The sequence below is a fragment of the Schistocerca serialis genome, chromosome 3 (assembly GCF_023864345.2).
Source record: "Schistocerca serialis cubense isolate TAMUIC-IGC-003099 chromosome 3, iqSchSeri2.2, whole genome shotgun sequence".
Lineage (NCBI taxonomy): Eukaryota > Metazoa > Arthropoda > Insecta > Orthoptera > Acrididae > Schistocerca > Schistocerca serialis.
The window spans coordinates 21455862-21527950 of NC_064640.1; the positions used below are offsets into that span (position 1 = coordinate 21455862).

The 72089-nt window shown below is 39.3% G+C and overlaps 1 protein-coding gene across 3 annotated transcripts; it reads left to right on the plus strand.

Moving 5' to 3' along the window:
• The first annotated feature begins 7807 nt into the window (after nt 1-7807).
• Nucleotides 7808-56973, plus strand: LOC126469686 (uncharacterized). Of its 3 annotated transcripts, XM_050096841.1 has the most exons (4): nt 7808-7955; nt 13108-13182; nt 53394-54316; nt 54389-56973. In XM_050096841.1, exons 1-4 carry the CDS (start codon nt 7893-7895, stop codon nt 55161-55163), a joined length of 1836 nt encoding a protein of 611 aa, XP_049952798.1. In that variant the 5' UTR covers nt 7808-7892; the 3' UTR covers nt 55164-56973. The 3 variants fall into 3 exon arrangements, with proteins under 3 accessions (XP_049952798.1, XP_049952797.1, XP_049952800.1); XM_050096840.1 differs by having other exon boundaries at nt 53394-56973; XM_050096843.1 differs by having other exon boundaries at nt 7809-8843; nt 53394-56973.
• The last annotated feature ends 15116 nt before the right edge of the window (nt 56974-72089 follow it).

Sequence of the window (72089 nt, forward strand, 5' to 3'; positions counted from 1 at the left end):
CCAGAAGAAGAAATCTGTAGGAGTGAGGTCGGGAGAAAGCGATGGCCACGGTACTGGTCCACCGGTCCCAATCCAACACTTTGGGAATATGTGCAAGTGTGGTGGTGCCACATCATAACTGTTGCCCAACTGCTAGCAAGACATTTTCAATGTTCATGGAGAAAGATACAGCAATTTCCGCCAAAGAGGATTCTTGATAGAAGATATGACCCAATCAGATGACAGAACAAATGAGTTGCCTAAGGATTTTCCAACTCCCAGGCATGGCTATTGTGATTGTTCTGTATTCCTTCCCTTGTAAAGACAGCCTTATTAGTAAACAATACATATGTTTGGAAGTCGGGGGCATCTACAAATCTGGAGTAGATACCAATTGGCAGAATTCCACACACTGGGGAAATTCACTGATGCTGAAAGTATTTAGTTCCTTGGCTATGGGTTGTGTGATGGTGCTGCAGTTATTCTCCACTGGCTTTAACACAGCTTCCTGTAACTGAACTGTTTGCACACTACAAGGTCTATGTCTCCTGTGAATCTTGTCTAAGGGATCCTGTTTCATAACGATGGCTATGTAGTCTTTGACATGTGACATGATTTGGTAACCTCTACCCTGAAATCATTCTGCATACAGGCACCTAGCTGCTCAACTGTTGCATTGTGCCTTCCTATAAATGAGACGCATGTCAGCTAACTAGGCTGGATTGTAATTGGTCATCAAGAACCTGCAAACATCAGCAGAAACTTTCATGTAAACGCAAACTGACATACCGATCACACACTTTAACTTGGTGCCTGAGCGGAGGGTGCTGGGGGCGGAAGCTCACAACTGGGTCATAGCACACTGCCTGTTGAGACAAACCCCACCTCATCCTCACAGAGCAACCAGCCTATAGCTTGTAAGAGAAACGAACATGTAATGGATTCATGGGTTGAAGCAGTTGGCATGAAGGTTAATGGCAGGTCACTCTGAGGACTAGGTACAGCTCTTCACTTAATATTAAGAATGTGCCTACACACAACACTGCACACAAATCAACACTACATTCACAATGGCTACTTATAACTACAGCACACAATACTATTCGTAGCCAAGGCTGGCAACGAGCATAAATATTACAAGGGGGTACGAAGTCAGCTGACTTTCCCGTATCAGAAAGGGTCAAGATAAAGTGTATGATCTGTAAATAATAATGTAATTTCATACCCAGGGACAGGGCACTCCCTGCAGTAATGTGTGTGTGTGTGTGTGTGTGTGTGTGTGTGTGTAGGGGGTGGGGGGGGCAGGGCACCGTATTTCCTACAGTCGCCACTGTGCTGCTATGAACACTTATGCCGCTACCGATCATATGCCAGCACCCCTCTCCGGAGCTCCGGCAGAGGGGTTCACAAACTTTCATAGGGGTCAGGTCTCCTCATCTACAGAATAGTCATTATATTGAAGACTGAATATATTTCAACATCCAAATCTACTGTTAGCACCTGATGCTGTAACTATAGCACACAAAGTTATGTATTACTTTTACTATTTTATATTAGATGTAGAATAAATTAGTATCAGAATTCTCTGTCTGCGAACAGCATTTGCTCAGACTACAGTATTCATTGACTAGTCACCAATGTTTCAACTAAATGATATTATACGACGTGTCACATGACAATAAAGATTCTAGTAAACAGCAACTACTTTTTAACGGAAAGAACTGAGAGGACAGGGGACTGTTGGATCTTTGAGGGATTCACGAGGCCACAGAGACAAATAATGTGCTCACCCTATGCCCACTTCCATCGGAGAAATATCATGAGAGTTACAATTGTTTGTGTCAACTGTTAATGATGTTTTTGTGAAGTCAAGCCACTGACCTCACGAATAAACATGTGGCATTGCTTAGACTGGTGAAAGCATTGTAGTCATTTGATAACTACAGAAAAGGTTTTATGCAATGGTGAGTGATGATAAATGGTGTTGCACTCTAACTGGTTATGATGGCTTGGTTGTTCTGAATGAGCCACATTGATTAGGGTGTGTTGTGAAAACAGTTGAATTCCATGTAGATGGTGTGACTGTCTGGATAAGTTTTTACTGTTTTTGGATTAAGTGAGAAGTCTTAGTAAATGTAAAATGAATACAAGTGCTTATGAAAATATTTTTGACAAAAGCATTTTTTCCACACTCTGGTAACAATATGGAATTGGGCGTAGTCTTCTGTGTCAGAATTGTAGTTCCCAGTACTAGTTGCATGTCAGACCAATTTATCTAGAAACTGGCAACAAATAATAGACACATTTATAGGATGGGTACAGATTCTACATTCAGAGTATTGGGACTTAGCATAATGCCTTCCTTACAGATAAATACAGCAATAGTAGTATAAAACAGTTCCAACATGTAACACTTTTAGAACAGACAACTATAGGTAATCAAGAGGCTTTTGGTCATCAAGTGTATACTTGACAACACAAAAAGTGGTGGTGGAAAATCACAGCCAGAGCGAAAGTTCGGTACAGTACTGACACGAATGAAATGCAACAAGATATTTTTACAGATTATGTTGAGAACAAGCAAAACAGGAATTATTACTTGAAACATCATGTAAAAACCACCCTCCCTGTATTCTAGACCTATTCCAAGAAGACACAAAAGTTTTTCTGCAAATAAAATATGCTTGAGCTATAGATACAATACACAGACCCATAATGGAGGAATTTTTTCTGGTTGTCATAGCTGAATGGTCAACATGTAGGCTTTCTGTTATATGATCCAGTCACATTAGTGTGACCACCACCTATGTTTGATGTCAAGATGCAATAACCAGACACATTTGGGAGGTGGCAGCACTAGCAGTGGAGGGTATATAAAGCATGTTGGGGAATGTGGGAAACAGTGTAGTTATTATCATAATGTGGAAACAAAGTGATTTATCTGATGTCCAAAAGGTGATGATCATTGGCTTTGGGGTCAAGGGTGGAAGCATTTCCAAAATGGCTAAGTTTGTAAACTGTTTTCCACGATGGTTAATGTATACACACATGGCAAAATGGTGCTATCCAAAACTGGCATGCCAAGGCAACTCCACAGGTGGAGTTGTGTATGGGCGTGGAGGTGTGTATGGGCGAATAGACCTACAACTGTCGAGCAACTGATCACCCAGATGAATCGAGGAACTACCAACAGTGACTCCCCAATGACCATTCAGCAAATGTTGCTGTATATGTGCCTCAGCAGCAGACACATGGTTCACGCACCCATCCTGACTGCTATTCATTGGTGACAAAGGCTGCAATTTACATGCCCCAACAATGCAACTGGACATCTACTGAGTGGTGACAGGTGGTCTTTCAAGATGAATCATGCTTTATGCTGCACAGGATACGTGGCCCTTGGCGTGCACGACATGAAACGTTGGAAAGCAAACACCCTGCAGCCAGGAAGGGGTGTTATGCTGTAGAGGATGTTTTCATGGGATTCTCTGGGTGATCTTGTCATTCTGGAATGCACAATGGAACAACAACAGTACACATCTATCCTTGGGAACCATGTCCATCCCTAATGCAGCCTTATCCCCCCTCCCCCCATGATGACATCTCCCAGCAGGACAACACAATGTGTCACACAGCTTGCTGTGTTCGTGCATGGTTTGAAGAGCACCAGGACAAGTTAACTGTACTCTCCTGGCCACCAAGCTTCCCAGATTTAAACCCCTCTATCAAACTATTCGCGCCATGGGTCCTCAACTGACAAATTTTGAGCAGTTGGCATGGCTCCACATCCCTGTCAGTACCTTCCAGAACCTCACTGACACTCTTCCTTAACGTCACGCACTGTACAAGGTGGTTATTCAGGGTTTTGAAGGTGGTCACATTCATGTGACTGGACAGTGTAGATGGGGCAGAGATTTATTCTACATGAAATTGTGACAGTGTTTTCGTTTTTCTCCCTTACCTTATGAGAAAAACATTTCTCTAGTCCAATAATGGGAAATTAATTCTCTACAGAAAGTGTGATAGCCTTTAAGCTGAAAATTGTCAAGTGTAACTTAAATGACAAGTTCTGTACATAATAATAACAATAATAATAATAATAATAATAATAATAATAATAATAATAATATAGAGATAAAGAGGACTGTTTGATACGAATTGTCAGCTTTGATCAGTGACATCAGAAACACTGTAAATAATATGGTGAGTATAGTGTGATTTTCTTCTGATTGATTATATTACTGTGTTCTGGGATAGAGAGAGAGAGAGAGAGAGAGAGAGAGAGAGAGAGAGAGAGAGAGAGAGAGAGGTTTGTGGGCACTTGAGAAAGGAATTTCATCCTGAAAGCTAACAAAGCAAATCCATGTATCTTTTGTTGTTGTATCTGTTGACAGCACAGCGCTTCTGCCTTTCGGTGAGTTGTCTCTCTATTCCTAAATAATTCGTTAGTCTCAACCAGAACTTCCTGGGCCTTTTCAGGTAAAAAAAACTTGATTATTTTAATGCATGATGTTTCATATTAACATACAGGCAGTTTCTCTTGAACTTCCACTTGATGATGGATCAGTAACTTTGACTAGACTTGTGAAAACGAGTTTGTGAGTAATGAATTAATGGCAAGGGACTGACTAAAGGATAATAAGAAACAATGTTTGTCAAGATTCTACATTGTCTTATTCTTACATGTCTTATTACAATGTTCTGTAATTATTGCACAAAATAAAGTTAATCTCTGTTTTATAAAATACTTTTCGTTACCCACATGGGGAAATAAACAAGTGTGCACAGACTATAAAGAACAACGGGTTTACTCCACTTCACTGAGATACCCCATACATCAAACTTCTTTTTGATGATTTGGCTCTACCTGACCCACACAAAAATGTGCATGATAACAGTGACATTAATAACATATCTGACTTTGCCACCTGAGATTCCCAGGAAATTAAGGTACTTTCTTAGCTGTCAGATTGTCTGACTACTATACTGTAATTGTAATAACAGTAATAATAATAATAATAATAATAATAATAATAATAGCAATAATATGGTGAAATAATATGGTGATGTTTAAGGGTACGAAAAGATTGCCAAATTAATTTGCAATATGAATGTACAATGACTCTTTCCACATCAAGACGATTTATTGTGCAAAATGATACACGGAACATGAAAGTAACTAACTAGCTAACTAACCAACCAACAAACCAGTAATGAATGGCAGGAAACGTGTTTTTGAAGATAAAGAATTAAATATTATACAGACACAACCATTTCAGTATAATCTTGAACAAAGCACACAGTTTAGTTGCAATGAACATCTCTGTTAATATGCACAGAAAGTAAGCCCAGGAAAAAGTTGAATAATAAAATAGCCAAGGCCATGTGAGGACCAGAGCCTGATATCTGTGATAAATTAATCATTTTACATTGTATGCAGTGAGTGGCAAATTATGATATGTCTGGAACACACACAGGAGATTTAGCTTCGTGAATCATTGGTGAGATCTTCTGTACCAACATACCTTGTTCTTTCCAATATTACATCAACTGCGCTGAAGAGAATTGTGGTTAACTAAATGATAAAAGCAGCCCATAAGGCCAATGGAGCAACAGTACACATCCAACAACCAAAATTCCACAGTTTCTAATACCCATCTCATATGAAGTGAGACGATTTTCCTGGATAAACATCTGCAATGACATCGTTTACTGTTTCCACAAGCTAAAAACATGCCTCAAAAATTATAATGTGGTTAAACTGACTGCCAAGAAAATATAATCTAGAATTAGTTGTCGAAGATGCCAAGATATGCCCTCCAGTTGTTATGTTTTGTACATCCAGAGTAAGTAATCCTAGACAAACAATGCATCACATCCTTAATGGATGCCCCAAACAATTTCCTGAATGCATGGAAGCCGGCCGAAGTGGCCGTGCGGTTAAAGGCGCTGCAGTCTGGAACCGCAAGACCGCTACGGTCGCAGGTTCGAATCCTGCCTCGGGCATGGATGTTTGTGATGTCCTTAGGTTAGTTAGGTTTAACTAGTTCTAAGTTCTAGGGGACTAATGACCTCAGCAGTTGAGTCCCATAGTGCTCAGAGCCATTTGAACCATTTTGAATGCATGGATCTCATAAGTGACAACAATGGACAAAATGATTTATCATAAAAGTAGCTTAATACATTCATGGCATCCTTTAATACAGATTGCTTATGACTTAAATGAACGTTAACATCGCTGAAAGGTTGAAACTGCTAATTTTGTTCTTATATCCAGCGTAACTGTATTTTGTTTGGCATGAGTAATGTATAATTGTATTTTAATGCTTTCGAATTGTACCTAGCCCTACACAGTTTTTGTTATTTTCCAAAGTGAGACTAATTAAAGTTTCAAATTATTTTTAACGTGTCAACAGAGTTGTGCAGGGGTATTTGCCACACCGTCTTCTTAGTCAAATCTTTGTGTCACGGGATACTCACAGTAAAAATATGCACACTTAACGTGTGTTTTCTTCGATGGCTTCATTATATTATTCCAGAAATAACACAAATGATACTGCATTTCTAATAAGAATATGAGCATTTAAAAAGACTAGTTGGGAGAACCGGCAGATGGTGGCCCTAGCTAGATTGAATACGTATGAGACATGTGCCTACGTTTTGAAGATCCCGATGTACCGTATTTTAACCATGTCGGTGTAAGTGAAATATTTGCCTGATTATCTACATAGTGAGGTATGTATTGAAGACGACACTCAAAATAAAATACCAGGCTTCCGAAATACTCAACGATTTGAGGAGGGGAAAAAAACTTGTACTGTCAACGAGTTTTTGTCGGTATAATAAATAATTTGAACTCTCAACCAAGTCCCACAATCGTAGCTTTCGTAGTTTCCCATTTCCGTGATTATCCAACGTGGTGGCTTCAATAGACAACAGAAAATATTCCCCTTTGAAACGAAACGACAATACGAACACAACAAACGCAATAATTTACCAACAGCTGTCTTAATTACACTAGTTCTCCTAAATAACCATCGACACACAAATTAACTCATAATGGGTCTCCTACCTGAATAAAACGCTAAATTCAGTTACAACTTTACTTCTCTCCGCAATTCAAATTTCATTTTGTTCATCAATCCTGTATATTTAGGTTATGTCTTCAACAACAAACGAAATTTCATTCATATGTTCATCTCGGCAGCCATGTTTTCCAGAAACTGTAAAAATAATCTGCATTCTTGTCCGTTGTCACAGTTGGATACCGTCCTCTACACTGCACCCGACATCCAAACATTAATATAATTTCATTTATTGCAAAATTTTTGCAACAGCAGCGAAGCATCATTTCTTGGTTGATCCACATCACAACAGGTGTCAACAGTTAGTAAACTACTAATACCACGTACCGTTTATTTGCGGATGAGTATTTTACTTAAAAAATACTGCAGTTACATTCAGATCTGTAATGCATTTTTTGTTGTTGTAACGAAAATGACAGATACTAACATCATGACATGTGGTTGGTCTTTATCGTACAATAAAACAGTTGTCTCTACGCACTCATAATGACCTGTCGCTTATTGAAAAAAATATTGGTTGTCGGAAGGTTTTCGGAAATAAAAAGTATTTGTAATTGCATTCTTCGTGCAGCAGCTAACTGACTGTTACAGAAAACGTAACTACACACACCACGCAATAAACATAGAATGTTGTTTTCAAGTTTTAAAATCGTATAGGTTATTGCAAACTCTCGTGAAACACACAATGACGTCACGTTCGTCAGTTTTCGGCACCCATCGGGAACTGGGATTATACTCCCAGAATTCCGTAGTAGCAGATGTCCGCCATAAGTGCTTGGTACTGTATGTAGGAAAGGATCGTGTCAGTACGAGTCCCAGTACGGCCTCATGCAGCATTCTCCTTCGGAGATCAAGGAGAAGTTACTGAGGGCACTGGATAAGGAATACAATGTAAGGTTTTAAATACTGTCGAAACACATGAAACACCGAAATTAATAAAAATTACGAAGAAACTTAGCTAAATGCGCTGTGAAAGTGGCGTGTCTGACTCCAACTTGTGTTAGTTTTCCACTAGCTAAGGTAGAAATACACCCATATCAGACAAGAATTCCTTAACAGCAGTACCATAAATATATACAGGTTCATTCAGAAGCGTGATTTTGCTTAACATAGTGGAAGAGACGTCAAATTTCGTGTGTGGAAATTGGGTACACGGAGCTGTAAGAGGACAGTGTCTAGCCTAGACCTCCTCCTTACGCGGCACGGCGCGTGCGCACTGGCCAGTGGAGCATGGCCCGTAACATGTAAACTCAAGGCATTCACGTTGACTCATATTTCATACTGACAGCATATTAAACTACGTTTAATAGCCATAAAGTGTTATGGAGCCGTTAAAAATAACGTGCAAAGGATAATGAACCTAACAGTTGCTATATTCATTGTAATGTGCGGTGTTTTGGCATTATGATAAGTGAAACGTGCAAGTGAAGTATTGTGTGTTCTCCGTTTGTGGATAAAAACTGTGTTAATTACGTAAATAAAGTGATTTTGTACAAAGTAGATGCTCCCACAGAAGATTCCTTTCATGCATCATCCAGATTTACTGTGACGTGCCTTGTATCCTTCTTCCGTATCAACGTTTAAGGGATGTTCTCAAACTCATGACTTCAAAATCATATTTCTGTGTGTTTCTCTAATCTCAGGTAATTGTGAACACAAGTGTGCGAAAAGCTGTGTAATTGATTTGCGCCGATGCCAGAGTGAATTGCTTAAAAGGAAAAAAAAAATGTTCGAAACTACTTTTGTACTGATGCATTTGAATATTGCAGATTACTTCAGGTACGTCCTGTTGTGGTTAACTGAACCATATGTGTAATTTTATTCGTATGATCTAGTTATCCGATGGAAGCCGTGGCCTATATGCATACAGTGTACAGTATTCAAAAGTAAATCGAACTCCTTGTTATATGTTGAGCAAAGTAAAGAAATGCATAAGGAGGCCAACGGGATTTCACCAAAAGATCTATTTCCATACACCAGGAAGCCTGAGCAAAAATGGAGCCCAGCAGAATATTTTTTACTATCCCAATGGGATGAAGGTTCCAGGTTGTAGGCTGGGAAGGTGTACTGGGTACTTTGCTGCAGCAGAACATAAAAAAGCACCTTTATTGAAAAATTAGATTTCAGCAAAAACTATCTTCAAGTAACTGCAAAAGTACAATTTGATGAAAAGCAATTTTTTTCATTTAGATTTGCAGTCATCACAACTTACCCAGAACACAATGTGACAGTGCTAAACTTTGTCAGAACCTCTTTTGAAATCGGCACTTGTTACTTCTACATGTGCTAGATGTTTGTGTATTTACATACAGTGTTCAAAGACTGAACAGGTGATTTTGTTCACAAATAATGTTTGTATTGCTTAGTAGTAGTAGTAGTCACAGTTTAATGGAATAAATTTCAAGGGGTTCTTGAGTTATGTAACTGGTCTGTTTCATTTATCAAAGATTAAAATTTTTCATGGACATGTCACAGAATAATAAAGGAAATATTTGATGTGATAATTCATACTTTTGGATGTTTTATTTAGTTAGGTAACTTCATTACCATTGGTTCTTGCATGTACATATTGATGTCACTTTAATGGTTTTCTGTACGAATTCCACAGTAAGTGCTAATACTTACTCCACAACTCTATTGTTGTGATAACACTTCACTTTGAAAAATATTTTTTTCACATTATTCCCTCTTTTCACATATAAAATTTATAAACCCGTTTTGTCTTTTACATGTCCACAGATGGTAGCTATTGATGTCTTAAAAGATTACTTTCATAACTGAGTCAGTATGAGTAAAACTTCACAGGGAAAGGGTGAGGTAGCAGGTACAGAAATGTCAGCCACAGGAAGTTCAAAGTGTGTACCATGTTGCCATTAAATTTTATTAGTACTGGGGGCTGATACTTAAAGCAATGCTATTAAAGATATTTGGTGTTATTGTTGGCACTGTAAAGACAGAGAAAGCTATTAATGTTTCTGTTCATGTAAAACATCCAGCAGGTATGTTAATCCACTGTGTAGATGTATTTAAATGCATATTTCTATGTGATACTGAAAGGAGAAGGCAGATGTGTGCTAGTTAAGTTGCAATCAGTGTAATGGTTAATTTGAGTGAAAGATAGTTAGTTTCTATCCCCATCTGCACAGGCTAATCTTCAACAGTCAGTGTAGCTTATAGATTTTCTGAAAGATTCATGTGTTAAATGATTGAATAAAATAAAATTATGAGATAAAGCTGCTCTTCCGTTAAATTAGATATTGATACTTTTCCTGTGTGCAGAACTGTTTATAAATTGGCTTTAAGTTTTCTTTGTGTTCGTCAGTTGCACTGAACGTGGTGCAGCTATATTGCAATGAATCATGTGGTGCTGCAATAAAGTGGTAGATTTTTAAAATTGCAAAACCCTTGATCCAAAATCCCTCTTTTGCCATCCTAATTTGGTTTACTATGGCCTCTACAATGATGCCACCTGAGTGTGGTACACAGTGAAAAGACGATGATGGTCTTCTATGCAACAGAATTTCGACAAAGTACTAGGCCCTTTGCTCTTACCATTTGTAGGTGTTTGTTCGTCCTCACTGAAAAATGAATGTAACTCATTATGAAGTTTAAAAGAATTTTTAATATAAACTATTTAATTCTGTTTTGTATAGAGGCCTGAAAAGTGTAAACTGTTGCTTCTGCATGTCAGTTAATAAAGAGGAACTTGAAGAAATGACAGAATAGGTTCATGAAGAGAAATTGTAATGGTTTACTTGCTCATTGTGATAAATAACATTATTGAAGTGTATTGTGAAAACATATGGCACTGTTTGCACAAATTGTACCACCATGAAGGAATCTTCAAGAATTAAAATCATTAAATTTGTGGGACGTAGTGAAAAAATAAACTACACTGAACAACATAACAGCTTCACATTTTTAAAATACTGTGGAGACAACACTTGAACTAATCACTGGTGTGAAAGAGACAGAGAATGAATCTGTATTCTGTGTGAATGACTAGACTGGGGGGAAATTCTAGTATTTACAAGTTTATTGAGTCTTAAACATTCATTACAACATGTAGAGGAGTGGTGTTCCATCGAAATACTGCTCCAGATGGTGTCCCAACTTTCATGCTGGACATTGATTGGATCTGACACTTGAAAAATTAACCTCTGTAATATCTTACCTGTACTTGGCCATCTCTCTGATCAATAATAGAAAGCAATACTTGATAAGGAATATTGTTATAGATTAGTGTTAAGTTGGTTCTTATTAATTATAGCTAGGGGTTGGATGTTGTGGGTATTCTACCCATCTTTTATGACCGCTGAAACATGAATTGTGAATATAGGTGTCAACAAAACTGTAGCTAGTATTGACCCAGTACTTGAAATGAAGCTCTACTGTCACTGGCTTGTAGATGATATGTGTCTGACATCACAGGTTTTGCTCTCTTAGTGTATGTTAGGTGCAGTATGTTTTCACGTGCATTATTTTGGTAGCCAGAATCATCATTTCACACTGCAATGCACTGAAAGCTGTTTTGGAAGTTCATGAGACAGAAGCTGCATCAAACAATGTAGTAATTCTACACCAGTAAAGGCTGCAGTTTCATGTTGGAGCAAACCATGTTCGGAAGGCTTACTATTTGCCTGCTACAGTAACATGACCACGTGGTAATTCTGGAATCAATTGTATATGAACATTTTTATGGGATATTTCTCATTGCCAGGAAATGTTGCAGACTGTTACCTTTTATGATTCAGAAGGCACTCCTCAGACCATGTACATGATATGTAATATTAAATTCACACACACTGTTCCCTGCCTATAAAGTCCTTCGAGATTGATACCATGCAGTATTTTATCCCCTATCAGACTTCTTAAGTAATAATGAAGTGTAAATCTAACTTACAGTGAATGAATAAAGTGAACTCATTTTTAAAATACTTGAGTTTCAGGCTAAATAAATTATTGCATTTTTAAAAAGGTAGGGGATGAGACCATACACATACTGAACATCATTTTGAAGAGACTTGCATCCACGTTTTAGGTGGAGTGGCTGTCCTGGAAATGACAGTGTAATAGAATTGTTCAGTGGATCATATTAGAAAATTACATATAATTTAACCTTTTCATACCTATGCTGCATAAAAAGAAGACTACGACCAGTCTTTCATTAATTTTCAGTATGTGGAAATTGAAATAATAATACACTCAAAAATTTTGTGTGTATATTTGTGACTGTAAAAGTCATAAATTAATCAATAGTATATGCTTGTGTGTGAGCATTGATAAGTACTAATTTATAAATAACAATGAATTGTATATGTCCAGCTGTTGCTGTTTGGCAAAATAGTATTCTTTCTGTACCCAACAGCTGGTTGAGATTTTGAGACTTCCATATGGACCACAGTGTTTTTTCTATTGTATGCCTTCACACATATTATTCTAGTGTCAAACAAGTAATTTTGAGTGTGCAGTAAAGATAAGATTTTGAGGTTTTGCTGAAGGGCATTTAGCATTCTCTCAATTAACTGTTATTTATATTTACACTGTAATATCCATTCTTTACTTTCATTTTTGTGTTGTTAGTGTCTGTCTTCTACTCATGTACTGGGGAGGCAGCACTTGCCATTTCACGTAGCCTCTGTATCTCAAACTGAAAATAGCTTCTTTGAATTGGAGGTCAGGATATATATATAAAAAAAAATCATGCAATAACTGTGTATTATTGTGGGTGAAATGCATCTGGTTGTTTTCCCTTTCTTTTCTGTATTTTGTGACAGCTCTGGTAACATTGTGTTGCATATTATTTTATTTGTAGATATTCACTACATTCCACAGTGGTGAACTGCCCAAAAGTAAAGATAAGGAAAAGGTTTCACACAATATTTGCTTAATTTACTCTTCTGCTGTACGAAATTTTCTCATACGACATCCATCTTTTGCTTAATTAGTTATGTAAATGGAACTGTAGTTTCCTGATTGACTCATATTATACTTAGGTGCTAACTTGTGCATAGTACATTCTTAAAGATGTTTGAAATTACAGGTTATTAATTATGGCGCTGTGGAAGAAGTTATTGGACTGCTGGAAAACACTCCAGTTACAAAGGAGGTGCTTGAGGTAAGATGTAGTAGTAGTTCATGGTTATTTCATTGAATATTTAATATCAGTTAGTGTTCAGTGGAATGTACACGTTTATCTTTTAGTGCTATCATTATATGCCGGCCGAAGTGGCCGTGCGGTTAAAGGCGCTGCAGTCTGGAACCGCAAGACCGCTACGGTCGCAGGTTCGAATCCTGCCTCGGGCATGGATGTTTGTGATGTCCTTAGGTTAGTTAGGTTTAACTAGTTCTAAGTTCTAGGGGACTAATGACCTCAGCAGTTGAGTCCCATAGTGCTCAGAGCCATTTGAACCATTTTGCTATCATTATCTATAACACAGTGTCATTGTAATAATTATAGGAGACTGCTGTGGAGAGTTTACCCTTTTTCCATTCCTTTGTGAATGCAAATATTTCATAGCTGATTGAATAATTCTACTACAGGTCTCTATTTATGAGAATTGTGCTGCATTTGGGATATTTCAACACTTCAGTGTGTAGGGTATCTAAGTAATCATAGTTTCAAAAATTACATAAGTGTGTATGAATTATCTGTTAAAAAATAGAGCAAAGTCTACCATTGGATAAGTAGAATGCCATTTTTAATAGCAATTACGTGTTCATATTCCGTGGTTTGCTTTGAACCTGTTATTTCATATGGGTAATTACAGAATGTATCATCAAACAGAAGTTGTACATTTTACCCAATGAAGGTTGCCATTGAAGTACTTGCTTATGTAGAATGTAATTTGTATGTTAAGAAAACACACACAAAAACCAAGTAATATTGACATCGGTGGGTTATGGAGAAATAGATGGAATGTGGGCTGGTTAGAGGGAGAAATAGGACAGCAGGGGATTAGAAAGATCAAGCTGGTGTGTAACATGTGCTTGCAGATAGCAGTTTCAGTACCATATTCATCTGAGAAAGTTACGTTCTTGTATATGTGTCCTCCTCGGTGCTCTCTGCAAGAACAGAACAAGATGCAAAGTCATGCTGAAAGAGGTTATTGAGAATGTACCTTAACTTGATTGATATTTCATTAGATCATCTTTGGAGAGCATATTGTAACCCTTGTAAGATTCATCAAGAGGAAGACCAGCCAGTTGTATACAAAGAGCTTACCCCCATGAACTTGATAGAATTAGGATGACTTCTCCTTGCTGGACACTATTCTTTAATTTAATTGTTATTTTATTTGCTTTATTTTATGCCACTGGATGTTTGTGAATGATACCTGATCATAGAAAATGATGTTATACACATAACTTATTTATCGAAAAACAAAGTGAGGTGGTCCAGCGATGTGGAATAGGACTTATGTTTGGGGGATGACTGTTAAAATCCCTCTCTCACTATCCAGATTTAGGATTCATGGTTTCTCTAAATAACACATGCCAGATGACTGGATGGTACCATCAGAAAGCATGTGGCTGGTTTTCTTCCCTGTCTTGCTCCAATCTGATTTTGACCTCTGTCTGTAACGAGTGTATTGTCAACAGGAGATTATGCTATATCTTCCTTCCTCTTTGTTAAAAGAAAAATGACAATGTGTTCAGATATAAAATGCAAAACTGGCAACAAACATTCTGCTTTGAATTACTGATTGACTAAACACACTGTTTGTGGATAGATATTACAGGTATCAGGAATTTTTCATGAGCAGTCAAGGTCCAACATGGGATTGTTCAGATCTTTGTGTGTGTTGCAAGAAAGAAACTACTCTAAGCAAGGAAGCTGTTATGCCAGCAGTTTCTTATGATTATGATTATGATGATGATGATGACTAGTCTCCTAGCAAGTAAACAATCTTTATAAAATCATCTTAACACACTTCGGGGTACAAAATAACCCATGGCACCCAGTGTGCACACGGTTGGACATGGCCTTTTTTTCCCCCTTTGAGAACTTGCACAAATGTATCGATTCTGATTAACAATACTCTTATCTGGTTAGCATACAGTGTAAGTTGAGACATTTCTGTTGACTGCAGCTTCTTTCACAGCCTGCAGATCACAACAGGCTGAACCTTGAGACATGTTGCATTATAATGTCTTTGCCGTACTTCCAGTCTTTCAGCTTTGTACCAATTCATAGGAAAGAAGTAACTTGGTAGTCCATTTTGAATATATGTGCACAACAGAAGTGATGTAATAAGTGTTCAAGAACTGCAATGGCCAATGTGCATATATTTTCTGTTAGTTTGCTTTTCCTGTTTCTTTATTTGTATCACACAATGTAGAAGAGCCCATTAGTTTCACAAGAGATAAAAGGCATTGTGCGAATTGGGTAAAGCACATTTCTAGCTGTAGTAGTGTTTTATTGTGTTCTTTGTCTACCGTAGAAGTTATTTCAGGCCATTGCTTAGCTACAGGAGGTGAAATTTCAGTACTGCTGATACACATAGAAAAGTTCATACAATCCTAGCTTGTAGAACTAATTATTTCTTGTTCTGGGAGGAAAGAGGGGTAAGTTGGGGAAGGTTGAAAAGGATCAGGATGACATTTAGATCCCAGAATGAGAGATGCCTACTTGTTGTGAGGTCAAGAGGAGACCACACTACATACCCCACACTTCTCACATAGGAAGGAACTGTTAATGCCAAAAGCTATGATAGTGTGTGTATGAATGAATGTATGTGTGTATGTATGTATGTATGTCGGTCGGCAGCACTTAAATTTCATCTCTTGAAGGTAAGTATTGGCCAGCAATTCTATGTCATAATTTTATTGTTTTCTCAAGTGAATTTACCTTTTACACAACACAGAATTAATTCAGATAAGTTTGTAAAATGGACAACTTCTAGTAAGACCTTCCTGAGAAATTTGTTATTTAAAAAGTATTGAGGGAACAAAATGGCTGATCAAAGCACAAAAATGAAATTATCATTGTGGGCATGTTGTTTTCTGATACCAAATTATTTGTAGATGTAACGGGGCATGCTGAAAAATAATGCCTCGTAATTTTTTATTCTCTTCTCAATATCAGTTGAGGTATTACACATCATGCATATTACTTGGTTGACTTTTCAGCTTCACTGATGGAAGGTGCAACCCTCTGCCGCTAGAGGACTTCAAATTGTAGGATGTAACATGACGATGTGTAACATAACTATGCCAGTGCACAAAAAACTGCTTGCTGTAATTTAGTTTCTAAACACAGAAAAGTTGGCTCCAATTGAAATCCGTAGAAGAAAGAAAGCTGTGTATAGTGATCATTGTATTGACATCAGTAATGAGTGATGTTGGGTTGTTCGTGCTCATAAAGAAGACAACGGTGGTGCTAATCTCAATGTGTGTGACAGAGCACGAAGTGGATGACCGGACAGGATCACCGACACCAAATAAGTTCAAGGCCATGCCATTGGTAGGCAATGTCATGCTCACAGTGTTGTGGGATTTTCAAGGTGTAGTGTATTCGGAATTCATGCCTATAGGGATCACCATCAATTCTGCAAGGTATCATGAGTCACTCAGAAAACTGAAAGCACAAATTCGAACAGTTCATCCACACATGGAACACCCTCTCCTTCAACAAAATACCAGAACACACACGAGTGCTGAGACATATGCAACGGTCCATTGCCTTGGGTTCAGTGTCATCAGTCATCTTCCATGTAGTACCAACTTGACCCCATCTGATCTTCATATGTTTCCAAAATTTAAACAACACCTTCAAGGACCTCACATAGGTAGTTGTGGAGTGGTGCAAGCAGAGTTGAGGTTGTGGGTCAGTCAACCAAGTCAAACATTCTACCGTGACAATATCAACAGACTAGTCTGTTATTGGGAAAAATGTGTTTGTTGGTCAAGTGACTATGTTGAGAAGTAAATAGGTAGCCATGACGAATAAAGTGTATTTTACATAAAAAGCTAAAGAGTTTTCACGTTCAAAGTGTTGAGGCATTCCTTTTCAGTATCTCTCCATATTTTAAAGCATTAGTGAGTTCAGCATTGAAAATGTTGTGTGTGTACTTTTTGTTTAATGTGCATGAAAATTTTGGAAACTAGAGCTATAATGGCTAGAAAAAACATGGGGTAAACATGATGTCAGAAAAGCAATGTAGTTAACTGATTCCGAGAACACATAAGTAAATAATATAAGAAACTAATGAAGTAATTTACTTTATAACTGCTACATTTTAAAATAGTTTGTGAATTAATATAATAAGTTTTCTTTTGGTAACAGACTGAATACTAACTGCAAGGTACATCACATTTTGCAAATACTTAAAGATAAATGGTTTTCAAATATCGTACAGTTCATCATATAAAAACAAATTGCTGGTAAATAGCTGAAAAATTATTTTCAGGTCAGTGACTAGAAATTTTCTCGTAGTTCATAAATCTTAGGCCTAATTTACCTTGGTGTGTCTTTTCAGACTGCCCATAATTATCGTGAAGTTCCACACCTGCTGTAGTTTATCATAGTGGCTTTAGACTAAGCAGTTAAATTGATATGGAAGATTTCATAATACACTCAAATTTTGAACACAGTTTTATTATTTAAAACTAAAACTAAGGCTTCTGTACTTCAACAGTGCAGAGTAAGGAGAGAGATACAAATTGTCCTAAAGAATAAATTGCTGTGCTAACTAAATTTGAAAACACTGTTTTAGGGTAATGGAGAACAACTAGAAACATTTAATATGATCAAATTGACCATAAACCAATAATATTTGGATCTAATATTGCTTGTTGCAAAGAGAAATCGGGAAAAATAAATAGTTTCAAAATCTGATGTCACAAATACACATCACATGAAATCAATGTAGATGTTACAGCAAAATTTTATTCATGCATGTCTTAGAAATGGCCAGTCTCTTTAGAACTGTGATATTACTCAAGTGCCAAAATGGAAGACTGTAAGAGAAAACAATATTCCGTAGGCAATAAGATGATGACTAAAGGAGTCATAAAAGTGCTTTACAAATTTCAAGAGGACAACATAGAAAAAAGGCATTGTTTCTCTGAAAGGAGTCAAGAAACAAATCATTATCTGCTGATACATGATACAGAGATGTCATTACAGTAAAATTACAATTTTGGCTTATACTGAAACATGTAAGCGCTCTTTCATATTTATTGATGGATGGAATTGGCATTGGAAAGAGGGAGGCATCAATATTGAGGAGCAGCTGCTGAATGAATGTGCAGTATATACTTTAAGGTCATGTGCAGATGCAAAACAGGTTGATGACCCACTGTCAACAACAGTTTGGCTCATCAGTGGATATGTAAAGATAATTTGTTATCTGCTTAATTGTAGCTGAGGCTAAGAGAAAGCAACAGATGGGAAAAATCTCTTTCTGTGGATACTTTACAGTCATCTCGGTTTCTGCAACAGCTTCCTAACAGGATATTGTAACCCAAAGAGATATGTGACTGATGAAAACACTTCATAAACAGTTAACAAAAGTAATTGATTCACATCTCAAAAAAAGGGACCATACTTTTTCATGTCCTGTGTGTAGGCATCTAAGCAAACTCCGGACAAGAGTCTTGAGGTGCACAAACATATTCACAGTAATAGCAAATGAGCTGTCTGAGTTGAAAGTTAAGTTGCAGGAAAAAAATGAGATTCAGCTGCGGTTGTTATGTTCTGTTCATTACAAATAAATTAATTTTTGGTTTAGTGAAAGCTGTCAGGTTGTACTAACTAAACAAATTTTTGGTGATAGCGTTATTCTACATCTACATTTATACTCCGCAAGCCACCCAACGGTGTGTGGCGGAGGGCACTTTACGTGCCACTGTCATTACCTCCCTTTCCTGTTCCAGTCGCGTATGGTTCGCGGGAAGAACGACTGTCTGAAAGCCTCCGTGCGCGCTCTAATCTCTCTAATTTTACATTCGTGATCTCCTCGGGAGGTATAAGTAGGGGGAAGCAATATATTCGATACCTCATCCAGAAACGCACCCTCTCGAAACCTGGCGAGCAAGCTACACCGCGATGCAGAGCGCCTCTCTTGCAGAGTCTGCCACTTGAGTTTATTAAACATCTCCGTAACGCTATCACGGTTACCAAATAACCCTGTGACGAAACGCGCCGCTCTTCTTTGGATCTTCTCTATCTCCTCCGTCAAACCGATCTGGTACGGATCCCACACTGATGAGCAATACTCAAGTATAGGTCGAACGAGTGTTTTGTAAGCCACCTCCTTTGTTGATGGACTACATTTTCTAAGCACTCTCCCAATGAATCTCAACCTGGTACCCGCCTTACCAACAATTAATTTTATATGATCATTCCACTTCAAATCATTCCGCATGCATACTCCCAGATATTTTACAGAAGTAACTGCTACCAGTGTTTGTTCCGCTATCATATAATCATACAATAAAGGATCCTTCTTTCTATGTATTCGCAATACATTACATTTGCCTATGTTAAGGGTCAGTTGCCACTCCCTGCACCAAGTGCCTATCCGCTGCAGATCCTCCTGCATTTCGCTACAATTTTCTAATGCTGCAACTTCTCTGTATGCTACAGCATCATCCGCGAAAAGCCGCATGGAACTTCCGACACTATCTACTAGGTCATTTATATATATTGTGAAAAGCAATGGTCCCATAACACTCCCCTGTGGCACGCCAGAGGTTACTTTAACGTCTGTAGACGTCTCTCCATTGATAACAACATGCTGTGTTCTGTTTGCTAAAAACTCTTCAATCCAGCCACACAGCTGGTCTGATATTCCGTAGGCTCTTACTTTGTTTATCAGGCGACAGTGCGGAACTGTATCGATCGCCTTCCGGAAGTCAAGAAAAATAGCATCTACCTGGGAGCCTGTATCTAATATTTTCTGGGTCTCATGAACAAATAAAGCGAGTTGGGTCTCACACGATCGCTGTTTCCGGAATCCATTTTGATTCCTACACAGTAGATTCTGGGTTTCCAAAAACGACATGCTACTCGAGCAAAAAACATGTTCTAAAATTCTACAACAGATAGACGTCAGAGATATAGGTCTATAGTTTTGCGCATCTGCTCGACGACCCTTCTTGAAGACTGGGACTATCTGTGCTCTTTTCCAATCATTTGGAACCGTCCGTTCCTCTAGAGACTTGCGGTACACGGCTGTTAGAAGGGGGGCAAGTTCTTTCGCGTACTCTGTGTAGAATCGAATTGGTATCCCGTCAGGTCCAGTGGACTTTCCTCTATTGAGTGATTCCAGTTGCTTTTCTATTCCTTGGACACTTATTTCGATGTCAGCCATTTTTTCGTTTGTGCGAGGATTTAGAGAAGGAACTGCAGTGCGGTCTTCCTCTGTGAAACAGCTTTGGAAAAAGGTGTTTAGTATTCTTCTATCAGTTGGGTGGACACATCAGTGTATTCTGCAGGTTTCATTACTAAATGACTTACCACCTTATACGTTTACAATTCTGAGAGAGATAAAATAAAATTTGCCTACCAGAGAATAATGATGATGGTGTGCTTCATATATTCATTTCCACCAAGTCGTGAAATAGCTCCCCAAGGGTCTTAAATTTATCAGAAGGGACATATTTTAATACATAACATTTTATTAATTCAACAGACCAAATATTAAACTTATGGAAGAATATATTTACCAGCATTTCAGGGAGGCTAATATGTAGTTTAAGATAGGTCCAAAGATAAGAGATGAAATTGTTGTACCTTTTTAGACTATTGTTGGACAGGACTGCAGTGCTGGTAATTTCGCACCGCATTTACAAAACACTAAATACAAGGTGTTTGCTTTCTTTGTATGTGATTGCTATTTTTTACAGTTAAAGCACACTAGAGGCAAAAATGTGTACAAATTTCTGCATAAATAATGTGTAGTTGGACATTTTCATCGGTATCATCATTCTTGCTAACAATCAATCCGGAAATAAATAAATTACATAAACTGTTTATGTATTTAATTCCACTTCCTTGTTCAAAATTTTTAAGTGACATATCAATAACATTCCAAAGAAAAATTACAGATAACACATATTATACATACACTTCTCACTAAAGACACTTAAACTGTGTGAATAAGGCTATGGTATCCATTGAGTAACTATTCATATTCTACATTATAGATAAAATATTTCTCCGTGTAACTAGAACAACACGTTATTTTACTTTTTGAAAAGTTACTTAAATAAAAAGTAACAAGAAAATTGCAAATTCTCCTATTTTCATGTATCAGTTTAAAAGTAGCATGTGAATGATAGCTTCTGGTAAGCCTTTGTGAAATTTCATAAGAAAACATTAGCACTTGAAAATTGTATTAATCTTTAATTGGACACACACAGAAATATTATGAAGAAAAATATATTAAGTTACTGAAATTGGATGTGTATGGTCATGTGAACAATTTTACATGTATTTTTTAAAAAGTACAGTATGTTGCCTGTAAGCATCCTAGTGCATATCATAAGAAGAGGTGTTACAATATGAAATACTATACTGAAAAAATGGTTGCATTTTACACTATTTCTTGTCACATGTCTTAAAACAATTCCTTTTTTCTGCTAAGCACAAAACAATTCCATGTTTTCCACCCCTGAGGGCAAAGCCTATAGCTTTCCTTTGGCCCATACTCCGGCCAGTGATCAAAACTGTCATATTGTGCATAATTCACTGGCACAGGAACTGATGTTTTCTTCCTTTTCTAGACTGGTTGTCAATCCAGTGATGGCCTGACAGGTTACCTCTTCCCAGAAAACACGTCTGTGAGGGTGTACTGAAAGGCAATGTCTTCAAATTTTTATGTGGAAACTGTTCAGTCTTTAAATAAAACAACTATTATCAACATTCTACATCTTTATTCTTCATGTCTACACATTTATTTTTTGAGAGTCATCCTGCTGACGAACACATTTGTCCCAATGAGAGACTAGCTTAGTCCATTAAATTTTGGGTGCAAATAAAATTTCCTCCACTGATATTTCGGCTGCATATCATCCGGCCATCCTCGGAGTGCATCACAAGACTAACAACAAGAGACAGCTATTGACTGGTCATAAATTAGCTCCCAGAGATGAGGGGGAAGGAGGGCGCTTCCCATAGCAACGCCATCAATCTGTTCGAAAAATTCACCATTAAACTGAAAAGACGATGATAAAACCGCATGTTCAGATAAAGCTGTAATGTTCTTACAAAATGTTAACTGATGAGAGAGTCCTTTAAAGGTACCTTGGTATATAATGATACCACGTCAAAACTAAGAAGCACATCCATACTATTTAACCTGAAATTGCCAAGTCTCTGAATAAAATCATAGAATTAAGAATGTGGTGACTACATTTTCCTACCAATGATTTTAATAAGCAAGCTAGATATTTGGCAGAAAAATACATTGGTGAACCAATAGTGCTCATTATAGGTCTCATAGACAACTGCTCTAGTCGCTCATCCTTATCCATCTTGCGAACTTTAGGAAGCCCATAAAATCTCTGTGGTACTGCACCTCGCACTTTCTGGGAAGCACCCTCTCCCTCTGTAGCTAATTTATTCATGGAGGACTTAGAGGACAAGGCACAGGATTCGGCATGTTTTAAACCAACGGTCTTCGGAGGTATGTGGACACATTTGTGGTATGACCACACCGGATGGATGAATTACATAGATTTCTTGAGCATTTGAATTCTATCCATGCTAGTATCAAATTTACTGTGGAAATAGAAAAAGACAGCTGCCTCCCCTCTTAGGATGTTGTTGTTCACCGTTTCTCGTAACAAACGTTTTGGAAACAGATGAAAATTGGATGGGGCCATGTCAGACTCCATGGAGGATGATTGATGACAATGAACACAAAGCATTGGGTGGTTGCAGATGTCGCAGTGCTTGTGTGTTGTCTGGCACTGTCGTGCTAAAGGGAAGGTGCTCCATGTCAGGATGAACTCTTCTAATTTGAAACCTGACTACAGCACACTGTCTCTCATGCTCTAGCATAGCTATGTTATACATCGCCATGTTACGTGGTACAATTCAGTGCCCTCTAGTAACACAGGGTTGCAAATATTTAGACAGTAAGAATAAAGACGTAGAATGCTAATAAAGTTTGTTTTATTTTTTTTTTTTTTTTTAAATGAAGAGTTTTCTCATAAAAAATTTGGAGGCATTACTTTTTAGCACACCCTGTTATTTACAATATCCCAAGTAAGAATCTGCTGGCACAGCTGTGTAATAACTCACCCTCTAGAATGTTACTTTCCATTTATAAGCAGTTTTTGTTGCATAAGATAAAACAGTGTCACAAAATCGAAAGAAGCTGTTAACTGATGCTCACATAAACTAGCACAGTGTCTGCCAAAACTGCACAGAATTCAGAAATTTTGTACGAGAGAGAACAGAATAGCACTGGATCAGATAACTTAAACATTGCTCACAAGTGCTATTGCCCGTCCGAGTATGAAACTTGAGAAATATTGCAAATTCAAGATGAAATTTTGTTACACATAATCAAATTCTTTCACTGGGCAGAATAATATAACAATAAAATAATGCAGCTGAAGCAAGCAGTATATTATTTGTGCACATCAAAAGAGCCGGCCGGTGTGGCCGTGCAGTTAAAGGCGCTTCAGTCTGGAACTGCGTGACCGCTATGGTCGCAGGTTCGAATCCTGCCTCGGGCATGGATGTGTGTGATGTCCTTAGGTTAGTTAGGTTTAATTAGTTCTAAGTTCTAGGCGACTGATGACCTCAGAAGTTAAGTCGCATAGTGCTCAGAGCCATTTGAATCAACCACATCAAAAGAGGTTGGATATAATTATCTTTTACTCTAAGACAGGTTCAAAATGAAATACTTTAATTCAATGGGTGACGATGTAAATAGTGCAAAATTTGAGTAAAATGTCAAAATATAATGAAAACTGCTTTTTGTAATTTGTTTGGAAATCTCGGTTGTGAATCTGAGCAATTGTGGGGAATGGAAACAACTGAAACTAGTTACTGCAGAGGGAATAAGAAGTTGTTATAGTGATTGAATCAAATTGTGTGTGTGTGTGTGTGTGTGTGTGTGTGTGTGTGTGTGTGTGTGTGTGTGTGTGTGTTTAGCCTGAAAGTGTTTTAATATCTGTTGGCCAAAAGGTATGATAAGCAGAGAGACCTTAAATTTTGAGGTATTTTTAGGTATTTAATATGCAGTCATATATATTAGGACATGACACATGTGACAGTGTGTGCCTTTTAAATCTCACTGACACCAAATTGCAGTACTCAAGTGGTCTCAGTGTGTCTGCATTACAATGTAGCTAGCTCACTTTGGGAATTGTCACTGGAAGTGTCTTATGAAAATTGGTGTGGTGTTTATTAGGGAATTTAGGTACACACACACACACACACACACACACACACACACACACACACACACGCACTCTCTTACATAAAACCATATGCACCCGAAGAGTCATAAAGTCCAAGTGCATTGTATCTAGCATTTTGACAGATATTTCACATCTGTTTTTGTAGTGTGTAGATGCAGTCAACCCAGACAAATATTGCTTTTTATGTGTCACATGACACATCATGCCAACAGAAAATGTCAATTTGTTTCTCATAACAAACAAAATATTTTTTAATGTGGACTTTTTATGCGGCTGTTCAATAATACAGTCCCAAATTAGTGTGGAGTGGCAGTCAGTGCAAAAATCTGTGTTAACTGGGCCAGAAAAAAAACATGAAGAATAACAACCAGAACTTCAACTGCAACAGCATCTGGTGGTAGTACAAAGGCAGGCAGCACAGTGCAGTTTGGCGTGAGAGATGAAAATGGGCGAGTTAGGCAAGGAAGATGGGGTGAAAAATTGTTCATTACGACAGCACACTGTTAAAGTAAACTAAATATCACACTAGACATATTTTTTCTGCTTTACCAAATTAGCACATAAGGCTCCTCTTTAATAAACATTTTGTGGTTAGTGACAAAGCAACATTTTCCATTGACATTGACCATTGCATGAAATTCCTGGTAAGCAGGATCTACTTGGACAGACTCCATATACACAACTGTGAGAGGGGCACTATAGTCAGTACATTGAACTTGATATTCAAATTTGTACCCAGTCATCCAAATTTAGCTTTCCTGTGATTTTCCTACATCGCTCCAGGCAAATTACAGGATAGTTAATTTCAAAGGGCACAGCCAGTTTCCTTCCCCTTCCTTGACAACATTGTGAGCTTGTGATTTGTTGCTAATGACCTGAATGTCAATGAGACATTAAACTGTAATCTTCCTTCCTTCCATCTGTACATTGGAAAAATGGAGTAGCAGAAATCTGTCTAAACTCCCAAGGAAAATGAGACTTAAATTTTATGTCGTCATTCTTGGAAGGTCCCATATTCAAAATCTTGTACAGAAACTTAATGTTGGTGCATTTAACACTCATATAGGCCAATATTTAAGAAGCTGATATTCTTACAGTGACATTGGAGTTCACCATGTACTTGTTTGAGATTTGTAGTTAATAAAAGAAAAAGCTGCAGTCGTTTAGTGAAGAAACTACAGATTTTCACCTCAGATTGAAGGCTTTTCTCAAAATGATATTTCCTGTAGAGCCACCTTAGGTCCACATAATTGTATTATGGTATTTGTGTCCCACTGAAATAACTGTGAAGTAGGAAATTACCTGATCAAGCATTCCTTATTTAGATCTTCCCTAATAATTCCAGGAGTATGTGATACTATGGTTCTTTCTGTTAAGACATTGTCAACACCTTCCCCATTATTAAGCTTTGTAAAATGAAGTAACTTATTTTACTTATTATTTTATTTTCACTGCAGTTCTCACTTTGAAATTTTGTAGTTAAATATTCTTATATTTATGAGTTCACTTTAATGAAGTTCTGGTTTAGTAATGGTATGTTTTGTGCTCACATGTCAAAGACAGAGATCCCATGGATTAAGCATGAATAAAGTTCATATCAGTATAAGCTACCTGAACTAATTAAATGAATATTGTAGGTAAAGCAAAGCTGATTTCAACCTGAAAGTTTATTTGATCTCCACATTACTAAGCATGATCGTATTGAAAGTGGTATGCTCTTGACTTCCTCTTACTTATTGACTTACCTAGGTAGTAAAAAAGTGACCTTCAGCTAAACGCAGACTATGAAGTGTGGTGCAACTTGGCATTTTTGCATGAATAAATGATTGGTAGAGGTGAAAGAAGCACTATATGACAGAAAATATCCTAGGACTGACAGGGAATCAAACCATGCAGCTCATCCATTACCATTACAGTCATAATTATGTCTTAGTCATCCAGTCTATTTCATGATCCATTTGTTTGTTTTGTGGTCTCTCCTAGAAGATCTCAACATCATTGCTCTCCGAACAACCCATAATTTTGAATGATTATTGCCAATAAAGTTTGTCTCATTACGATAAGTAAAAATTGGCAATATACAATGATTGTAAACCTTCTGTTTCAGACATATCAGAAGCTTCATTTTAAAAACACTCTTTATTTTACCAGAAATACTCCATGCATGTTTGATTTTCTGTTAATTTCATTTGATGTCCACTCAGTTGTCTGCAAATGCCCGAAATACGAAAACTTGCCAAGTAGTTCCATTACTTCATTCTCAATTTATTATGTTTTGTTACTGGTGTGTTGGTTATAAATTACTTTAGTTATTTCATAATTGATTGTCATATTTACTTCCACACTTCAAATGTAATCATTAAAATGAAGGTGGTTCAGATACGTTCCATTTACATATATTCCTTCTTCTTGTAGCACAGCTGAGAACTGAGAATAGTTTTAGTGCTATGTAGTCTCGTTGCTGACTCCTCTTTCAATTCTGAATTTGTCTGTTCTGATTAAATCTAACAGGAGAAGTAACATTGATTTATATGTTCTTCAGTGTACTTGAATAAGGGTCTTTTTCCTTGAGATTTGTTAATATATGCATTGTTCTGTTCTGTAATTGTGTTCTCAACTTGTAAATGATCTGGTGTGCTATATCCGCTTGTGAGGGCAATTTGTTCCTTAATCTGCTTTCTCTGTTTTTGGTAATAAATTCAGTGAATATGTCATGTTATGGAGAGGAGGCTGATAAATGTATAATTTTTATGTTTCTTTTCATGAAGTAAAATAATTGCAGCACAGTTCCTCCAGAGACATAATGATGCTAGCTGTAATGGTGTTCACTGAACAAATGTTTTTGTTTTTGTATTCTTCATACCCTTTTGTTTCCAGTTGTTCCTCTTATCATAATTTCATTTCATCCCCCCACAGCCTCTCAAGGACATTAAAGAATGTTTTTGTTTCATTTCTGGATAGTCTATCATACTCTTATTACTATTTTCATAAAACTCTTAGTCCTTTAATAGGTGCCTCATCTCAGTTGAAATTATTCTTTTACAACTCTCTTGGTTAAATAATTGTTCCCCCCCCTGTGTGAGTATAACCTTCTTTTTCTAACATACAGATGTTCTTGCTTGATTTAATCATGTATCTCTCTCTATGGTTAAATGAGTAATAATAATTTAATTTTGTCAACAAGTGGCCACGAAAGCCTTAACAATTTTGTAATTTAATTTTTGTACTTCCTGCTTGACAAGTCTGTTTCTTTCAACTTTGTATTTTCATTTCTTTTCTTAGTATACTGAATTTGATTTGTTTCTATTTGTTCCTTGTGAAGTCCTTTTTCTGTTTGTTTTGCTCTATGTTAAGAACATACACATTTTTCTCACAAAATTCTTTTACTGTATGACCTATTTCATTTCTGCTACTGCACTTGAAATTTCTGACTAAAGAATTATTCTCCTGTTTGTGACTTAATTTATCATTGAATTCCAGAATTAAAATTTTGTAGTGATGCTTGCTGTTCTTTGAGTTTCTGTAACTGTTGACAGAAATCTTCCACTTCCTAATCATAATTTGGACATGTTGGCACATAGATCTGAATGATTTAATTCAGGTATCATTAATTTTCTTTAAACGAGTGATGCTATTTTTTTTAGTCTTATGAAAGATCTAAATGTGAAATGGAAAATGTGACAGTGTACAGAAGGTGGTAAATCACAGGATTACAATGTAGTAGTTCATGGTTAAGTTTTGACCCACTTAGTCTGATGGGAGAATTCCATTGTTTATTTAAATATAATTTTAGTCAATTCTTAAAATTGATGATTATAAAGAGCATCTGGTCAGTTTCTTCTCGCGTATTGACCCCATGATAGGCTGTAGGAATATGGAAGAAATGTGTAGCAGTTGGCCAAGGTAACATAAGACAATAAATTATTACAATTCTACATTTATAGGTTTTATATTGTACACAACGTACAAGCAACATGGTGTTTCAGGATGGCTGCCAAGTTGGAAGTGTAATCTTCCAGCTTGTGCCAAAGAAATATGTGCAGGTAATATTTAAAGTTGTACTTAAAATTTTGGGATCATTTTAAATTAAAGCTCTCTTACATGTTAATTAACAATTTCAGGGATCTAACTCAAAGCCTGCTACATTTAATATTCTGATACTGATATTTTTCTGAAACTAATTTTCTTGCACAACTTGAAGGAATGTTCAGGCATAAAAGAGCTAATCATAAGCAAAAATGCTGCACCATTGAAAACTGGTGAAAGCATTATTTTCTTTTGTCACACATTCCAGAAAGTTGTTGTTTATATATTTGCAAGTTCCATGCATAATAATTGATATCTTTCGCTGTGATGTGTAATATGTCAGCTGCAGTGTAACATGTCAGTTGCACAGTTACAATACACTTTCTTATTGAAAAATGTAGCAACATGCTGATCATCTTACTGTCTTTAGCAAACCTCTTTTTGTTGGTACACACACACACACACACACACACACACACACACACACACACAGAGAGAGAGAGAGAGAGAGAGAGAGAGAGAGAGAGAGAGAGAGAGAGAGATTAAACATTCAGAAAATCTTATATCGTGTAGAAAACCTTGTCAAGCAGATACAATTTCAGTTTGTGTTTGAAGTTAATTTTATCGTCTGCTGACTTCTTTACATCACTGGGTAGGTGTTCAAAGGTTTTTGTGGTTGAAAACCTCACTCCATTCTGTGCCATACTAAGGCTGCTGCTTCTGTTATTTTATGTATGAATGTTACTCGTGCTTTCAAACTGTGAATGGTTGTTGACAGGCGTAAATGCTTTCTCTCAATTGGATTTATTATAACACTAGTATCATCTGCAAAAAGTACAAATTCTGTGTGATGAATGTTAACATATATAAGAAAATGAAAATTGAACTCTTGTGGGATTCCTTGTGTGACCTCTCCCCAGTCACTGAAATTTTCTCTCCTTCCAACATTGTTTGAATTGTTCAGCACAACATTTTGTATTCTGTTTGTTAGGTATGATTCAAACCAGTTGCGTGTAAAACCATAAATTCCACAAAATTTAAGTTTTTAAAGTGAGTAATATGACCCATGAAATTGACCACCTTGGAAAGGTCACAAAAAAATCAAATGGTGATTTTTATCATTTAAGTTTCATGCAGCCCTTCTGGAATCCAGACAGTAAAGTGCTAAGTAATTTGTCTCTACTTAAATGAGAAGCTACTTGTGAGAACACAACTTTTTCAAATCATTGAAAACGGACATCAGTAAGGAAATTGGCCAATAATTATATTTTTTTAGAATTTTCACAATTCTATTAACTTCTGTAAAGGGGGTTGTTACTAATTCCAGTTGCTAAACTTTTTGTGCACTGACATTTGTAGTATATTCTCTTGCTTCTTCAAATGAACCATTTAATCCTATTTTTGCTGCTACAGATAGAAAATGATTGTTAAGAGTACCTGCAACTTGTGCCAAACACAACATTTTCATTCAGTTTAATTTTGATAATATCTTGTGCACAGATTGGTTGTCCTCTCTCCTGTTTCACAGTATCCCACATAGTTTTAATCTTATTATCTGCATTGTTAATGTACATAATGGTATGCATATCTCTGGTCATTTTAATGACTTTCCTTAAAATGGTACCATATTTTTTGTAGAATGCAAGTAATGTCAGATCTTTACTTGTTCTGACCTTTATAAAGTTACCTTTTCCTTTTACATGATACTTTAATCCTTTCAGTTATCCATATGCTTCTAGACCCTGCTGTACACAAGAACTGCTCATGTCAATATTTTTTATCCAACTTTTACATATGTTGCAGCTATTTTTTTTTTTTTTTTCCATGTTAACTCAGCACAAAAATAATGCTAGTCGATAACTGCTGATATTTAACTTCGTTGTAAATAATCCACTGCAATTCAAAAGGAACAGTGCTTCACCTAATTACAGTACCAGAAAGAAAAAGGACCTTCATTATTCCACATTAAGGCTTTCTTTAGCACAAAAAAGGGTGCACAATGCTGCAACTAAAATTTTTGATAATCTACACAGTGATATAAAATCTCTGACAAAAGCTAAGTAAAATTTGAAAACAAACGTTTCTCCTTGACACCACCACCTGTTCCACAGAAAAATTTCTATTATTATAATGTGTTAAATATGGTGGGTAGGAATTATGAACTCACATTGTATATTTTAAATAAAAATAAATAACTTATAAATGTTCAGCATGTAACCTTATTTACAAATTAATTTTCTATATGAATGTATAATGACTCGATCCGCATCATTATGACTTATCGTGTAAATGATCCATGGAATGGAACATGAAACTAACTGAATGACTGACTCCACCCCTGTGGTTACATGACATTCAGAGAGGCCCAGAGCATGTATCAGTTCAGAATTTTCCACATCTTCTAGACATACAAGAAGCTTTCCAACCCTCTAATTTCTGATGAACCAGACTAATTTTACTTCTCTGGGAAATGTTACATATATTATGCTCATGTTATGTTTCTAATTTTTTTTTTGCCAAGACAGTCTATAATGTAACTCTAACATAAAAAGTGTCCTTCTGACTCCATTAATAACAGGAATTTTACCTTGCAATCTTGTATCACCTCCCCTCACCCCAGTAAATACACATACTGCAAGATGGACAGCTAATCTGTCCTTCCCCCACCTATTCAGGTTTTGGCCATGATCACTGCTAAACCTCCAGAAATACTGCCCAAGTGTGTGCTGTTGCTGCTTTTATCTCATCCAGGTCACCTCTAATACCAGAAGGTTTCAGACAGGTCATGTAACAAAGATTTTTAACTGCAAAACATTTCCAGTGGCAGACATGCACTCTGACTACAATTTATTGCTTATGAACTGCAGATTAAAATGGAATAAATTGCAGAAAGGTAAGAAATTTTTGTTATGCTCCTAAGAGGTGATAGAATCAGATGTTTAGAGTTCAAAGGGAGCATTAGGCAACTGTTTTCTGAAACTAGGGAATGGGATACAATGTAAGATGCAGGGGCAGCCTTGAAAGATGAAATAATGAAGGCAGCAGTGGAACAAGAAGGCAAGGAGACAAGGCCCAGTAAAAATCATTAGATAACACACAAGATAATGAATTTAATCAATGTTGTTGTTGTTGTTCTTGTTGTTGTGGTCTTCAGTCCTGAGACTGGTTTGATGCAGCTCTCCATGCTACTCTATCCTGTGCAAGCTGCTTCATCTCCCAGTACCTACTGCAACCTACATCCTTCTGAATCTGCTTAGTGTATTGATCTCTTGGTCTCCCTCTACGATTTTTACCCTCCACACTGCCCTCCAATACTAAATTGGTGATCCCTTGATGCCTCAGAACATGTCCTACCAACCGATCCCTTCTTCTGGTCAAGTTGTGCCACAAACTTCTCTTCTCCCCAATCCTATTCAATACTTCCTCATTAGTTATGTGATCTAGCCATCTAATCTTCAGCATTCTTCTGTAGCACCACATTTCGAAAGCTTCTATTCTCTTCTTGTCCAAACTATTTATCGTCCATGTTTCACTTCCATAAATGGCTACACTCCATACAAATACTTTCAGAAACGACTTCCTGACACTTAAATCTATACTCGATGTTAACAAATTTCTCTTCTTCAGAAACGCTTTCCTTGCCATTGCCAATCTACATTTTATATCCTCTCTACTTCGACCATCATCAGTTATTTTGCTCCCCAAATAGCAAAACTCCTTTACTACTTTAAGTGTCTCATTCCCTAATCTAATTCCCTCAGCATCACCTGACTTAATTCTACTACATTCCATTATCCTCGTTTTGCTTTTGTTGATGTTCATCTTATATCCTCCTTTCAAGACACTGGAGTCACAGTATGGAAATGATAGATACCTCCTATAAGTAAATTAAAGAGACCTTTGTGTAAAAGAGAAACAGTTGTTTGAATATTAAGAGCTCTGGCTGTAAGCCACCGCTAAGCAAAGAAGGAGAGGCTGAAAACTGGAAGAAATGTACAGGGTGATCTTGCTAAGCTGTTCACCTCAAATATTTCCACATTCTGTTTTCACCCAGATTGTGAGAAAGTCCTCACTAAACAACATACAGTCTGTTTTCAAAGCTATATTAATTACAGAGATATCAATTTCAACTACACTTTTTCAGATTGAACTATAATAATTTATGCTCTGGTATCATACTTGTAAAACAGATGAAGTCAATGCAATTTCACTCTTCAAAATCTGACTACTAGTTTTGGAGTAACTGCAGTACTTAGAACTTGGGGTTTAACTATTTTGAACCTGAAACCAATCACTGTCTTGCTTCATCAGCTTAGATTAGATTAGTTTTTCGTTCCATAGATCCATTCTGAGGAGATCCTCGTGGATGTGGAACATGTCAATTTATTTTTTTTTTTTTTAAGCTGAAGTAACAATACTAATAGTATAAATATATACAATACATCATTTGTTTCTATTAAAAAATTCGTCAATTGAGTAGGAGTTGGCCACTAGTAAGTCTTTCAGGCTCCTTTTAAACTGACCTTTATTTGTAACTAAATTTTTTATGTTTGCTGGCAAATTATTGAAGATGAGTGTTCCTGAATAGTGGACCCCTTTTTGAACTAAAGTAAGTGCTTTTAAGTCCTTGTGCAGATCATTTTTGTTCCTGGTATTGTATGTATGAACTGAGCTGTTTGTTGGAACAAGAGATATATTATTTAGGACAAATTTCATTAAGGAGTAAATATACTGAGAGGCAGTAGTTAGTATACCCATTTCTTTGAAGAGGTTTCTACAGGACGTCCGTGAATTTACTCCACAAATAATACGTATTACACGCTTTTGGACTCCGAAAACTTTTGTTTGACTTGAAGAGTTACCCCAAAATATTATACCATATGACATTATGGAATGAAAGTAGGCAAAGTACACAAGCTTTTTCATTTTTATGTAGCCTATGTCTGCTAACACTCAAATTGCAAATACAGATTTGTTAAGGCGTTTCTGCAGTTCTGTGGTGTGCTCCTCCCAACTGAATTTATTATCAAGTTGTAATCCCAGGAATTTAAGACCGTCAACCTCTTCTATCTGTTCTTCCTCATACTTAATGCATATGCTGGGTGGAAACCTCTTACAGGTTCTGAATTGCATATAGTGAGTCTTTTTGAAGTTTAATGTCAGTGAGTTGGCTTTAAACCATTTATTAATATCCATGAAAATATCATTAGCAGATCTTTCTAGAACTACATTCGATGTACTATTTATTGCAATACTTGTGTCATCTGCAAACAAAACGAACTCTGCTTCTGGCAGTGTAACTGATGAGAGCTCATTAATGTACACAAGAAAAAGCAATGGCCCTAAGATGGATCCTTGTGGGACTCCACATGTAATTTCTTCCCATTCTGATGATGACTGATGACTTCATTCACTAGTCCCTTACACTGACACCCTTTGTTTCCTGTTAGTGAGGTATGACTTGAACCATTTTGCAGCACTGCCCGTGACACCACAGAATTCTAATTTATTTAAAAGGATGTTGTGGTTCACACAATCAAATGTCTTTGACAAATCACAGAAAATACCTGCTGCTTGTAACTTGTTATTTAATGTATTAAGTACATTTTCACTGTAGGTGTAAATAGCCTTCTCGATATCAGAACCCTTCAGAAATCCAAACTGTGTTCTTGATAATATGTTATTTGTGGTCTGATGGTTGAGAAGCTGCCTGTACATTACTTTTTCTAAAATTTGCTGGCAAAAGTGAAATCAGTCTGTAGTTTGATGGTATCTCTTTATCCCCTTTCTTGAATAGAGGCTTAACATCCGCATATTTTAGCCAGTCAGGAAATATCCCAGTTATAATTGACTGGTTACACAAGTAACTTAGAATTGTACTAAACTCCCAAGAGCATGCCTTAATTAACTTTGTTGATATTTCATCGTAACCACTAGAATGCTATGTTTTTAAAGATTTTATTATGGACGTTATTTCATTTGGTGAAGTGAGTGACATATTCTTGTACCTGAAGCTATTTGTAAAGGCTAGTTTCAGATATTCAAGGGCATTATTTACTGATCCTGACAATCCCATTCTATCAGTAACGGATATAAAGTACTTGTTACATAGATTTGCCACACTGTGCCCATTGGTTACTGATGTGTCATCTACCCTTAATGCTATTTGCTCCTGTTCCTTTCTGGTTCTACCAGTCTCCTCTTTCGCTATATCCCGTATTGTTTTTATTTTGTTCCCTGACATTGCTATCTTCTTCTCATAGTGCATTTGTTTAGATGTCTGAATTACTTTTTTTAAATATTTTACAGTACTCCTTGTATTTAGCTAAATCATCAGCATTGGAGCTATTCTTGGTCGACAGATACATTTTCCTTTTTGTCTTACAGGAAATCTTTATTCCTTGTGTAATCCATGGTTTTATTATAGACTTCTGTTTAATTTGAGTAACTTTTAGAGGAAAACAGTTTTCAAACATGGTACTGACATTGTTCATGAATGTGTTATATTTTTCATTCATGTCATGAGCACTATAAACATCTTTCCAGTTCATATCTTTGAGCAGTTTTCTAAAACATTCAATTTTTGGTTGATCGACTACTCTCCTGTACTCAGATTTAGCAGTCTTGATAATCTGCTTAGAATTTATATCTAAAACAAGGAGCTGCATGTCATAATCTGATAGTCCATTTATTACAGGTTTTATGATATGATTTTGTTTTTGTGTGTCAGTACTGAGTGTCTTTGGATTGCCCTTTGTCCAATTTTTCAAGCATCAATCCATTCTTGTTGTATTTTTGGGCCTCTGTCAGGGAATGTGGCACCCAGCAGCCCCATCTGTTGGTTAGGTCTGAATGATCATGAATAATGGTCTGTGCCACAGACGATCCAACATTTAGAGTCCCTTGAATGTCACAAAATGTGAGATGAGGATCATCTTCGATAATTTTCCTCGCAGCATCATTTTTTTCTTGGGCCCCTGCCATTGCTGGAATATGGGAACACAGTTTATCTTCAAGAGACTCCCGACCCCTTGAAAATTCATCAAACCAGTTTCCAATGGTGGCCTTAAAAGGTAAAGACTCATCAAAAACACATACCAGAAAAGATTGGTATTGTTCTGCATTTAACTTCTTTTTGTAGTCATTGTACAAAAACAGTGGTATGACAAATCCATCTTGCACTGTTTGACTCAGCACTGCCTGCATCTTTGCTCATTGTTTGCAGCATAGTTTGAAATCCAGTGATGGGGGAATCATTGCATGCAAACTCAAGGGTCGAAAAACAAAGCTCTTTCAAACTGAAATAATCCTGTTCTCATCAGGTTTCTGGTTTAAGAGCTCCTAAAAACTTTCAGCCCAGCACTTGTATTGGAAACTGTGATTATTCCTTTCTTCATTGAGGAAACCTTAACACGTAAAAGATAAACATAATATCTTACTGCAGTGCTACAGACTCTCCTAGGGGAAGTACCACTTGAAATATAAAGATGTACGTGAAACCAGTACGATGGGTGCCTGAATCACTACTTGTTTGTGCCCAGGCAAATGCTCAGCTAACTCTTATCTGGTTGCTTGATAGCACGTGAACTCATTATCAGTTGGCGTGAATGGTACCCTGGGGGATTTTCTCTGCTCAGCAGCTGGGTGTTTGTGTTGTCCCCATCATTTCATCATCATTCATGAAATTGGCTAGATTGTACTGTGACTGGATGGGGAATGTGTACGGGCACTGACGACCGTGTAGTTGAGCACCCTACAAACCAAACAACAACAACAACAACAACATCATCATCATCATCATCATCATCATCATCATCATGGTAGCCTGGGTTGATGTCACTGAACTTTTCACTCCAGAGTAAATTCAAAGATGAAATCCTTGCACAAGTTCTGATGACCAAAGACAATTTAAAGTATCACTTTGTTGCAACATGTGCGATGATATAGAAGAAATCTCTTGAGTCTGTCCAAAAGTCCTTGCATTAGGTACTGAAAGTGTGTGTTGCTGTAGACAGTAGGCATTTTAAACACTTGATAGCATAAATAAAAATTTAAGAAAGTGCTTGTGACCATCTTCTTTCTCTTCTCCTCCTCCTCCTCCTCCTCCTCCTCCTCCCCCTTCCCCCCCCCCCCTCTCTCTCTCTCTCTCTCTCTCTCTCTCTCTCTCTCTCTCTCTCTCTCTCTCTCTCTCTCTCTCTCTCTCGACATTTGACAGAGTTCAACTTCCATCGAACATTAAAGCGGTCTGAGATAATTTCAGTTCGCCCTTACATCCCCAACCCTACGTGTCACTATCAGTGTCAGCGGTTTAATCATACCAGCCAGTTGTGTTCCAATCCAGCCAAATGCGTTGTGTGTGGCAAGGATGCTCATGAGGTTGCTTGTCCACCTTCATCCTCTCGTTCCATCAACTGTATGGGTGGCCACACTGCTTCCTCTAGGGATTGCCCCATTTTCAAAGATGAACGCCTTATTCAGGAAATCAGAGTGCTGCTTGTAAGTTATTCACCAGTTGAAAGCCCACTGTGCCTCCAGCAGATAAATATAGCACTGTCGTTGCATCTCCTCAGCCTGCTAAGGAGCCGGCCACACAGACTTGTGATCTCACCTTTAATGCCACAATCGTCAGATCGGCCAGTGCAAAGATCGCCTGTTCAACTTCCGCACTATCACCTGCTCACTCTACGGCTCACCCTTCATCAGCTTCTGCTAAATCACGAGCCCCAAAATCAGGGACTAACAAAAAAGAGCCTACTCGTGAAGATTTTTTTTATGTACCCTGACTTCACAACCATCGATTCCTCCCTCATTTCAATGTCCTGTTTCCAAGAAGGCTCATAAGAAACCAAGCTCCTCTCCTTCTCCGCCATGGTGTGTCTCATCTACGGTGCCACCTGGCGGTAACTGACCTTGGGTGTCTTCCGTGTCCCCAAGGCACACTGCTGGAGGCCGATCAACCAGCCGATCAATGGTGGCAGGAGCTGCCCCTGACTAACCTATGGATCAGGATCTCCTGCCTTTGGCTGAATGCCATTCCACACTGCCAGCCGGCAGCTCTCATCAGTTGTTGAGTTGATAGCAACCGTGGTACGATTCTTCCCTTTTCTGTCCACACTATGTCAATTATCCGGCGGTATATCTGCGGCATTAGAGCCAATCGGGATGAATTGTCGATTCTCTTACGATCCTACTCGCAAGTCATCTTCTGTCTTCAGGAAACAAAGCTGCATCCCCACGATCCCTTTGTTTTCCCTCATTTTCAGTCCGCCTGGTTTGATCTCCCCTCTGTTGATGGCACTCCAGCACATGGGGGGACTTACGATTCTTCTCCATGATACTGTCCATTATCACCCAATCCCCTTAAACAGTTGCTTGCAAGCTGTTGCTGTTCGTGTTTCCCTTTCTGGATACACCTTCTCTCTTTGTACCGTATACAATCCATCATCCACACCGGTGGCAAGAGCTGATCTCCTTCATCTTCTTGGTCAGCTCCTGTCCCCCTATTTGCTTGTTGGGGACTTCAATGCCCACCACCCACTTTGGGGATCTCCTCGTCCTTGTCCATGAGGCTCCCTATTGATTGACGTCTTCCACCAAACGGATCTTGTTTGCCTCACCACTGGGGAACCTACATTTTTGTCTGCCTCCATGACAAATTTCTCTCATTTGGACCTTTCGGTCGGTACTGTTCAGCTGGCTGGGACTTTGAATGGTTCACTCTTGCTGATACACACTCGAGTGACCATTTTCCATGTGTCATTCATATGCAGCCTCAACTGGCCGAGGCGCTGTAAGTTTGCCTGAGCCGATTGGACACGTTTTTCGTCTCTAGCGACATTCAATGGTGGTCACTTTCCTAGTGTCGACGATCAGGTCACTCATGTTACAGAAGTTGTTCTTACAGCTGCTGAACAGTCAATAGCTCGCACCTCCAATTTTCCCCAGTGCCCCCCGGTTCTTTGCTGGAACGAGGCGTGCCATGACGCAATACGTGAGTGGTGACGTGCTCTTTGCGTTTTCTGCCACCATCCTACTTTGGCCAACTGTATCCACTATAAGCAGTTACGTGCGTGATGCCGTCACATCATCCATGATAGCAAGAAGGCAAGTTGGGACTACTTTACTAGCTCTTTTAACGCCTTCACTCCCTCCTCAGAAGTTTGGAGTCAAATTCGACGGTTATCTGACACTCCTGACACTCCTAGTTCCTCCCTGATCTCTGGGCTCACTGTCGCACATGATACCTTAGTGGACCCCGTCACAATTTCTAACTCATTGGGTCAACACTTTGCTGAGATTTTGAGCTCTTCAAATTACCCGCCAGCCTTTATCTCGAAGAAACGTGCAGCGGAAGTGCGACCTCTTGCTTTCTCCTCTCAAAATAGCGAAAGCTGTAATACTGTTTTTGACATGCGGGAACTCCAACACACACTCTCTTCTTCTCGCTCTTCCGCCCCAGGACCAGATTGTACCATAGTCTCCCGTTATCTCCTTCACCATTATAATCGAATTTGGAATGACAGTACTTTCCCCAGAAGATGGTGGGAAGCTATCGTCGTTCCTGTTCTGAAACCTGGAAAGGACAAACATCTCCCCTCTAGCTATCGCCCAATTTCTCTCATGAATAGTGTATGTAAGGTTTTGGAGCATGTGGTGAATTGCCGTTTAGCCTGGTGGCTGGAGTCCTGAAGCCTTTTAACACCTGCCCAATGCGATTTCCGAAAGCATCGTTCTGCAGTTGACCATCTTGTTGCTCTCTCCACATATATCATGAACAATTTTCTCAGGAAACGCCAAATGGTAGCAATATTTTTTGATCTGGAGAGAGCATACGATACCTGCTGGAGGACTGGCATCCTCCACACACTGTTCTTTTGGGGCTTTCGAGGTCGGCTACCCCTTTTTATTTGTGAATTTACGGCAGAGTGCACATTTAAAGTGCGGGTGAAGACTAACTCTCTCCCGTACTTTCTCCCAAGAAAACAGGGTACCCCAGGGCTCCGTGCTAAGTGTTGTACTGTTTGCCATCGCCATAAATCCAATTGTGGATTGTCTCTTTCCCAATGTCTTGGGCTCCCTCTTTGTGGACGATTTTGTGATCTACTACAGCTCTCAACAGACCAGCCTTCTTGAACATCATCTTCAAGGATGTCTCGATCACCTCCACTCTTGGAGCATCGAAACCGACTTCTGCTTTTCTCCCAGTAAGACCGTTTGTGTCAATTTTTGGCATTGTATGGAGTTTCTTCCGCCTTCCCTACATCTACATCCTGTCGACCTTCGGTTCACGGACATCGCTAAATTCTTGGGTCTTATGTTTGACAGAAAACTGTACTGGTTTATTTATTTATTTTATTTATTTATGTGTCAAGTTCCGTAGGACCAAATTGAGGAGCGAATCTCCAGGGTCATGGAACGTGTCAGTACATGAACTTACAACATAAAAGTAATAACAGATAAAAATAAATGTTCATGAACCTGAACCTGAAAGAAAATCAGTCCATAAGTTTAAGCAAACGCTATCAGCAATACAATGAGAATCATCTTAATTTTTCAAGGAACTCCTCGACCGAATAGAAGGAGTGACCCATGAGGAAACTCTTCAGTTTTGATTTGAAAGCGCGTGGATTCCTGCTAAGGTTCTTGAATTCGAGTGGCAGCTTATTGAAAATGAATGCAGCAGTATACTGCACACCTTTTTGCACAAGAGTTAAGGAAGTCCATTCCAAATGGAGGTTTGATTTCTGCCGAGTATTAACCGAGTGAAAGCTGCTTATTGTTGGAAATAAACTAATATTGGTAACAAGAAATGACAATAAGGAATATACATATTGAGAGGCCAATGTCAAAATACCCAGACTCGTGAACAGAGGGCGACAAGAGGTTCGTGAACTCACACCACTTATTACCCGAACCGCCCGTTTCTGAGCCAAAAATATCCTCCTAGAATGGGAAGAGCTACCCCAAAACATAATACCATACGACATAAGTGAATGAAAATAAGCAAAGTAGACTAATTTACGTGTCGAAGTATCACTCACTTTCGATACTGTTCGAATAGTGAAAATGGCAGTATTAAGTCTTTGAACAAGATCCTGAACATGGGCTTTCCATGACAGCTTACTATCTATCTGAACACCTAGGAATTTGAACTGTTCAGTTTCACTAATCATATGCCCGTTCTGTGAGATTAAAACGTCAGGTTTTGTTGAATTGTGTGTTAGGAACTGTAAAAACTGGGTCTTACTGTGATTTAACATTAGTTTATTTTCTACAAGCCATGAACTGAGGTCATGTACTGCACTACTTGAAACCGAGTCAATGTTGCACACAACATCCTTTACTACCAAGCTAGTGTCATCAGCAAACAGAACTATTTTAGAGTTACCCATAATACTAGAGGGCATATCATTTATATAAATAAGGAACAGGAGCAGCCCCAACACTGATCCCTGGGGCACCCCCCGACTCTACAGTACCCCACTCAGATCCCACATCACAGCCGTTATCAACATTGTGAAGAAAGACCTTTTGCTGCCTGTTGCTAAAGTAAGAGGTGAACCAATTGTGAGCTACTCCCCTTATTCCGTAATGGTCCAACTTCTGGAGCAATATTGTGAGGTCAACACAGTCAAATGCCTTTGTTAAATCAAAAAATACGCCAAGCGTTCGAAACTTTTTGTTTAGCCCATCCAGTACCTCACAAGAAAAGAGAATATAGCATTTTCAGTTGTCAAACGACTTCTAAAGCCGAACTGTACATTTGATAGCAAATCGTGTGATATAAAATGATCAATTAACCTCACATACACAGCCTTTTCGATAACTTTTGCAAACACTGATGGCATAGAAATAGGTCTAAAATTATCTACATTATCCCTTTCTCCCTTTTTATAAAGCGGCTTTACTACTGAGTACTTTAATCGCTCGGGAAACTGACCATTCCTAAAAGAAAAATTACAAATATAGCTAAATACAGGGCTAACATGTACAGCTCAGTACTTTAATATTCTACTAGACACTCCATCATAACCATGAGAGTCCTTAGTCTTCAGTGATTTAATTATTGACTCAATCTCCCTCTTGTCTGTATCACAGAGGAGTATTTCAGACGTCAATCTCGTAAAGGCATTTGCTAAGAAATTTATATGATTTCCTGTAGAAACTAAATTTTTATTTAATTCACCAGCAATGCTCAGAAAATGGTTGTTAAATACTGTACATATATCTGATTTATCAGTAACAGAAATATTATTACTGCAAACTGACTTTATATCACCAACCTTGTGCTGCTGACCAGACACTTCCTTCACAACTGACCAAATGGCTTTAATTTTATCCTGTGAATTAGCTATTCTATTTGCATACCACATACTTTTTGCCTTGCGAATAACATTTTTAAGCGCTTTACAATACTGTTTGTAATGGGCTACTGTAGCTTGATTGTGACTACTTCTAACATTTTGATATAATTCCCGCTTTGTTCCACATGATATCCTTATCCCACTAGTCAGCCAACCGGGCTGTCCATTACTGCTAGTACCCCGTTTAGAAGCAACTCTCAAAGAGCATGAGAAATGTGTTATGGAAAGCATTATATTTATCATCTATATTATCGGCACTATAAACATATTGCCACTCTTGTTCCTTGACAAGTTTTGAAAAACTCTCTATTGCTGTTGGATTAACTTTCCTACGTAGTTTGTAATTAAATACGACATTGGTTTGAGTACAAAAACCTTTTAGTGTTAAAATTTGTGCATCATGGTCTGAAAGGCCATTCACCCTTTTACTAACAGAATGCCCATCTAGTAATGAAGAATGAATAAAAATATTGTCTAATACTGTGCTACTGTTCCCCTGCACCCTAGTTGGAAAAAACACAGTTTGCATCAGATCATATGAATTTAGGAGATCTACCAACATCCTTTTTCTTGCACAACCATGTGCAAAATTAATTTTGAAGTCACCACATGTAACTACTTTCTGGTACTTCCTACAAAGTGAATCAAGAACCCTCTCTAGCTTAATCAAAAATGCTCTGAAGTCGGAGTTAGGGGACCTATAAACAACAGCAATTAGAAGTTTAGTTTCACTAAATTCAACTAATGCTGCACAACTTTCAAATATCTGTTCAGTGCAGTGTCGTGATACGTCTATGGACTCAAAGGAAATACTGTTTTTTATGTACAGAGCCAGTCCCCCACCCCGCAAGGAACTCCTTGAGAAACAGCCAGCTAATCTGTAGCCTGGTAAAGGAAGCCTCTGAATTATCAAATTATTTAAGTGGTGCTCTGATATACCAATAATTTCAGAATTAACATCTATTAGCAGTTCACTAACTTTATCTCTAATACCTCTTATATTTTGATGAAATATGCTAATTCCTTCTCTACTTGGAAACATTACATCCTCTGTAGGTGAGCCCTTAGTTAGAGGCACTTCCTTCAAGCAGGTATGCCTATCAGCTACTTCAGTCTAAAAAAGGTGCAGCTCTAACACCAACTACTACAGGAATTTTTGCACGAGTGATACCACTGCCACCACCACCACCACCACCACCACCCACTACACTGTCACCTATAAGCTTAGCCAGCCTCCCCATCCCATACCTATTGAGGTGCAGGCCGTGCCTAGTGAAACCCCATCTACTGATAGACCCAACTGGCACCACTGAGATGTGATCCATGCCCTCCGCCATCAGTGCCCTCCCCAGCCCCACATTAACGCGCCTAACAGCCACATTAAGGTGAGGCCGATCATGACACTGAAACAGTTGCACGAAATGCACATTAGTGCCACCAGTTTAAGTAGCTATCTTAACCAAGTCACCACTGACATCATATTCCCCGTCCCTATCGAGACTGTTCCCTGCTCCACCCACTATCACTACCTGATCCTCTTTCGTAAAATTCTTACATAACTCCCCTATGCTTTCAGTCACCTGAGCCAACCCTGCACTAGGCTTCACAATGCTGGTGACCTGGTACTCACTCGCCAACACTTCCTACAACTGCTGGCCCACACCTCTACCGTGGGAACTACCTAGCAGCAGAACCTTTATTCTGCTAGACTTTGCAACTAACCTAGGCCTCCTAATTGCTGAAGACTGCTGCAAGTTACCTACATCTACGGCTACACGAAGCTCCTCTCCACTCAACTCTGACAGTTGGTCGTATCTATTGCATGTATGCAAAGTAAAACTGTCTGAATACCTCCTCTTCCTAGCTACCTTCTTGCCAACTGCCAGTTCCCATTCCCCACCACCTTTCACCCTCCTCAACCTATCTAGTTCCTCTTTTGTGCATTGTAACTGCACCTGAAGGGGACAGATCTTACGCTCCTGCTCCTCTATTAACTTGTTTCTACTACAGATTCTACATTCCCAGGAGAGGATCTCCCTAAAATGACCACTGGCTTCCCCACTGCATTCCTCCCCCAATGAAAATACTTTGAACAAATCCCACACCGTAACCCACTACTCACAAACCTACGACAGAGCCCACACTTTTCACACATGGTAAATTTTACAGTTGCTGAAAAGAAACTAAACGTCTACATTACCAAAGTTCAGTTACACCAGTAGAACTATTTAAGAACTAACAATAATGGTCACGAAATTCTTTGCCTACTAAGAAAGCAGCTACTTGTACTAATACTACTACAACACAGCCGATACCAATACCAGCAAAACTTAACAAAATCATTAGCTACAACCAAAAAATTAAAATGACCACTGTAACACTAAGTGAAGTTATAACACTAAATGAAAATTTTACTGAAATATTTCACTAGAAAGAATAATAAATGTCAGTTGAAAACTAAAGCACGAAATTTACTAAACGACTTCAACACACTGAAAACTCTATAAAACACAGCGAGCGAACGATTACAAAAGTTTATTAAGTCGTTATTTCGCCACAAACGGCACACAACACCGCTGAAATCTATTAAATTTATTACAGAGCGCAAATAAGTTTGTCAGTACTTAGCTTATAACCGCTACAGCTGCAGTGCACGCCGCAAAATGTAAACACACTACTCAAACACTGGTCCTCCCACATTTCCTATCTTTAGGCTCGCTGTCTGCAATCCACCAACACGCTCTGTGTTCTGAATGGTACCTTCTGGGGAGCAGACCGAGTAGTCCTTCTCCGCCTCTGTCGCGCCTTAGTGCACTCGAAATTTGACTATAGAAGCATAGTTTACTCCTCTGCTCAGCCATCTATTCTTCGGTGTCTCGACTCTGCCCACCACCGTGGATTGTGTTTAGAGTCTGGAGCTTTTTACACCAGCCCTGTGGAAAGCCATTATGCTGAGACTGCTGAACCTCCACTGTCCAATAGGCGAGCTGTACTTCTGTCTTCCATGCCTGCTAATTCGGCCCATGACCTTTTTCTTTCAACGCCTCCTTGGATTTAGGGTATGCAGACCGCCCTTCCTCTATAATACCACCGGGAGTCCGCTTCCATCAACTGCTACGTTCTCTTTCCTTCCACTTTCCTAAAACTTTCTTCACAACTGTGGGTGCGGCACCACCTTGGCTCTGCCCCAGACCTGCCTGCTCTGTGACTTTGTCAGCTTCCCAAGGATGATACGCCCTTCTCTCGTTTATTGTCGGGCATTTGCTGCTCTATGTGCACAAATGAAGGATGCCACATTTATTTACACTGACGGCTCAAAAACATCATTTGGTGTTGGGAGTGCCTATATTGTTGGCGACACCCCTAATTGATTTCGGCTTCCCAACCAGTGTTCGGTTTTTACTGCGTAACTTTACGCTGTTCTCCAGGCTGTCCATCAGTCGCCATCAGCACATGCAGTATATTATATGCTCAGATTTGCTCAGCTCTCTCCTCAGTCTCCAAGATCTTTACCCTGTCCACCCTCTGGTCCACCGGATTCAGCACTGCCTCCACTTGGGGGGCGTCTCTGTGGCATTCCTCTGGGTCTCAGGACACATTGGTATCCGTGGAAACGAGGCGGCCGATATAGGCTGCAAACTCTCTTCTTCAGCCTGCTGTTTGCATGGTTCCCTTTGCCAATCTGTAGAGTGTTTTATGTCGTCGTGTTGCTCTTTTATGGCACACACATTGGTGTACACTTCCCAATAATAAATTGCAGGACATGAAAGTTCTTCCCTGTGCTTGGACCTCTTCCTCCCGAACTCGTCGTCGGGAGGAGGTAATTTTAACTAGACACCGGATAGGGCACTGTCTTTTTAGCTATCGACATCTTTTGAGGTGCGATCCTCCCCCGCTTTGTACCCACTGCTCTCAACTGTGGACGGTGAGACATCTTTTACTTCAGTGCACCTATTTTACTCTGCTATGCGCCTGTCTACAGCTGTCGCCTGATATATCTTCGCGTCCTCGAGTTTATCAGTGTCAGTGAGATGACGTCGGTCATTTGAAGCTCTTTTTGGGGAAAACAACCCCCCTTCTATAGTGGTTTTCTCAGCTTTCCTTCTGCTTTTTAGTTTCCTCACTTTTTGAGTTTCGCTCCCATTGGTGCTGATTTCCAATTTGTTTTCTTACCTTTCCCTAAGCCACAGACCGGGTGCTGATGACCATAGCAGTTTTGCACCCTAAAACCATGACAACAACAACAACAACAACAACAACAACAACAACAAAGGTTTCCAAATGAGCAAGTGGCTCGAAGGGTTTTTAAGTAATAGAACCTAATATGTTATCCTCGACAGTACTTGTTCATCAGAGACCAGGGTATCATTAGTAGTGTCCCAGAGAAGTGTGATAGAACTGCTCTTATTCTCTATATACGTAAGTGATCTGATGGGCAGGGTGGTGTAAGGAAAGGTTTCGTTGTTGAGTGACTATAGGAGTTACAAGATGACATAGACAAAATTTCAAGTTGGTGTGATGAATGGCAAAAATGTACAAAAATGTAAGTTCATGTGCAGTTCGTGTACAGCATTAGTAGGCGCTGCTTGACAGTCACATTGACTAAATATTTATGTGTAATGTTGCAAAGTGCTATGAAACGGAATGAGCACATCAGATTGGTGGTAGGGAATGTGTATATTTGACTTAGTTTTATTGGGCGCATTTTGCGAAAGTGTAGCTCATCCGTAAAGGAGATAGTGTATAGAACGTTAGTGCAACCCATTCTTGAGTAATGGTCATGTGTTTGGGATCCCCACCAGGTCAGATTAAAGAGAGACATTGAAGCAATTCAGAGGATACTGCTTGACTTGTTACCGGTAGGTTCGTTCAGCATGCAAATATTATGGAGATGCCTGGGGAACTGAAATGGGAATCCATGGAGGGAAGACGGCACTCTTTACGCAAGGCACTGTTGCAGAAATTTAGAGAACCAGCATTTGAGGCTGGCTGCAGAATGATTCTAGTGCTGCAAATGTACATTTTGTGCAAGGACCACAAATATAAGATGCAAGGAATTTGGGCTCGAATGGAGGTTTTCAACAGTCATCCCCCCCCCCCCCCCCCCCTCCCCCTCTCTCCCCGTATTTGTGACTGGAACAGGACAGGAAATTGACTAGTAGTGATACATTTTATCCTCTGCCGTGCACCATACGGTGGCTTGCGGAGTATGTTTGTAGATGTACTTTCCAAAGATGTCAATTGCTGATGGGTATGAACATTAAAAGACAGTCAGTTCAATAAGTCATGGTTGCTAGGGTAATTTGAATCCATGTTCCTCATGAATAAGTTTCCAGTACCTGAATCCTATATAGAGCATAGCAGTTATTTTGTTGAAAGCGAAAAGACATACATTATGTTTTTTTTTTACTCTAGCATGGAAACAGGAAAACATGTCTTTTTACATCAATAAACAAAAACTTAATTTTTATGAATCTCTTTGTATGCCATCTGAGCATTTTGTGAAATCTGTGGACTCACTTATAAATAAATAGTGACCCATTGACAAAGGTGGAACAGTTTTATTATTAAGAATGATAACAAAAGAAATAGATTTTCTGAAACATCTGGTCCACTGGTATGTTAGAAATACACGTGCAGAGTTATTTTGGTTCTCCTCAACATTTATTGAAATGGCCCTTATATGTTGCTATGTCAAAAAATGCTGTATATGAAAACTGTACAAAGAATCTGCAGGCATATTGTCAGCAACAGAATTTTCACAGCAGTCACCAATGATGTGATGTCATTGGAGCTGAATCTCTGTATAGAACTACCACCATGCGCATTTTTTTATTGAGTTGGAGCTGACTGTAGGACTGCACATTTGTTTCATATCCATCAATTTGGGATTTCGAAACACCACTTACACATTCCTGATGAGAAAGCTTCATGAAATGAAAAGAATAGACAACATTTATGTAACATATACAGTATATGTGCCCACAAATAAAAAAGGCACTCAATGCATCAGGCATTACTGGAAATGACTTTTGATTGATTTTTTAATCCAAATAATAACATACCATTGCTATTTGCTAGGAAGTGGAACTACTGTCTCAACCACAAAATGTTGCTGCTGATTGCTGCAGCCATAGGGACTAAGTATGATGGTAAATCAGTGAGTTAATGCACCCAATGTAAGATGGTCAAATTGACCACAGACTTGTACTGTGTTAACTACTGCAGCAAATTTATTACACTCAGATTTAAGCTTCCTGTTTTTTGGCATATGTTATGTGCTATAACAGTATTGCCACATTGGCAATCAGCTGCACATCAGTTAATCGTGAACTGTAGCGAGAAGGTTGCCCAGCATGGACAGAATGCAGTTTTGCCTGCTACAGCTGAATGGGGTGCTGGGCAGTGCCAGATAAAGTGTTATGTTCATACATTGCATTACTCAAAGACTGCAAGTGAAATGGCAGTTTGTTGTGCCACTTTGGTAATGACAGACAGTACACTTGTCATTTTGAGAGCTGTGGAGCAACTGTGTCCCAAGGTGTGAAGTGTCAAGTAACAGATACTTCTAATCATATTGTACTTATTGTAAGTGATCCTTAATGATCAAATTGTAAGTTTATTATATCTGTATCTTTCTCTAAACATTCTACAATGCTTTGGGTATTTAACATGCTGTTAGAAATCTACATTCTTGACTGTCAATAATTACACAGGACCAAAGTTTCAGAACATGTTAAATTAATTTGAAGTAACATAGTTAACAGACATGAAGAACAGAAGATACTCACTCCAATTTTCTAACACATTGTATCACCCTGATAGCACTAAAAATTCATACTGGACAGCTTAGTGCAGTGATGATAAATGAATGTCTTGGAGCCATTTGCTTTTTTAGGTTTTCAACTTTAAATTGAACCCGAAGTCCATCACTGTGCAAAAGTTAGCAATTTGACACTTTTCTGTGGACAGTGACTTTCAAGCATCTGTGGTAACATACGGTGGCATTGTCCCTACACAGTTGCTTTCGTAAGTGTTGCTGAATCATTCGAATGACTATACTACAACTGTTCATCAGTAGCAAGGCCTTTCACTGTTTATGGACAACACAGCTTAGAGTTATTAGCTAAGTAAGAAATTAAAATTCTCATTGAATGTGGTGGCAAACGACCCTGAAACAGAACTGCTAGTAAAGTGTATTATTTAGTTTCACATGTGATGGAAAACAGGGAACTATATTTACCACAGAGTAAATGTATTTCAGTTGCTATGTTGTGCTTTAATTATATTTCACTACTTTTAGTGTGTTGTGTAAGAACAGTTGTAAGCAATGAGTGTACATAGCTGTTGTCATTTTGCAAATAAAGTTGCTTTGTGTGGCAGATAGATGGCTACAGTGCTTGAGATACTGCAAAACTCTAGGTCAAAAGCCACTCTCAGCAGCTAACTGATGTGGTTACGCCGAACTCCATAACTTGTTAACCAATCCGCATGTCAATAAGGCCTGTGTGGGGAATCCTTCTCCATGTTGTGCTGTCACCCAATTTGTATATACAGGATGATTTTTTCTACCATCAACAAACTCTAGGGATTGATCAATGAGAGGATACGGAACAAAAAAGGTGTAATGATCTTATGTCTGTATATGCAGGGTTTCTATGCTAGAGACCATTTATTCAGTCGTACATTGTTACAGAGTATGCAGTCTAGTATGCGCTGCACCATGCAGCCATAGTTACAGTATGTGTTGAAAATGGTTTCCATGTGCCTCCACGCATGTGTGTACATGCCTATGTTCACATCAGCCAGGCTGCATCAGAACAGTGTCAAAGGCAGCATGAATACACCGCTCCAGTGTCTCCACATCTGTAATGGGCTCAGCATACACGATACTTTGGAGATGGCCCCATAACCAGAAATTGATCGGTTGTGATCTAGTGAATGAGCAGATCATGCAACTGGACCTAGCCTGCTAGGCAACATGGAAGGAAGACTGATCCCAAAATACAGTCTCCAATTATCCTGGCCCCTTACATTCCACTTGCACCAATGCTGACGATTCTGTCTCACCATACCATGTGGGTTCTGCATACTATCCCACATATGACTGTTATGAAAGTTGAAGCTACCACACTGCGTAAAGGTGGCTTGTGAATAGGCTGGATGAGACAAACCCCAGAATCATGGTTGCCTCATGAAGAAACCAGTGACAAAACTGCTCCCGATGTGGAAAGTCTGTCACTAGTAAACCCTGCACATGCTGTAAGTGATAAGAGTAGTAACAATTGTCATGGAGAATGTCCCACAGAGTCATCTGGCTTGCCCTGCACTGGCGAGCCAACTGCCTGATACTGACATGGCAGTCACCTTCCACAGTGTTAATCAAATTTTCCTCCACGTCTAGTGTCCAAACATTTCAGGTACATCCCTCATGATCTTGTTTCCTGAAGTGCTGCTGCAAACATTCAATGCTGTGGTTGACATCGGGGGGGGGGGGGGGGGGAGGGGGGGGGGGGGGAGGGAAGATAGGTCTCGTGATACAACCTTGCTGCCCACCACCCATTGCCATTTGCCTTTCTGTAAATAAACACCATGTCGGCAAGGTCTTGATTTGAGCACGGAACCATTGGGTACAACACTTTCTCACATCCACAGCAAGGTGAGTCACCAAGAGAAGTGAATAGGACACAACATTATAAATTACTATGGCAGGACAGGGCACTAGGGCATGCCGTATGAGGAACAGTACCACCCTCTAAGAGGTAACCATTCATACTGAAATGTGGCTGCATGGTGCAGCGTGTATTAGGCCATAATCATTAGACGTTTTTTGTTCTGTATCCTCTCATCAATCAATCCCTAGAGTCTGCACACGGTGGAAAAGAATCACCCTGTATATGTGAATAAGTAGCTGGAATAGCAAAAAAGTAAGTTTCGGTGGGTGTAACCAGTACTATGGGTGTGGTACATATGTTCTGTCACCGTGGTTTTATTTATACATTGACCGTCCAGAATAATATGAAAACCTACCAAATAGCTGATATGTCCATCTTTGGCACAGATGACAGCTGTGTTGCATCATGGCCGTGAGATCTTGGTGGGTCACTGGAGGGAGTTGGCACCACATCTGTATACACAAGTCACCTAATTCCATAAGTGCCGGGGAAGGGGGGGGGGGGGGGATGGGCAGTGAGCTCTGACACTAGGCTCAATGACATCTCAGATGTGATCAGGTTGAGATCTGGTGAGCTGGGAAGGGGGGGGGGGGGGCAGCACATCAATTGAAACTGGGCACTGTGTTCCTCAAAACACCCTGTCACACTCCTGGCCTTGTGATGTGGCACATTATCTTGTTGAAAAAATGCCACTGCCAATGGAAAACATGAGATGAAGGGGTGTACGTGGTCTGCAACCAGTGTACGATACTACTTGGCTTTGCACCAGCTGCACTGGACCCATGGATGCCTGAGTGAATGTTTCCCAGAGCATACTGGAGCCGCTGCCACCTTGTCTCCGTTCCGCAGTACAGGTGTCGAGGAGCTGTTTCCCAGGAGGATAACTTATTTGCACCCTCCAATTGGCATGATGAATAAGTTATTGGAATTCATCAGACCCTGCAACACTCTGCCACTGCGCCAGTGTCCAGTGCCAATGGTCGCGCACCCATTTTGTTCACAGTTGCTGATGTCGTGGTGTTAACATTGGCACATGAATGTGTCTTCGGCTGCAGAGGCCCATCATTAGGAATGTTCGATGCACTTTGTGTTCAGGCACACTTGTACTTTACCCAGCATTAAAGTCTGATGTAAGTTCCGCAACAGTTTGTCACCTGTCCTGTTTTACCAGTCTGCCCAGACTACGACGTCCGACATCTGTAATGACAGGTGGCCGCAAACCCCATGACGTCTGGATATGGTTTCACTTTGGTTTTGCCATGTGTTGAAAACACTTATCACAGCACTCCTCGTACACCCAACAAGTTGTGCAGTTTCAGAAGAGCTTGTGCTGAGCCTCTGAGCCATCACAATCTGCCCTCAGTCAAAGTCAGATAGATCATGAACCTTCCCCATTCTACACACAGACAGCAAGCTCACTGATACTACATGCACCATGCATGTGGCTGACTAGCAGTCATTCCTCACCAGGTGTAGCTGCTAACACCTAGACAGATTTATATCGACAGTAGGTCAGTGGTCATAATGTTCTGGCTGATCAGTGAATATATGCTGATTCTTCCAGGAAGAGGACTCCACAGTGTCTAGTTCTTGTGTAATACTACTTATGAGTGCATCACGTTTTTCTTGCTTTTACTGGAGGACATTCATGTTTGCTATTTCGAAAGATAGGATTAGCCTGTGTATAACATATGTAACAAATATTAGTATAGGATGTAATTTGGAGTTGTATGTTGGATTATGTTCTAGGGGGTGCATACATGTTTTAATATTTCATGCTGACAGAACTTCCTTACCCACAAGACCACTAAAAACCTAATAAAAAAAAGGCTGTTTTCGCCTTCATTAAACTTTTTGATAATATATGTCTTGGCTTCTTTTAGATTTGCAATTTCAGTACTTGATATTCTATTAGTTATACCCATTATGAGTTCTATAAGACAAGCCTCTTTGTACTTACTTCTGAAACATGACCAACCCGTAGTAAAATAATATGAAAAAGAGTTTGGAGTTGGCGTCCCCTGTGTTTATTTTACTGCAAGTTCAGATACCTGTGAGAATTATTTTTAAATAGCTACATATAACTTGAAGAGGTAGTAACTCTTGACATATTTGCAAGAATGGATTCTGAAGCCCCATCTGTAGTTACTAATAGAATGACTATTCCTGATACAGCAAGGGGCATACAGTTTCCTTGTAGTCATTTCATCTACCTGTCATTTGTTTGAGAGCCACGTCATTATTACATGACTATGCAATACCTCTCATGTACAAAAATGATATCTTGCAATAAAGTAAGTTTTCTTTTTCATTTGTGGCAAAATTTCTAAGATACATTTCTTTTGCTAAATATCTAGAAAACTTTTGTAAAAGCATGACGTCCTTTGCACTTTGGTTTTGTGTAAATGTTGATGTAGTATTGTAAAAAAATTGTTTTTTGTAGAGAGATGATGGATGATTTTGAGCTCCTCGTATGACTACGTTGAACTTGAGCTAAGCATTTAACTTCTGGAATTTCTACAATTTTTTTTATTCATTTCATTGCCATAAAGCCTCAGCAAAGGAACCTTACATTTACATGTCAATCGATACTCCTACTTCTATAATCTTGGCCATGTGTTGGCTGTACATAATGCAACAAGAGGTATTAGTATGATAAATCATGCATTCATATGTTACTCTTTTCTACAATCAGCAACTTTGTATGTAATGGTACTTTCAGGATATAGACTATTTGACTATGAATTAGTAATGTGTAAACCATCATAGCTTTGATCTGTCATACACTGATTTCAGTCTACTTGCAGTATATGAGGTGAATCATTGAAATTTACGGTTTCTACTGTTATCATCTCCAGAATGTTCTTTCCTTTTTTTAGACTACACGGCTGGGACGATACATCAATGAACTACGAAAGAAGACAACCGACGAAATGCTTGCAAAACGTGCCAAAGGTCTGGTTCGTCAGTGGCGTCACATGATCATGCCGGAGCGACAAAGTCCTGCACATAGAGTGAACGGTGCGAGTGTTGGTGCAAGTGCGTGTGCCAGTGCAGGAGCAAGTCCAGTACAAAGTGGACCCACACCTGGACACGGAGCTAGCCCGGGACCCCATTCACCAGCAGGCTCTCCCGGTCGACCTCCACACCATGCAGACTCTGTACCGAGGACCATTGCCGCCAACAAGCGGCTCCGAAAAGATGACTCGGACGAAGGTCAGCCTCCAGCTAAAGTCGCACGACAAGTGAATGGCGGGCTTGAAACAGACAATCCTATAGAAAGTGTCCCTGCCGTTAAAGGCTCAGCGACGACTGGTAGGCGTCGCCGAGCTCACCGTTCAACTAACTGTCATAATGACGACATAGTCAAAAAGAAATTGGCTTCGGCAGCTCGAGCACTGCGTGTGAAGACTACTCAGGAACTGCTGGCCGGTCTGAGTTCTTGCACCAGCAGTGGATCGTACACGCCTTCGAGTACGACTCCGGAGCCAAAACCGGTATCTCCTGCATTGCACGCTCGGGCGTCTCCGGCAATACGGCAGCCCTCGTCTCCGGCTTTGAGGCAGCCCGTGTCTCCTGCGGTGAGGCAGCCCGTGTCTCCTGCGGTGAGGCAGCCCGTGTCTCCTGCGGTGAGGCAGCCCGTGTCTCCGGCGGTGAGGCAGCCCGTGTCTCCGGCAGTGAGGCAGCCCGTGTCTCCGGCGGTGAGGCAGCCCGTGTCTCCGGCGGTGAGGCAGCCCGTGTCTCCGGCGGTGAGGCAGCCCGTGTCTCCGGCGGTGAGGCAGCCCGTGTCTCCGGCGGTGAGGCAGCCCGTGTCTCCGGCAGTGAAGCAGCCCGTTTCTCCGGCGGTGAGGCAGCCCGTGTCTCCGGCGGGGAGGCAGCCCGTGTCTCCGGCGGTGAGGCAGCCCGTGTCTCCGGCGGTGAGGCAGCCCGTCTCTCCAGCACTGAGGCAACCTCTGTCTCCTGCAGTTGTGACCCCAGTGTCTCTGGTAGTGCGGAAGCCGGTATCTCCTGTAGTGCGGAAACCGCTGTCACCTGTAGTGCGACCTCATCAGCTACAAGTACATTCTAACACCGCAGGTGTTCCACCCCATGAACCTGTATCTCGTACCCTGTGTACGTCACCTGCCCCATCTGTACCAACTCCCTCCCCGACACCACCACTCAGAGACGATGTCAGTACTGCTGTCATCAGTATGCCATCTGTGAAAACTGCTAGTACGCATTTGTCCTCGGTGAAGCGGGTACGCCAGTCTCGAATCGATGCGAGCTCTGTTCCCGCAGCCCAAACTGTAAAACCTCCCCCTCCTGCACCGTCGCCCACTCCCTCACCTTCACTGTCACCAGCTCGCTCAGTGTCGTCACTGCTGAACGCTGTCAGTGATTCCACCAGATCGGGCGATATCTGTGCTCAGATTGCAGAAATAATGTCTAGGCTTCCTCCAATTGATGCCTCTGCAGTGTGTCGAGAGGAGATCTCACCGTCTGTCCATTGCGATTACCAAGCAGAAGATCTTCTCGATGGCGAGATAGATGGTGTGACTGGAAATGTGTCTCACGATGGCAAGTTTAGAGAATGGCACGAGTGTGTATCGCGGACGACTGCAGCTGGAGAGTTGCTTCATATACTACCGTATACAATTATAGACTAAGATGATTTGGTTGATTTGGCTGTTATATTGTTGCATGTCACGGATACTGAGTAGTGACGTGTACGGAATATGAAATATGCGCACCTGTGACTGATAACCGTGACTGCGCCATTGGCTGTGGTATGCTAGTCGTCACGCAGACTGGCAAATGGACCGTAATTTTGTGAAACTGCAGCCGTGAATTGTGTAATTATGGTGCTGTCTGGGGTCTGAAGGATAGAAATACAACAGCGATATCAGGGATTTGTGCATTTGCCTAGTTATGGTACAGTACGTGCCGTGTGCACATGGCTTGTGATAATTGGCATAAAGGACAGCCCCGTCCTGTATTTGCAACCTCACATTTTCCGTACGCTGGGAAGTCAAGTACCCTATATTTAATTGGATATCGTTGCCAAATGTAGGGTTACTGTTAATATTGTATAGGCTACACTGCCCAATGTTGATTTGTTGTAAGCATCAACTTAATACATATTTACTAGTGAGTCCGATTGTAACTCAGAGTTTTGTACAGTTGCCTGTGCCTTTTACTAGTTGCCTGTCATTCACTGGAGGAATGATTTAGTACTTAGATATATTTATACTTCATTTTTTATTTAATGATATGCTTCAGTTCTTCCAAGTGAATTACTTGCAAGAATCAAGTTTTTGGTAACAGTATTTGAAACGTATCAAGCCAGAATTCATATAGCTACTTAAACTGCATACAACGAGATGAAGAATGCTTACATTTGTCACCTTTCATTATTACCATTAACACCAGCCAGTGATGTTAAAGATACTTAATTATGTAGTTTTTAACATTTATTCAGTCCTCCGTTGTGGAGAAATAAAAAACCTGTTCCAATCAATAAGCAACACCAACAAACCAAGTTTTTGTAATTTGCATGTCAAAAGGTGCCTGCCATTCAATTCTAAACTGAAAGAAAAGTGTTTTCCTTGCATAAACGCATGTGGGCTGACAAGCTTGAGTATTTGGAACTCTTTGTTCTGTTATGTGGCAATTTTCTGTTGGAAGACTGTTAGTATGTCATGCCACATCATTGGTGATAATGGTTCATAATATAAAGTTCCTGAGATACTTTCCAGAATTTTGTATCACAAGTTATCAGTGTATTCATTGTCGTATAATGAATTCTGCTACATTGATTTAAAAAGATAACTTAAATATCAGCTGCCCATAATAGCTACAGCATGTTTCTGTTACTTTTTTTTCCCTTCTTCTTCTTTCTCGTTAGGTTAAATGTGACCATTGTGTTAAAGTGCCATCATCCCCGACTCATTTCAGCAAATAAACTTTCAATTGATGCTGTATACTTCCATTTTGTGCAGAAAAGTCTATGTTTTAAATTAATGTCATAAACTGTTAATTTGTGCTAAATTTTGATGTATGAAAGAAAAAAAATCTCAGTTTTACAGTCTCAATATATGGAACAGAATTCTAGGAGGAGGGATTCAGAAAACTTGTTCCAACTCTGTAATGCAGACAGTCCAACAGTTACAAAAGAGTATAAATATGTTGCTTATGTTTTGTTGTTGGAATATTTCTAGCAGGCCAATAATTTTAAGCCCATTATGTTGTTGCATTCGTGAGTTAGCCAAAGCTTTAATATTCAACCATGATAATCAAAATGGGCAATATAAAGCAGCTCCTGCGGTTAACGTTGTGCTGAAAATTATGTACTTGTTGAGCTAGCATTACTGTTCTCATGATACTGTGATAAAGATTATTTGTATTTAAACTGTATATAGTAAATAGAAACTTATCAGTTTATGTTATGGAATTGATTAAATATTTTTCTAATGGCAAGATAGCTGTTTTCCTTTACAGTAAATCAGTTTAAATTGTAGCTTAATTTCTTTCAGTTCAACTGAGGTGTCACTGTAGACTCGGCATTTTAGTTATTACATAAGAAATAATTTAAAATTTCTCAGTGAGTAGTAATGTAAGACCTACATAACACAGCAGATGTGTGGCCTCCTTCCCCCCTACTTACCACCTCCCTCCACTTCACTTCCTCACTTCTCCCCAGCTATACCTGTTCACTTCAGCACTTCACCCCTCTACTCCACCCTTTCACTCCACCATTTTATCGCTTCTGTCACTCTTTTACTCCACCACTTCTCACTTTTTGCCCCTGCTTCACTCCACCACTTCTCATCTTTCCCCTTGCACTCTATCACTTGTAATCCGTCCCCCTTCACTCCACCACTTCCCATCTTCTGTCCCTTCTTCACTCCACCACTTATCACCATCTGCCCCCCTTCATTCCACCACTTCTCACCATCTGCCCCCCTTCATTCCACCACTTCTCACCATCTGCCCCCCTTCATTCCACCACTTCTCACCATCTTTCCCCCTTCATTCCACCATTTCTCACCATCTGTCCTCCTTCACTCCACCATTTCCCATCTTCTTTCCCTGCTCCACTCCACCACTTCTCACCATCTGGCCACCTCCCCCCCCCCCCCTTTCACTCCACCACTTCTCACCTTTTGCCCCTGCTTCACTCCACCACTTCCTCACCTTTTGCCCCTGCTTCACTCCACCACTTCCTCACCTTTTGCCCCTGCGTCACTCCACCACTTCCTCACCTTTTGCCCCTGCGTCACTCCACCACTTCCTCACCTTTTGCCCCTGCGTCACTCCACCACTTCCTCACCTTTCGCCCCTGCGTCACTCCACCACTTCCTCACCTTTCGCCCCTGCTTCACTCCACCACTTCCTCACCTTTCGCCCCTGCTTCACTCCACCACTTCCTCACCTTTCGCCCCTGCTTCACTCCACCACTCTGCATCACTGTTCCCCATCTGCCCTCCTTAGAATACGACTTCTCTCTCCACTTTTCTCATGCCACTATCTAATTTTTACCCCATTTTTCCCGTGTGCCTCCACATAGTAGTCTCCCCCCTCTCCCTCTCCCTCTCCCTCTCCCTCTCCCTCTCCCTCTCCCATCCTAGGCAGCTTTCTTAATTCAGTTTGGCAGGTCACTGCTTCATGGAACATATGTTAGTAAAATCACTTCTACATCTTGTGATAAATAGTTCCAAGGTACTGATACAAAAGACTGACATTGTATGTTTATATTACAGAAAATTCTGAGAGACATCTCACTTTTTAGACTGTGCCTTAAAACTGGTTGTAAATGATGACATCAGTTTTAGAATATTTGTATTTAACTGTGATAACGTCTGTCTTATTGCTGTATGCTTGACTTTAGAACTGCTGCCACAATTCAGGCACTTCCTATGTTAAAACATTTTTCTTCATATGCCACACTGCTGTATGTAGGTTAAAATGCTAGATTGTGAGTTGTATACAGTTATACTGTAAAAAAACAGTGTACATTCTATTTGCTAGCAGTCTTGTCTGCACTGTTTGATTTTCATAGTAATGAATGTATTAAGCATATATTCAGAAGCTGGGTTGAATATTGATATAGGGAAAGTAAAAACAAACATTACCACTTAAGTACAAAGTCAGAATGTAATTCCTTAAAATAGACTGCCAGAATTTTTGCAACAGCAGAGGCATTTGTTAGATATTCATAGCAAGGTGAAAATGCTCTGGAATTCAAACTCCAGACACTGAGTGTTGCTATACAGTTCAGCTAATGTTTCCTCCTCCCTTACCTCCACTCTGTGTTGGTTAAAATTTTATTTTTAATCATATCAGAATATTTTGTTCATTCCATATTTGTAGGTATTAGTAATTTCTGCACCCAGATGATTTGTGTTCCTTCAGATATGTTAATTTTTAAGATCTAGAGAGTGATTTTGGAAGTTTTTTCTAAAAGTGTTTTGCTATTGTTATTGAACAATACAGGATATTTGTGGATTGTTCATCAATAAATGAAGTGAAGCTTGTCTGCTCTGGTACATATAAATCACCCTAACAGCAGTATTTAGAGGTTTAGTTTCTCATTTGTAATATTATACATGACAGTATTATTCAGATTCTAAATTTACATTTCTTTCACATTAAATTTAGTTGTTTTGAGTTAATCTGTAGTCTTTTTCATTTTAATTGACAATTGTAAAATAGTATTTTATTTCTGTTCTTCAGGGATAATTTGACTCAAAAAGAATGAACTGAAGCAGTTATGATTTTACTCCATGTGTGACTCAGTTGATAATTTTCTGTACACTTCCACTAGGAAATAGGCCTGATACCGATCTGCTTTACTCAGTAGCTTCATTTTCTTGTAGATCAGGATGTGAGCTGTACTTTGGCAGTTCTAATTTAGGTTTTTTTTTCTAAATTCCAACATTTAGAATTAAGAACAACCAAATTGTCTTATAAACATTGCAGTTTTTAAGGTTTGTATCTTAGGTCATATTTCTCCCAGCATCAGAGTAAATATTTAAAATTACAATACCGTACTAAAATTTGAATGTAAGAAGAGGTGTAAGATAGCTGTGGCTTAACCATTTCTCTGAGGAGTCAGTCCAGCAAAGCACATCAGAAATCTTCTGAGTAGGAGTTGAAGCCTGGATCAATCAGTTGCTAAGAGCATTGCCCAAGAAAAGCGAGGGTCTGGATTCAAGTATCAGGAAGTTCCACACAGTGTAAACTATGTTGCTGAGAGGGGGATTCATTCAGCCATTGAACTTGTTACCAGTCAGGTCATTTTCACATGGTATAAAAAAGGTAAATGAAAGTAGACTCCTTTCTCCTGGCAAAATGGTATGAATGCATAATAATCTGTGTCTGCAGGATACACAGTCAAATTATTCATTGAAATAATAAATAGATGGTTGTGATGTTGCATTTGATTTACCACTTTGACCCTTGTGTGCTTCATTTTGCAATAAGTTGCCGGTAATCTACTGCCAGATTCAAGTAGTTGATGGTATAAGTGTGATGATTTTTCTAGCATTTTGCTTGTACAATTGCTTGCAGCCCTATATATATATTCAATAATATATTTTGCTAACATTAACTTCAATCAGATTTTCTTTTTGACGCGGTGGTGGCAGTGAAAGTCTTAATTTGTGTTACAGTGATTGTGTTTATTACTATGAGAATGCTAATGGCTCATGCGGCTTTAGTATTATTCTTACCAGTGATCTTGAACTTAAAGTGGTCAGACTACATTCTTGGGTTATTATCAGAGATGCACCAACACTTCTCAACATATAGTTAGTGTCCATTCCCTCGTTTACAGGATTTTCCAGTGCCTTTCATTGACGTGCTGTCTTATCTGTTTATCCATAGCTATGTGGCACAGAATTTGGAAGATAGCATTTCTGGTATACTGTATGTGCCAAATGAATAATATACACCAGTGAAGAGAAAAAGCAGTTTTGAAAATTGTAACAAACTCATTGCTACCCTCTCTGGGGTGAACAACTTTTAATTTTGCGGTATTTCTACTTATATTTAAGAGATCTAGAGGAACAAAATATTTTGAAATTCATATTGTGATACTTGTAGCAAATGATTAAATTATTAACGAGCTGTTTAAGCAACAGATGAGAAGATGCTATTGAATATCACTTTAGAAAATTGCAGACAGTGATAAGCTGTAGATTATAAAGAAAGAAAATAGTACTGTAGTGTAGTTCTGTGACTGATTATATAGTGTGAACATTTCAGTTTTAGGTAGACTTTGATGGGGTTGTGTAGAGTTTGAATTAATTATATTCAAGAGCGAACGAGAAAGTCTTGTTGTGTGAAAGCTATTTTATTATTAATTTTCTCACAGGATGAGACTATAGTTTGAAGTGTAGAGCAATTATTGGGTTACATGATAGTTGGTATTAATTAATTAAAACTGATTGTAAGGTCATATGGCAGTTGCTAGGATTAAGTACTTAAATAATGTAAAGGTTCCTATGCAAGAAATGTTTGTAACATAAGCAATACGGTTAAACAGTTCTAATGCTAGTGACACCTGCACTTTATTTGCAGTCTGGTGATTCTGGGGAGAAAAAAGTTTCGGAGGGGGGGGAGATCAAAGAAATTGTGTGACATATAGAAATATTTCAGGATATATTTTGATGTCAGCTTGATATTGTCAGTCACACTGGTGCAACCTCAGAATTAATTAAATTTACTTGTAACAGTGTTTTTCCCATATCACTAAGATACTTGCATATATATTGGTGCCTATTAAGACCCATTTTTTAACAAAACAAAACTGTGAATTTGATTTGTTGAGAGATAAATGAAATTAGTGAATCATATTTGCATTTTATGATTATAAAAGTTTGTTATACTCATGAATAAAATTCCGAAATGTGTCCTCAATGAACGTTTACACCAAAATTGACACAAAAGCAAGTCCTCATTGATTGTGCAACAGATATGTGGTGAATGCCTTAATCATTGTTGTCATTCCATGTGATGGTGACAATGTGCTGCTGTTGGCATAGCCTCAGTTTCAGCACGACATTTATAAGGTGGTACCCAGTGTATGGTTTTTAGTCAATGTACTACACTCACATAGGGCAACTGCAAGTTTATCTTGATATCTCACTTCACATACACTAGTCATAAGCTCCATGTCAGATTTGTTTACATGATACACTAATTAACCTTGTTATCTACTTTTGCTATCTCCTTTTTGCTGAGCCCAGGCAACTGAAGGATGCATTTTGTTAGTCTCTTGATCCTTAATGAATACTGCCAGCATGCAACAGGAAGAAGGTGGTCACTGTAGACAGCTGTTCTATGCAGGAAGAAGGTGGTCACTGTAGATGGCTGTTGTATGTTATATGAGGATAGACAGATATAATGATCTATTTCATGTGAATTTTTTTCTGTTTGAGATTACCTTGCTTGAATACTTTTGACATTCATGATACCCATATTATATTTCCAATGGAAGAATTTTTATTATCAAGTATTATGAAAATCCTGTAAAATGGTGCTTTAAATGCCCTGCTATTTTGGATGTGGAGTTATTGCTACTGATGGCAAGCAGAAATGGACCTGCAAGACACACATTTTTCTTTAGTTTTTGGCTTTGTTTTGCATTACAATTTTAACAAATGGTAGATTTTTCTTTTGGCATAATGAATTTTATATTTCCATTGAATAGATTTGTATTTTTTTTTTTTTATTTTTCAAAAATCCTTGCTGTTTGTTCTCTACATTTGAAAATACATTTAATTCGAGTTTCAGCTTACCAGTTTCCAGTACCCTCATCAAAACCCCAATCTCAGCAGCAAATCTGATTGTCATGTTTGTAACTTGCCTATCCAAATAGGCAAAGTTGTATCGTTTCTTATATGGATGTAGAAGTTTCTTATAAGAGAGCGGAATGAGGCCATAATACATTTTGATTAATGGTACATCAGTAGCCCTCTTCTGGCAATTCACTACAAAAATAAGTGATTCTCAGGGGCACGGTTGCAGCAATGAAATGTGTACATGAGGAAATAAATAGTGGCTTCACAAAGGGCAAGCTGTATGGAAAACCCTTCAACACTATTTTTCTAATTAAAAGTGCCCTTGTTCCTATTGTCACTTGCAAGCAATCAGGTGAAATCACCTTCAACAGCAACCCGCCTCGTAGAGATAATGAAACATTTAATAAACAATAAAAATCTGTTTCAAATCACTCAGCATCTGCCAAGTTTTCGTTTGCTTGAGGTTGTAGTTAAATGGATTAATCTTCACACACACACACACACACACACACACAAAACTGTCAGGCTTTAGACATATTTTTCCTTTCAGCAACTGGATCGTCTTCTACTGGAAAGAAGAGATACTTTGTAGATTTAGGTCATGAGATCAAGTCCAATTGCTAAAAACTTTTCTCTTCAGATGGTGAGCACGCCTCCTTTACTGTCTTAGGCTTCTCATTCTTTCCTTCATTGGATGTCTAGTCATTCGAAATGTATATCCATTATAGTACATGAAGGGTGTCCCAGGAGGAATGATCAATATCCAGGGATATGACAGGTATGATCATTCAAAGCAAAAAAGCCTAGTAAACATGGGATTCTAAAATGCATTCCTTAAGAGCTATTATCATCTGCCTCCATAGCAGAGTGGTCAACTTGAGGCATCTCATGTGGGGGACCTGGGTTCAATTACTGGTACTGCCAGGGATTTTTTCCTTGGTTGAAGACTAAATTGGGGTACACTTAGGCTTGTGATGCCAATTGAGGAGCTACTTGATTGAGAGGAGGTGGCTCCAATGTTGGAATGTCGGCAACGGTGAGGAGAGTCGGCTGCTGACCCCGTGCCCCTCCAATCACATCCCCGCATCCAATGATACATGACTGAGGATGAAATGGGGGCCAGTTGATTTTCTCATGGTCTTCAGGGCCTGGTTGTGTGGGGTGTTAGAAAAAAGAAGCTATGAGCACTTTGTAAGTAGCAGTAGTGAAGATGAACAGTGTCTCGTATCTCTTAAGGTATGCACTTTAGAGCTCATGTTTACTCAAATTTTTTTTCTTTTTTTGTACACACTAACACCTTTCAACATGTGAAAGGCAAAGAGCTTGCAGCAGAAGAGATTTGTTTCACAGTATCAAAGATGAAAAAGTGCTCATAGCTCTTAAGGTAGGCATTTTAGAGCCCATGGCTACTAGACACCTTTTCTATGAATGACCGTTTCTGTCATATCCCTGAAAATTGACAGTTTCCACTGGGATACCCCATATAAGGTGATCTATCGTCTGAAATCTAAATCTCTTAGAGATAGTGCCACTGAGTCATGAATGAAGAAGACTGTTTCTAGATTGTCCTTTATTTATAATTTTGATAACTGAGTAACAGTATGTATTCTATATGCATACAGTATGTATTCTATATGCACTCATCAATTATTATTATCAGTTTCAACTTAATCCGTATCCAATGACATTCTTGCATTTGGTTCTCTATTACTTTATTTCTCCAGAAAAAAATTACAATCATGAAAGAGTATTCCTGCATTTAATTACAGTTACTCCTTCATCTTCTCCAAGCAGTGCTCTTACTGACTGAGCTGTATGGGCCCAAATTAAGGTCTTCAGTTCTGTCACTATCACTACCATGTTCCAAACTACATTCAAGTCATTGAATAGTGTGCATGGGAATAACAAGTAGTAAAGAAAAGGCTCAACTAGACCTTAGGGTTTGTTTCCAAAATGCACATTTCACTCTACAGTGGTGTGTTGTTTTGAAACTTGTCACCAGACCTAAACTGTGGGCCGGGCTGGAAGTAGTACCTGGACCCTCTGTTTTGGTGGTCATTGCTGGCAGAGGGAAATGATTCAAGTACCTGTTTGGCACACAGTTTCTACCTGTGAGAAGCTTTCATAACACTGCATATTAGTCTCTGTGGAGTACCATTTACAATTTATGGTGTAATACAAACTATAAAAACTGCAGATTACTGGGAAATTGAAGATGTATATGTGATAGAATGCTGCATCTCAAATAGAAAAGGTGCTGAACGTTAGGTGGGTTTGTAGGAAAGACAGAAAATTGCTTACTTTCTGGACTGTGTTTATCAAAAAACACACACAAACTTTATGCAGGAGATGGAGATCTTTTCTGAGTGCTGAGCTACGGCGGTGGCAGTAAAAAATTCTTTGGATGTGCCAAATCGTATTTGAGGTACCGTATCACATGAAATTTGGGTGATTGTGACTGTGAACAAATTGGAGCAACTTTATTTTAATGGTGTGTAAAGCTAGGATATCACCATTTGTAGTTGGTAGGTGGACAGAAATGGGAATGAAGGTTAGAACTTCTCTCGTTGAGGTCATTTGGGAAGGCAGTGACCCATCTAGAGTGGGAAACAGTCCAGCATTCATTTGAAGTAAGTTTTAGAGAAACCACAGATAACAAAGTTTCGTTTGGATTTGAACCCCAGTTATCCTGATTATACAAGTCCAGTGTCTTAAGCAGTGTGCAATCGCATTGCTTAGGTATACCGATGGATATGCAGACCGACACCAGCAATTGGCTGACATTGTCATTTCCTGTGACTTGCTTGAGTGTAGGTAGTGTTGCTGTGGTCAAATAGATAAATAAGCTTATTGCCCAGTAAATTATTCACATGTCAATTGTAATGTATCACTGGCGTGTATTTGAAGGTAAACACTGCTTGTCAAACATAAACTGGAAACATTAATGTTTAAAAGCGTTCTTTTTGCATGGGTTGATATGTCATATTATGCAGAATTTGTGCGTTAGAGTTACCGATTTCTCGTGATTCTCTGCAAATTCTGTAGCTTCGTGTTCACTGTGAGGATCGATGTGTTTTGAAAGGGCTGCTTTAGAGGCCCCTGGGACTTCTGGTAGTGTGGCTATCTGCTCCCAGTGGTCACAAGCTCCCTCAGTAAGACGACTGCGGACTTTCAACGTGAGGTTAGAAAGGTAAAAGTTGTGTGTTCTTTTCTGGTGCTTGGGATAGTATGCTACTCGTTAAGGCATGAAGGTAGTACTTAGTTTGGCGGTATTTTGAAGCCATAAACAAGTTAAACAGGTCATAATAAACATCACATAATAATACAGAGTTCTCAGGAAGCTGATTTCGTTTCATATCGTAGCTCGGAGCGGCGAAACGCTCAGTGATGTATCGTGAATGGGTGTGTGTTTTGCTAAGGTTTCCCGTCCGCTGTTTCCAAGAGAAGAGGAACATAATACAACAGGATAAACATCCATCTGCATTACGCACAAAGCTTAGATGAAATCTTGCGTAAGATCCCTTAATACGCAACATTTTACAACAGCAACGAGTGATTGACACGATGCCGTAATGTGCAAAAGCTGTTTGTTGATCTTGTCGTTTGTAAATGACGTATTGGTAATACTGAATATTGTGACGTGGTTAGAGTTCTGTCATTAAAAAGCACAGATATTTTCAGAGCCATTTGCTTTCCATAATCAATTGAAAAGGTTGAGAAAGACGAGAGATTTGATTGCATGTTGGGTATGCAGTTCGTAACTTATTATAAAGTCGTAAAAGGGAATAGGGACATAATGAAATGCTCAACTGATCTAGTTCGCTTCTTGTTAGCGCAATAGAGGTCATTCACAGGACGTGATGAATCACACGGATCGCTCATTAAAGACAAGCGTGTGTTAACCCATATGCCTCCCCAGAGAATATGACTTACCAGGAAAAATGCGAAATAAAGTGTTGGTGATTTGTGAAGTTTAAGTTAAAATAGACACTGAAATTGTAAAACTGTTAACTTATTTTTCAGCATTAGCTCAAAAAAAAGGATGAAAACTATGTATATAGTTCACAAACGAAATAATGGCTTACTTACAGACTTATACGTGTTATCAATTGAAAGAGACCTCCTGTGGCAGCTGGGTGAACCTGAGTTTTATGACTTGGTGATTAGTGAATGTGACAAAAAGAAGAGGATGCATCTTCTACATCTATACTCCACAAGCTACCTTATGGTGTGTGTGTGTGTGTGTGTGTTGGAGGGTACTTCTGCTACCACTGTCCATTTCCTCCCTTTCCTGTTCCATTTACAAACAGTATTACCAAGAAGGTAAACTCACACATAAAAATTACATTTTGTACGTTTGTAACTGCCTGCCTCCACAAAAGGTTCAGTACACAGGACATACTGGCAGATTTGGATGACTGGCTTTGGGCATAACAAAATTAGTGGCGTGACGAATTTTGTAGTGAACTGTGTAGGCCATAAATTCGTAATTTTCTGACAGTAGAAAATCTACAGCCAAACAGAAATATATTTTCTGGACTGCAGCTGAAAGATCAACTGTAAGCACTTATCTGCTGCATGGTAACAATGTTGACTCATGCCGATCCGTTGTAAAATAAATTCACTGGATGTAACTGAATAATATGGATATTTGGAGCTGTCACACGCAATTGATCCTTGCTCACACTTGACCACAATGTAGTACAATACAGTGAGCAGAGGAATACCAAAATAGGAATGTACACACGTCACATTATCAAGTTACTCACATAATTTACCGTGTATGACCTGCATATTAAAACTGAATAAATTGCAAAAACGGTAGGAAATTAGAGATGGGACCCGGATAGATTGAAGGAACCAGTAGTTGAGTTTCTGAGGAAGCATCAGGCAACTTTTGAAATAGGGGTAAGCAATACAACAGATGAGTAGGTAGCTCCGAGATAGAAAATAACGAAGAAAACAGAGGATGAATTACATAAAAAGACAGTTGCTGTATAACATACAAGATATACAATTCAACTGACGAAAGCAGGCGATATAAAACCACAATAAATGGACATGTATGGGAATACAGACGTATAAAAAGTGAGATTGACAGAAAATGCAAAATGGTTGAGCAGGAATGGCAAGTGAATATTCTATACAAGACTTAAGGAGCACCCATGACAAGGGAAAAGATAGATGCCGCCTATACGAAAATTAGACACACCTTTGGAGGGAAAGAGAAGTAACTGTATAAATGTCAAACGCTCAGATGGCAAGCCAGTACTAGAGGTCGCAAAAAAATAACGTAACTGATAGAAATAACCGGCTACTGAGATAACCGCTCATCTGATACTGTTAGTTATTTAAATAAGTGCCAACAGTGCCTCGCGCCATCTGTTGACCGAATATCTTACTACGCTTTTGCGTCAACTCATCGGAGATCTGGCTACGAAGGGGAGAGAGAGACCATTTGGAAGGCGTTCTATAGGTCATGGGAATAACTGTGAGACGGTGCGCCATCTTTTGATAAAAACTGTGTACTATTTCGTGCGCTTTCGTTACTTTTAGCACGAACAATTAAATAAATTTAATGTCAGAGCGGTGGCTGATGGGAGCTGCAGTACAGGCATTAACAAGTACGGTCGTTCCCTTGAGCCACGGCCTTATATGTCAATTTAGCTTGGACGGGTAGTACAGAGAGAGTTACCATAAGGCATTCGAGCGACCAAGGAAATAACTGTCAGAGTTCTGTATTTTTCTCTGGAAGTTATCGTCACTGGCTCACAGTTTTCGTTCTTTGGAAGTTATCGGGTTACCACTACAGGTAACTTGTAAGTTGGTGACGGAATAACTGTGTGTCTGTGTTCCTGACTCGGTGACTCCAGTTAAAGGTCGTAAACCCCCGGTGATATTTCCAGAGACGATAGTTACTGGAGCGAAAAAATATTTTCGTAATGCTTCGGAAATAGCGGCTGGCCATCACGAATGACAAATAACATGTCAAAAAGTATAACATAAAACATTTGAATATAATAATTATTATCCTCATCATTTGTCAGTACATTGTCAAAATATGTGAATATATTACAGTAACTGCTAATATTTACAGAACTGGTACACTGTCAGGATAAAACATAGTTATGCACTTTTAATAAACTTATTATACACACAATACCTGAACTTGACTGATGTGACCAGGTGCTGTCAAAACTGAAATATAGCAGAATTTTTACTTATGCTGGACGATACCAAAACACCAATACCTGCAACTACGAAAATGAGAATCAGTCATTTCCGGTGACCCATATAGGTCCACTACAAGTACTGATGCCAAAAAACCCACACCTGCAACTGCGAAAAATAAAACCAAAACTACAACCTCAAAAATCCACAAATCAAACATCCCTACATAAATTAAAACACATTCAATACTCCATAAATACACAAAACATCACAACTAGGAAAAAAAAGAAAAGTTACTTACCACCAGCATATTCTAGCGCTGAAAACTAGATCGGCCAGCCCAACCCCCATCCCCCCCCCCCCTCCCCACCACCCCATACACACACATTAAGCGTCTTACCACACTACGAACAGCAAACCAATAACACCTAACGAAAACGCCAAACACATAAGCAAAAAACTTGATAATTCATTGAAAAAAGTTCCAAATTGTGATTGTGATTTTTGTGGGTCCTGTAAATTACCTTTTGTACAGATATGTACTTGTAACATAGGACAGGTCGTTAGGCTTACAATCTAGATAATATGAAATATAAAAGTATATAAAATAGCTTACACATTAAATATACATAGGAACTTTCACAGTATATGAATGTATATATTCCATTGTAGACAATGACTTATGATGCAGTCTATTCATAATATTACATGGTACTAAATGACTTATGATACATGATACAAACAAAAAAATAATAATAATTTTGTGAGATATAATTAGCTTATATTATACATCAGTGATTCCTAAATATAGATAATTTCTTTATCACGGATTCTTGTTGCTAGTTCTTTTTATGATGCATGAGATTTGTCAGTCACAGGATGAACTTTTGATCACTGTTTGCTAATGTAGTCAGCTACACTATAAAATTCTCCTTGTATCAGAAACTATTTTATAGTTGTGGGGAACCTTGACTCAGTTTTGAGGTCTTGTAATTTAGATATTGTACAGGACAGGAGTAAACGAATCTGTCACATTACTTATGTTTGTATGTTGTATTACAAGGCTGTACACTTATTCTATTAAGTGAGCAGCACAAGAGATTAAGCTTCGAATTTAACTACAGTATTCAGTTTACATATTACTTCATACTTAAAAACGCACATTGTTAACTATGTGGTTATTCGGTAGTGAAAAATAACTTGACAGTTATTGATAACCATTAAAAATAACGGTTATCGAAGAATAACTGGAACCATGATAACAATTACTCCAGAATAACCGTTTGGCCCACCTATAGCCAGTACTAACCAAAGAAGTGAAATGTGGAAGATATACATAGAAGTGTCATACATGGGAAATGAATTTGAAAGCAATATTATAGAAAGTAAATAAAGATAGATGCCGCATATGATACTGCAAGAAGAAATTGAGAGGGAGGTGTAAAACAAATCACTGTGCTGGAAGACCAATGGTATAACTGCCAAAAAGAAAATTTTACAGGATATGCAGAAAACCAAACATTGTTTAAAATGTCATTAAACAATAGTAAATTATCAATGCAATTGAAAGTCAGGATAATTGTGATGCCAAGCGTTCTCTACAAAATAAAAAAATTATTTCTGCTAAATTTCAGCCACTTGCAACCCCTCTAACAAATGTCATTGTTATTCTAAGATTATTAACTAAAGTAACTGTTGTTGTTGTGGTCTTCAGTCCTGAGACTAGTTTGATGCAGCTCTCGATGCTACCCTATCCTGTGCAAGCTTCTTCATCTCCCAGTACTTACTGCAACCTACATCCTTCTGAATCTGCTTAGTGTATTCATCTCTTGGTCTCCCTCTACGATTTTTACCCTCCACGCTACCCTCCAATACTAAATTAGAGATCCCTTGATGCCTCAGAACATGTCCTACCAACCGGTCCCTTCTTCTTGTCAAGTTGTGCCACAAACTTCTCTTCTCCCCAATCCTATTCAATACCTCCTCATTAGTTATGCGATCTACCCATCTAATCTTCAGAATTCTTCTGTAGCACCACATTTCGAAAGCTTCTATTCTCTTCTTGTCCAAATTATTTATCGTCCATGTTTCACTTCCATCCATGGCTACAATCCATACAAATACACTCCTGGAAATTGAAATAAGAACACCGTGAATGCATTGTCCCAGGAAGGGGAAACTTTCTTGACACATTCCTGGGGTCAAATACATCACATGATCACACTGACAGAACCACAGGCACATAGACACAGGCAACAGAGCATGCACAATGTCGGCACTAGTACAGTGTATATCTACCTTTCGCAGCAATGCAGGCTGCTATTCTCCCATGGAGACGATCGTAGAGATGCTGGATGTAGTCCTGTGGAACGGCTTGCCATGCCATTTCCACCTGGCGCCTCAGTTGGACCAGCGTTCGTGCTGGACGTGCAGACCACGTGAGACGACGCTTCATCCAGCCCCAAACATGCTCAATGGGGGACAGATCCGGAGATCTTGCTGGCCAGGGTAGTTGACTTACACCTTCTAGAGCACGTTGGGTGGCACGGGATACATGCGGACGTGCATTGTCCTGTTGGAACAGCAAGTTCCCTTGCCGGTCTAGGAATGGTAGAACGATGGGTTCGATGACGGTTTGGATGTACCGTGCACTATTCAGTGTCCCCTCGACGATCACCAGTGGTGTACGGCCAGTGTAGGAGATCGCTCCCCACACCATGATGCCGGGTGTTGGCCCTGTGTGCCTCGGTCGTATGCAGTCCTGATTGTGGCGCTCAACTGCACGGCGCCAAACACGCATACGACCATCATTGGCACCAAGGCAGAAGCGACTCTCATCGCTGAAGACGACACGTCTCCATTCGTCCCTCCATTCACGCCTGTCGCGACACCACTGGAGGCGGGCTGCACGATGTTGTGGCGTGAGCGGAAGACGGCCTAACGGTGTGCGGGACCGTAGCCCAGCTTCATGGAGACGGTTGCGAATGGTCCTCGCCGATACCCCAGGAGCAACAGTGTCCCTAATTTGCTGGGAAGTGGCGGTGGGGTCCCCTACGACACTGCGTAGGATCCTACGGTCTTGGCGTGCATCCGTGCGTCGCTGCGGTCCGGTCCCAGGTCGACGGGCACGTGCACCTTCCGCCGACCACTGGCGACAACATCGATGTACTGTGGAGACCTCACGCCCCACGTGTTGAGCAATTCGGCGGTACGTCCACCCGGCCTCCCGCATGCCCACTATACGCCCTCGCTCAAAGTCCGTCAACTGCACATACGGTTCACGTCCACGCTGTCGCGGCATGCTACCAGTGTTAAAGACTGCGATGGAGCTCCGTATGCCACGGCAAACCGGCTGACACTGACGGCGGCGGTGCACAAATGCTGCGCAGCTAGCGCCATTCGACGGCCAACACGCGGTTCCTGGTGTGTCCGCTGTGCCGTGCGTGTGATCATTGCTTGTACAGCCCTCTCGCAGTGTCCGGAGCAAGTATGGTGGGTCTGACACACCGGTGTCAATGTGTTCTTTTTTCCATTTCCAGGAGTGTACTTTCAGAAACGACTTCCTGACACTTAAATCTATACTCGATGTTAACAAATTTCTCTTCTTCAGAAACGCTT

Excerpts from the sequence above, each read along its gene's own strand:
- LOC126469686 (XM_050096840.1), top strand. The coding sequence starts at position 7,893 with ATGCAGCATTCTCCTTCGGAGATCAAGGAGAAGTTACTGAGGGCACTG. Across the intron at positions 7,956-13,107 it reads CACTGGATAAGGAATACAAT|GTTATTAATTATGGCGCTGT; the intron begins GTAAGGTTTTAA and ends TTGAAATTACAG. Across the intron at positions 13,183-53,393 it reads TTACAAAGGAGGTGCTTGAG|ACTACACGGCTGGGACGATA; the intron begins GTAAGATGTAGT and ends TCCTTTTTTTAG.